The 58,103-nt window shown below is 35.8% G+C and overlaps 2 protein-coding genes across 3 annotated transcripts; one reads left to right on the top strand and one right to left on the bottom strand.

Moving 5' to 3' along the window:
- Window positions 1–630: 630 nt before the first annotated feature.
- LOC129257301 (STE20-related kinase adapter protein alpha-like) lies at window positions 631–15,946 on the bottom strand. Of its 2 annotated transcripts, none has more exons than XM_064096981.1 (10): window positions 15,801–15,946; window positions 11,967–12,040; window positions 11,393–11,511; window positions 10,640–10,748; window positions 9,937–10,060; window positions 6,793–6,967; window positions 6,251–6,355; window positions 5,403–5,623; window positions 4,569–4,702; window positions 631–3,467 (listed from the first exon to the last, which is right to left on the bottom strand). In XM_064096981.1, exons 2-10 carry the CDS (start codon window positions 12,022–12,024, stop codon window positions 3,385–3,387), a joined length of 1,128 nt encoding a protein of 375 aa, XP_063953051.1. In that variant the 5' UTR covers window positions 12,025–12,040; window positions 15,801–15,946; the 3' UTR covers window positions 631–3,384. The 2 variants fall into 2 exon arrangements, with proteins under 2 accessions (XP_063953051.1, XP_063953049.1); XM_064096979.1 differs by having other exon boundaries at window positions 4,557–4,702; window positions 15,801–15,937.
- A 17,834-nt stretch (window positions 15,947–33,780) lies between these two features.
- Window positions 33,781–43,337, top strand: LOC129256334 (uncharacterized). The gene is made up of 9 exons (XM_054894572.2): window positions 33,781–33,964; window positions 34,501–34,619; window positions 35,619–35,677; window positions 36,570–36,736; window positions 37,119–37,284; window positions 38,257–38,318; window positions 39,469–39,583; window positions 40,162–40,514; window positions 40,654–43,337. The coding sequence occupies exons 1-9, from the start codon at window positions 33,781–33,783 to the stop codon at window positions 40,929–40,931; spliced, it is 1,503 nt and encodes a 500-aa protein (XP_054750547.2). The 3' UTR covers window positions 40,932–43,337.
- The last annotated feature ends 14,766 nt before the right edge of the window (window positions 43,338–58,103 follow it).

Raw genomic sequence — 58,103 nt, 5'->3', positions numbered from 1 at the left:
AATACTAATGCCTGTACAAAATGAAATGTACTATTTGTTCATAAAATAATTACAAAGGATCCTTGTTTTTTCAAAACTCCCTCATATCTAACCTGGCCAGGGACCCGTTGCAGAAAGAGTTGTGATAAAACACAATTTAAAAAATCAAATGCAACTTTCACCCAATAATATATGCATATCAGGGGCTTGCGCTTCATTTTTTTTTTTGCATTTAAACGCAACTCTTAATGCAACATGCCCAGAAATAATACTCGCAATTCAAGACATAGCTTTATCACTTCATTGCTGCCGACATTATCATTTAAGGTTCTTACTTGTAAATGGCCCTGTCACTTATTGCTGTCTAATCATACAATCTGAGTACCAGTAAGAAATGGCTACATTTATTTGACTCTTTAACTTCTCTTGCTTGTTTACAGACATATCTATACATCAACGTAACAATGACTTCCTATTTACTATTGATTACATACAAAACTAAATTTGCAGGCATCAAACACCATCTGGTGAAAAAAAAGTTAGACTGAAGCATCATTAGATGGCAGTATGTGACAGGGCCCTTAAGTCAATATAGCAGTTTGATATTAATGTAATAAAAACAAAGACACAATAGACATAAAGGCATTACAGTTTAAGCATAGCAAAGTCTATTTATCAACTCGCCAAATATATCAAACATCTTTTCCTTGCATTGTACACATAGCAAAATCATTTGTACTCACAGGATTTAATATTTACAATACATGTACTCCACAAATGTTTTGAGATAATTGAACACTGTTCTGCCATATGTACCAGCAGTATTTCATTTCTTATTAGTGCTGATGGGTAAGTCAAGCTTTCTCAACGAGGGATTAAATGAGCTGTTCAATATATATCTGTTTGAGGGTAACCTGATTATAATATCAAATAATTTAAGTCAAATTATTCCCCAAAGATTAATGGTAGCATATCATGAAACATGCACACAAGACTAAAAAGCAGGCTAGTTTCATAAAAATGAATTGATCAGGTGGCTGTTGAAAATACTTCAGTAACAGCTCATATGTACGAGCCAAGCAAGTAGACCAAGTCTTGAGATTTTGAAACAATGCACTACATTTCTTAAAGATAGGAAATGGTAGAATTATTCCTTGAAACGCAGTGCGCGTAGCAGCTGCTCTGCCAAAGCCAGGGTAATTCTGCTGCATTACTGCAGAGCGTTTAGAGATCGAGAAAGTAAGCACTATATAAGCAAGAGTTATTATCATTATCAAAGATGATCAATAACTTTGTCAACGACTGATAATCAAAATTGTTCTCACAATCCTTAAGGTCAGACTAAAATGGTTAGAAGTTTATAAGTTAGGTAGTCAGTTATTTATCAAGATATGTATGATTCTATGATAAGGATATCACCATATACCATACAGAATGGTCTACATATATTGCATGCTGCTGCTGTACTGGGTCACCCAACATGGTCTGTCTGCTGGGTGATCTTAGGCAATATTCTTTGCCTTTTAGATAGTCAAATGACTTCCATTTCATCTAAAAAGTAAAAGGCACTTAACTTATGATCATAAACTAGGAAGAGATGCAGTATACCTCTCAATCGTCAGAAGCAATTTTTCCCCGCTACTGTTGACAAAGTTAATTTATGCTTTAAAAGGAACTATATCATATCTCACTATACATGGTATGATGATCCCTCAAAATTACTCCAAGCAATAAAATGTTTTTTCATGTTATAGAATAAAACATCCATTTAACATAATATATCAAATTTTAAATATTCTTGATTATAAAATTGTAATTTAAAAAAAACCTCTTTCTTGGATAACGTATCTAATGAAGGTTAATGATATAAACAGGTTTTCTCCAAGCTATAAATAAATCAATATATCAATATAATACTAACATTTTAGATCTGATACATACTAACTAGCATGCTAGCTCACCCGTCATGTATAAACTTTCAAATTATGTTTATAAAAGTGGTAAAATTTGAAGCACACAAATTTCATCTACAGAGACCTGTCTTAGTGACTCCCCCCCCCCAAAAAAAAATAATAATAATAATTGCGCAGCTTTCCTGGATAAGATTAATGTAAATGGAACATTTGACAAAATAACAAGTTAAATAACTTCTTTTCCATTACTGATATTCATTTTGAAACATGAATGTCCAAAGTCCAAAGTAAACAAAGAATTAACACTTTTCATAAAGGATTGCACACATTTACAAATGTGTAAAACATATAGTTCTTTATTTTGCCAGATAACTATGCCTGCCATTAAAGCTTGACCTACCATAAGATATATATGATAGAAACTGATAATCTTATCACATTCATTGGTCAAACATTAATTTGAGTTATAGTAACAGTAAAAAAAAATGAATTTAAACAAAATGCACAAAACATCACTCAAGTGTTTGTATGCACTATGAATGGATGTACATGAAATATGTCCCAAGTGATTTAGGTAGAATACAGCATTTCCCACCTGTAGATTGGTCTCCAGTGTTCACACACACTAGCCCTTGCAAGGCAAAATACACATTCTTCATATGGGATAAGATTCAAACCAATCGCCTGCCAGAGGACAATCTTTTTCCAAGCAATGATAATGCAGGTACCAACATTTGCCTATCTGTGTTGCTGACTTTCAGTGTACTTAAGTTTCAGCCTAGATTTATCATTTAGAAATGTTTGGTTTTTGTTTTGTCAGGACTTACTAGATCAGGATGTGGTAACAGTTGACACTGATTGACAAAGACTTTCTCTAAAAAAAGATACATGACCCGTCATCAAGTTAAAGTCACAGAGATACATACATGCATGACATATCATCCCATACAATGAATCCATTGTATCACATCATGTACAATTAACTTCATGTTTTTATGGACTGAGTGGATACCGAGTTCGACATAAAACAAATATAACTGAACAATAACAGTTTTCTTTGGTAAAGTGGTCATCTGATATTACCTTTATGGAAAAAAATAGATGATGCACACAGCCAAATGAAGCTTCAAGATTAAATTTTCATGTAGCTACTCTCTTAACTATTGCACTTTTTACTCTTTATATTGTTCTACATGTAAGGCAGCTACACGGCTACCACAAACTCTGACTTACATACATCTGTAAGCGTGCTTTGATGAACAAGCCAACTTTACAGTCCTCACTTTAATGCTATATCAAGAGCTTTAAAAATCCCATGCAATGGCAAAGAAATTTGTATCACATCATGTGCTATCAGTGTTCAGATACATAGTTGTCACTATGTACATGAGTGAGGAACCTCTGTTATGTAAGTAACACCACCTATCTTGGACTGCATAGGTTACTGGGCATTTTCAAACTCTCAGAGATCTTGATGGAACGGTTGAATTCTTCAGTCAAATTCCCAAGGGTCCACCATGTCTAAAGTCTCAAATCTCTGCACAGCTTCTGCAATGTTCCCAACCTCAGAGTTGTCTGTGCAAATATAAAAAAATTAGAATTACATGGTAGTTTAAACACAGGTTACAATAATTCAAGTAATAAATTATTCATAAATAATGATGTATTTTCACTCTATGATCACTGTGACAATAATGATAGATTTATCCATCATCCGCAGCACCATTCATAATCATATCAACATCATATTCACTATTATTATTGTTATTATCATCAATTCAATCATAATCACATTCTTACTTTATGATCTTCTACAAAATGTTAAAATCATCTTCATGATGTCTTCCATAGTTTCAGTCGCCCATTGTTTGATTAATTCATCATCATCTATGTGTTCATGCCCAAAATAAGGAGGCATAACATCGTCTCACAATCAAAACTCACATCTATACATCGTTACTATAACATTACATGTAAATAATTCTAAAGAGATAAATACAGAACATGAAAATGATCACAACAATGCACATCTCTGTCTGAAGTCAATGGAAAACCAACATGATTTATTTGTTACCACCTAGCTCCTAAACTATTACTACATTCTAGAAAAGCATGAACAAGTAGTTTGGGTCTTTGCGAAGCTTGTATGAATTATTTGTTAAATTATTATGTATATAAAATATACTCATATGGATATAAAGAACCATGAATACAAGGATTTCTAATTGAATGAAATTATAATTCCTATAACATCTGTGATTACAAAGTGCCATAATGAAAAATTCTTTGGTACCCTCATATAAAAATGCTACCTATGAGAGGAAAATCATCCTGCAATTCAAGTAACTTGCCAATTTCATAATGAATTTTCAGGGTTCTTTAAATTATGACACAAATTATATTATGAAGTTCAGCCAGCCATACCCTACAAAGTTATCTAATCAATCTAAAATATAAATAGAACAAATAACAGATTCACAGACTGATAAATAAATTCTTCATCATCTTTAAAATGAATACCTTCCATTATCGCAGCATATAGTTAGGTCTGCATTAGTTGATCCTAAACAGGTTAAATAATCGTCAAAAATTTGAGACAAAACTACTTCATCAAAGCAGTTTGTTTCAACATGAGAAATATCCAAGAAAAAGCTTCATGCACACCTATGTACTCACTTTGGTCATCCACTTTGCCCTCTCTTAGCTGAGAGAGGGGATGGACTGCTTGTAGCATTGGTCCCAAGACATCACTAGATGACTTCCTCACTTGCTTGAAGAATGGGTGCTGCAGGAGTTGAGAGGCACTGGGTCTACAGACAGAATGAAAATGATGTTTTCAATTTGAATCTATCCTTGTCCAAGCGGTGTAACATGTGGAGATATGCTTCATATTTACAATTACTTGTAACTCTTTGTCCAATTGCCACAGACTTACATCCACCTTTGTGTTAAAAGGCCCATTAGTGATGATAAAAAATAACCAAAACAGTCTCATATTATCCATATAAAAAATTATCTGATACTTACGATTAACTCCAGGGCCCCATCTTACGAAGAGTTGCGATTGGTCTGATCAACCACAACTATGGACGGCCAGCCACATCAACATCTAAAATGCTGTATGTATGTTTGTTCAAAATATTTTCTAGATATGATGTATGTGCATACATTCATAATTCTCTGGAAAATTCAACGTCATTCTCTTTGTTTAGTAAGGAGATTGTGCAAATATACGGTAGAAAAGTTATGGTCTGGATGGGTTTCCATACAGTTGAGATTGAATTGATCAATCCAAACTCTTTGTAAGACAGGCCTCAGATATTGATAACAGGTATTATGACTTTAGATCTATAGATCAAGGCTTGAGTGATCAACGAAAGATTTAAAAAAAAACACAGATGCATTTGATAGGTAGAAACTAAAGTTTACCATGTGATTGACTTTTCATAACAAGACAACACCATTCTTCATGCATGTATGTGGAATGTAAGGGAGAATAACTTTGCCTACCTATCCACTGGTTCTCTTCGGAGGCATACTTCCATGAAATCATGAAAATGAGTTGAGAATCTCCTGTCATAGGGGTTGGGTACATTAGCTAGTCCAGTGCTTCCACCGATGCCACTATCAACCCTAGAGCCTGGTTCTTGGGGTGGCACACCATCAACATCACACAGCGTAGAACAGTCTAGGAGCTTGGGTGTTGTACCATTGATCTTTTCCAGTAACATCTAGAACAAAAGAAAATCAAATAATTGCATGCGCTTACTTTGAATCAATGTAACCACATATCCTGATACTTTATGAAAACCGCCCCATTATCACACAAATCAACTGTTAATGTGTTATGATCAATTATGAAGCTTTGAATTATAGTACCCCCAAAGTGTCTAACTTCATTCAGAGCTTTGCCCTACAACAGGAAAAGATACAATCAATTTTATATTTGACATCTATTGTAAGTCCACATCAAACCATGTACTAAGAAGAAACATGTATAATCAATTGTAAATGTAATATTGAACATACATCTTTATTTTACATGAATCTTGATATTAGTTTTCAAAAATGTCTCAAATTTCTCATGATCTTACTCATGTCTTGTTGCTACGTTTAATGCAGAATATAAAATGGAAAGTACCAAGCATTATATAATGATGACAACATTCAGTTCTCGTAGCGGATATCACATGCCATTTAATGTCTCTGTGAGCTTATAAAGGGATTAGGATATTTTTTATAACTGGAGGAATTCCTCAATTTTGTTGCTGATGTAGGTTACCAATTACAATAAAAATAAACACTTAAAAATACCTTTCCTTTGTTAGAAATGAGAACCACTGTAAAAGAAAATTTACCTTCATGGGTACCATATCTGAAAAAGGAACACATCCATTTGACAGCTCACATGCAGTGATACCAACACTGTAAATGTCAGACTTGGTATCATATCCAAGAAGATTCTATGATAAAAAGATAACAGCAGATATAATCATTTTTTTTTTGCAATACAATGATAATTAACACCAGAAATCTGAAGGCATAAAACAAAACGTTGGCCCAAAAAAATCCAAAAATCCAAAAAAACTTTGAAAATTACTAAAATTCTTTACTTTGGTCCTCTTCATACATGGCCAGAATTGAGTTGTTGATACTCTCTGCTGAAGCAAATTAAATCTCTCCTGTCATTTGAAAATTAAAAGACATGCTCAGATCATGGTAAAGTAAACTGTCAAATATCATTTGCTGACAATTGTGAAGACATGTAGAATATGCTTGAAGAACAAAATTCATACTTCATATAATATTAATTTATCTATTTTTTTCTGTTATCCTATTCCACACAAACATACAAATTTCACCCTGGATTTAGCACAGTAAAATGCAAATACAAACATACCTGTTCTAGTACCTCAGTTGCTAGCCAGGGCAAGTTCCTTACTGTGGTCAGTGAGGGGAAATCATAAACTGCCTTGAGTCGCTTGCCATCTTCCACCATACTCACTGCTGTTCTCAGTCCAGATAGGTGAACACCACCGGATTGGGTAAGCAGGATGTGACTGGCCTTTACACTCCTGAAATTCAGATTATATGATTATGAACAACAAATTATTAACAGGGATTGCAATTTTTTTTTTCTTTAATGTTATAAGTTTTGTAACATGGAATAGGAATCACCTGTGGAAACTGAAAATGGATTCGGTAAAACTATGGGGTTACCTAACCTGTGCAATGTTACATAATACAATCAATCTTACGATTAAAATCAATCATAAATCTTACGATTAAAATCAATCATAAGTCTTTGCAAAACATGTAAGACTGATTGCATATATTGAGTTATGGATGGGGCACCTGGCCTGCACTATTATGTTACACAAAGGCTACAATTGATCTTACAATTGATATCAAACTCATCAAGTCTTTTGCACACTATGAAGGTTGATCATGTGCAGGCTTTCACAGAATTGAAGATTCACATCATTATATCTTGGTCACTTTTCAGACCAGAGTGTATAACATTTTACATTGGATAAGAATTTAGTCAATGTCCTTTTTGTGAAAGACAACAGCATCTAAGATATTTCTTTATAAGAATGCATTAAAAGGGCAAAAGAACATTCATTTCATAATATCTAATAAACCCTGAAATAGACTGTACTGCAAACCGGATATTATGAACGATACTAGTAACAAGTGGAACGCCTCTGGCAGTCTCGCCTGCATTACGCGATTCAATATTGCAGCAGTGCTGACTTTGAAAACAGCTATAGAATAATTATTCACAAAAGAAAACTCTCATATGATAATTAAATGCTATGTCCATTGACCCAACATGACCTTGACCATGATCATGTGACGGTGACCTAAGACATGTGCAAAACATACTTGATTACCCTTATGTCTATGTTTCATGAACTACATGTGTAGATCCATAAAAGTTATGATGCCAATTCAACAAATACCCCCAACACGGCCAAAGTTCATTGACCTTAAATGACCTTTGACCTTGGTCATGTGACCTGAAACTCAGACGAGATGTTTAGTGATACACTATTACCCTTATGTCTAAGTTTCATGAACTAGGTCTATATACTTTCTAAGTTATGACAACATTTCAAAAACTTAACCCTAATTAGGCCGGGCTTTTTGGCTGTTCTGTGGCCGGGGGGTTGATTCAACCCCCCCTGAGATCTTGGCCGCCGATCGTGCGAGAGCCGCAAAAATTTGCACGCTGGTAGTGTGCGATGTAATCTACAAGGCTGTATGGTAAAATTTTCCAAAATAATGAGATTTTACTTTATATGAATTAATTATGCTAATTTATGCATAAATCATACTTTTTGCTCTAATTCACTAAATAAAGCTCCTAGAATGCTAATTTTTGGTAAAAATATTCTTTGTAGCATTCTTAACAATCGCAATTGAAAAAAACTTCGGTTTGGAAATCAATTTCTTATGTATTTTATTGTGTTATGAATTTTTTATGTATTTCTTTGTTTTTCTTTGTTTTTTTCACCAGATTTATTGCACAACCTTTTTTGAAGCATAATTATGCTAAAATCAATTGATTTCAGCTGTTCAAAGTAAAAATAATCATATCTTTATGAATAAAATGAGAAAAACTCAATTTGCATTGACTTTGTACACAAAGTCACGTTTTGAAACATTTTTTTGTCTGACATGCACTTACGAAATGTCGCGTAATTTCGGAATCGCGTACCCGGGCGTCGTAAATTTGGTCTCAAAAGATGCGCGAGACTTAAGAATATTAAGTCTGTGAGTGGCGCGGTAAAAAAAATTCGCGCGGCGGAATGATCGCAGAAAATGTTGAGGGGGGTTGATTCAACCCCCCCGGCCTGTTTAGGGTTAACCTTGGTTAAGATTTCAATATTGATTCCCCCAACATGGTCAAAGTTCGCTGACGCTAAGTGACCTTTGACCTTGATCATGTGACCTGAAACTCAGGCAGGATGTTCAGTAATACTTGATTAAACTGATGTCCAAGTTTCATGAACTAGGTCCATATACTTCTAAGTTATGATGACAATTCCACAAATACCCCCAAAATGGTCAAAGTTCGTTGACCCTAAGTGACCTTTGACCTTGGTCATGTGCCCTGAAACTCACGCAAGATGTTTAGTGATACACTATTACCCTTATGTTTAAGTTTCATGAACTAGGTCCATACACTTTCTAAGTTATGACAACATTTCAAAAACTTAACCTTGGTTAAGATTTCAATATTGATTCCCCCAACATGGTCAAAGTTCGTTGACCCTAAGTGACCTTTGACCTTGGTCATGTGACCTGAAACTCGTGCAGGATGTTCAGTAATACTTGATTAAACTTATGTCCAGGTTTCATGAACTAGGTCCATATACTTTTTAAGTTCTGATGACATTTCAAAAACTTAACCTTGGTTAAGATTTCAATGTTGACGACGCCGCCGTCGGAAAAGCGGCGCCTATAGTCTCGCTCTGCTATGCAGGCGAGACAAAAATCATAGAGGTATAAAGCAAATAATTAAATGTCCCGTTGGTGAAAGTAAAGGGACAAACAATCATTTCTGAGACAATTTCTTTCTAAATCAAATCAGAGGAAAGATGGTACTGAATCAAAATCAACATGCATAGCACCAAGGAAGTGATAGTTTGTCTCATCCACTGAAACCAATCCAAACAACAGAAATGACTTTTTTTTTAAATAGGAACCAAAATTCTCTTTGCAAAAATAAATCTTATTTGGAATCACATGGCTAAAGCCAGGCAAAGCTAAGAATGTTAATCTCTCCTTGGTATGCACTCCTCTTTGTTTTTTTCTGCGGTCATGTGTCAATAGCGCATGTGAGTAACATTAATGTGTGCCTTTTTTATGGCTTTTTAAATGAATAGCATCACCTGATAATGCTTATCTAAATACTTCACCTAGTACTTGATGTTAAAAATCAACAATTTATCACATTATTCATGTCATCAATCGAACTGTACATTTTTTTAGTATCATGTGGATACATAGTAAAACACTGAATACTACTCCTCACCTATGGATATAGCCCATTCTATGGATGTAGTCTAGAGCCAGAACAACATCTCTCATAATCTGTGCTATCACACTCTCCTTCAATCCATCAGGACAATTCCTATCGAGTAGATCCCTAGCAGAACCTATCAATCAGAAATCAAAGTCAAGAATTAACCTGTTGCCCACTGGAACTGGCAGAATGCTTGTACAAAGCTGTTGGGATTACAGAATTCTGTATTCAGTGGGTTAAGATTTAAGAAATATCATATTACTTCTATCTAATGCAACAATAATTATAATGATGAATGATATTAATTATAAATATACATGCCTTTACATGATATACATGTTATTTTCTATTATGAATGTTTTCACACAAGACAGTTGTGGGTTTTGAATTTGTAGGGGCAAACCTATCAAATCACCAGCTAAATCATTCTATATATAGATGAATGACCAGTCATCTGAATTGAGATTTATGTTAAGTTGGGGCCCATTACTAATAAGAATTTCAACTTCACCCGAAATGTGGTGGTGGGGGGTCCTGGTGTGGGGAATCATTTTTGGTTTTAAGTCATTACATTATTTTTAAAGAAAAATGTTAATTGAAATAGCTGCTTACAAAATCATATCTTGAGCTTTTAATACTCTGAATGAATTCGCAGTACATGTCTGTATGTTAAAGGTGAATGCTTGTAAATACAGTAGTTTGATGTTCTTACCATGTTCCATAAGAGGCATCACAACCCACAATTCATTGCCATTCACAAACGATGTGTAGTGTGGTAGGATTTGTTCATGTTGCATTAGCTTGGAGAAATGGCATTCTTGCTACATGGAATGATATAAAAACAAAATATGTTGTTCCAAAACTTAAACTCTATGCCCACTTTGTTTGACTAGAGTAACATACAATGGACTACCAACTTCAACTGAAGTCACATTTTATTCACAATACACACAGAGTGTATCGAGTCTTTTGTACTTTATACACACACACATAAACAATAGTTAAGTGTGCATTGCACTGTTATATAAAAAGATTTTCTTTACAATTCACCTATCAAAAGCTATTGTGGGTTGAGCTAGCACAGTCTATGCAAAACTCTGTTAAGGTTGCACCCTATAATTACTGTGGCACAAGAGGAATTAAACGATTTTGCCCATAGTGGCAAAGATGTAGGTGTAAACGTATGCAGACAAAATTCTAAATTAATGGTCACCAAGACTGTATTAGGGAGTTTACATAAACATTAAATGGTTTATTGATATTAAATGATAGAAGAGCTCCTAGGCTATATCATCAACCAATGATTTCACCAAGAACTTTCAGTTGACTATATAGACTAAATAGAAATTGGTTTTGATGGTTGGATAATGGGGAGCTGGGGAAACAACATGCCACAAGATGACAAAGTATTTTGCTGCACTATTTAATTTCTTTCCCGTAATTGCAGAGCTCTAATAAAACTTACACGAAGTTCTGCAAAACTGTCTTTGACTTTGTCTAGGTTGACTCTTCTGACCGCTACAAGATTACCAGAAGAACAGTGTCTAGCAATATGGACCACAGCATTACCCTCAAAGTTACGGCCTGCAATTTTAACAAACAAACACTTATTTCAAATAACATACACCATTATTTTAACCAATGTTACATAAATTAGAAAGTCTTGTTCATTTCATATTTTCAGACTGTATATTAAATAGCCAATTAGTCTTAAGAAGGCCCCTCCTTTTTATTATATTTGTTGCCTTTCCTCCATTTTTTTTTTGGGGGGGGTATTTGCTATTTCAGAAGTCCCAGTATTTTAGGTGAATAATCACTATGGCACATTGGAGCCTTATTTTTATTGATGTAGGTGTTTTCAATCTTCAATGTAGTTCTCAATTTACTACATGCGTGTAACTTATCAATTTCTTTAGGGTACAGAAAATGAAATAAGAAATACAAAAACTTCAATTATCGCTCGTATTAATTTTCATGTATAAAGGACACAAGACTACCCTGAGGAAGAAAAAGAAGAAGACATTATATCTACTCCTTACCGATTAAAGTCAAAAGTGTGTAGTGTCTAGCATCCCCTTCATATTCTACATCAGCCATACTGCACTGCCTCTTTCTAAAGAGAGAAAGAAATTAAATAAACAACACGAAAAACAATTCATTTATTTAATCAAAATCATTTCATATAAATAATTCGCTGCCGATTTCAAAACATCGCATGCGGATGCGATATGCGCAAGGTACCGGGTCCGGTCCGAGCTCGGACCCTCGCGCACTGGCATAAAACCGGGGGGAGGGGGGATGGGGGGATACATCCCCCCCCCACTTTTTCGAGGAGGGGGGGATGGCCTGTACAAACATCCCCCCCACCTTTTTTTTAAGAAAGAAATTTTAAAAAAATTCACAAGAGATAATTGTTTTATTGGTGAAAATTCTTCCTAATATACCACTTAACAAATGAAACAATATTATTGAATCATAAAATGCAAATAAAGAGCCAGTTCACCATTTCCAAACGAAATACTTATGTCCTTATTATAACATTAAAGAGAAACCCCCGTTTCTTCTAATGCATCATTGTTGGGCTCTTTGGGAAGGGAATAAGATGGAATGTCAAAAAATTTGAATGTATAATCTCTAATAAAACCATTAAACCATCGTGGGGTAAAAAAGACAATAATATTGGAGGGGTATTTGCCATATGGACATACAGTGGCGTAATTACGGGGGGCATGGGGGGCACATCCCCCCCCCCCCATCGGCTGACCAAAAAAAAGGGGGAAAAGGAGAAAAGAGGGAGAAAGGAAGAGAAACGTAGTGGGAAAGAAGAAAATATTATTCATTATAATGTTATATTATATTATAATTATGTTATGTTACATTACATAAGAAACATTTTTATCATAACTTTATGAAACATAATTTACCCAGGGCCTATGTCTTCATTGTTTCTGGTGCTCGCATTGTCTGCTTAACGAGATATATAATCATGTTGTACTAAAACATCCCGTTTTCAATTCAATATAAACCAAATATATTTTCTAGCACTTGAGTTATCATTGTTTTATGTAGTGACATAGGCTTCTTTTTCATGACTCAAAAAGTGATTGCCCCATGTTAAGGTCTTCGTATATATGAAATATTTCCTGTCCGTGATTACGTTCGCATTAGTGGATAGGTGAGATATCAGATATGTCTGCTCTTCATGAATTCCTAAAATCAGTCCTTAAAATGTCCCTTCTTCTGATCTGAATATCAAAAATTTTCAGCTTGCGCTTCGCGCTCGCATCATTTGGTTAATGAAATACGTATGGTCCTAGTTAATTCCTACAAAGAAACCTTAGAATGCCCCACTTCAGGTCTGAATTATCTAAATTTTCAGCTCGTGCTTCGCGCTCGCATTGTTTAGCGAGACAGGTACCTATCATGATTACACAAATTTGATTATAATGTCCCTTTTGAGGTGTGAATTTTAAAAAAAATTCAGCTCGCGCTTCGCGCTCGCATTATTTGATCAGTGAGATACATATCCGTTTAATGACATTGTCCTTAAAATGTCTCTATTAGGTCAGTATAACTGGCAACTGAGCGCTCTTCGCACGCTCACTAGCGCACTCACTCAGTGATTCAAAAATTTTGCTGGTGCCCCCCCCCAATGCCGTGACCCACGGTACGCCACTGTGGACATCTCAATGACAATTCCTTGCATATCTAAAAACATGATTGCAAAAAAATGCCAAAATATTTCAGTCATCCCCCCCACCCATCAACACGGATTTACGCCAGTGCCCTCGCGCATGGGATGTTTTGAAATCGGCAGCGAGTTATTTATACGTGCCTGAGGAACTTCATGTGGGCTCTAAATCACCAATTTTGAGACTGATAGAAGCATGGAAAAGAAGTGAAACTTTGTGTAAAGTAAGAATATTAGTTTTAATTGTTTTTAAAGATCGTGATGTTGGATGAATTTTATATTTTCCCCCCATAAAATCCCACCTTTGTCACTCGGAATATCAGATTGAGTTCACGGCCTCGAAGTTCGGGTAGGTGGAGCGTAGTAGTGTAGCGGTAGTGAAGTGGAGCCTGCACGAACTTCGCTCTAGCCTAGGACTAGGTAGGGGACTTCAGACTTTAGCTTAGACCAAAAGCTTCGGTCTCTGTTATGTTGGTTGTTCAGCTGAACTCCGTTGGCTCCACTCACCAAATACAGAGACCGAAGTTCTAGCGCGATCTGTACAGGGGACTCAATGGCCATATGTTTATGTGTATTAAGTTCGGATAAAACAGGGCAGTGAAGTTGCGCGACAGCCAAGATAAGTCACTGTTTTTGTTCCTTTTAACTTGATTTTCCCCGTTATTTGGCAATTAATGCCAAGAGGGAATGTTAATTTGCATTTCGGTCGCGTTAATTTTCAAATGTTTGATTCATTAAAGACAAAAATTGAAGAGCCCCGACGGGGGGATTTTGCATTGTAAGTCCCCTAATGGTGGCTGCACGATAGCGAGCCGTCTGGGTATGAGGAAACAAAACAAAAAAATTTAATGTTAAAAAACTCCTCGAAACAGACGGCTGCCAGCTGTCTAACTTTAGCTTAGCTTTGCAATTGCAGCATTGGCTTGCATTATTGCCCAAAAAACGGACCTCCCCCGCCCCCCTCCTTCTTAAACCCAGGCTTTAAGCCCGGCTTTCATTTTTCAAGTCCCCTTCAGTTCCAAGATCTTCTTAGACTTAGTTCGGCTTCGGCGGCGGAGAAGCTCGCGCTATATGGCAGTGTATCCTATTGCCGGACACCTTTATTTCAGTGCTTTAAAAATGACAACTAGAGGAAATACAATCAAGAAAAAATCACACTTGCTATTCCATATATTATGAAAATTATGAATATGATAAAATTATTTTATATTTACCAACCATTTTCTTTGCATCGCAGTTGCCGCATACCCCTCCACGAAAAACAATTATTTTCGTGCGCGACAAATTACATCATGATTCCGGACGCGCGCCGGACGGGTAAAGATATCCTTGATTATAATGATGTAAGAGCAAATTTGTGTGATTTTTTTCTTCTTATATCATATCATGAGTAAATTCCAAGTATTATTTGCTTTTTTATATCTAATCTGAGCAGATGTTGGTAATAAATTCGTGTTTGATAACTTATTTTATTTTGTCTTGTTAGCTGCATGTTCCATGGCACTTTCCAATAATATATGCTCGCGTTCGTATGACGCTCATCAAGTTCTATCGATGCGCTGCCGATTGACGGCTCTACTCACGGTAAACCTCGCGCACGGGTACCACCTTGAGAACTAGCCATCGACGATCACCCACAATACATCACATTACACCACACCTCATCATTCGATCGAAGGAGTGGACGAGATTGAAATTCGGCAAATCAGGCCCATATTTCCGTTAGAAAATACATCAATTGTTAATACAAAACTATGTTATAATTTTTTATATGATATTTTAAGCATTTTCTGTCATTTTTAGAGATAATTAGGTAAACATGGTAAAAGTTGGATTTTTCGCCTTGTTTTTGCAATCTTGTTCTATGTAGGCCTATTGCTCTGTAAAATTGAATTGCGGAAGTCTTACGGTACGAATTTGTTTTAGAACGCAGTAATACGCGCGTCCGGAATCATAATAGTGTCCGGTAATACAATACGTGACTATACTTGATCAGTTGATGGAGCCCCCGAGCCGAATACCCACTCGCTTCTCACGCTTGTCCCGCCTGATCATTTTCGTGTCATGTTTACACTTTCCTTTAATTATATCGACTTAGACAATCAAAGAAAATGTACGGTAATGTTAATAACAATATGGAAATATTTCAACATGATTTCTTAACGAAATGAAAGATACTTACAGATGTAGCGATGAAGTGTATTAACAAAACATGCAATTTACAATGTAGTTTCTAAATGTTTATTGTTGATCTTTTTGCGAGAGCCTCCTCTTAAAGTATTATACTCTGGCGAAAACGTAAACAAATTTTGCGATACCGATATCTATAGATTTGGGACGCGCGAAATTATCGATACTCCTTAGCGACGTTTTTTTTTAATTATCTAATGAAATATATACTGTAAATAGAAACATACATTTTATATCAATTATCGCTTTGAATAATTCATAATTTAGGTTCTTGCTATCATTATCAATATCATTCATATGATATTTATTCAATTAGATTTACTTACTTTTATTCGTTTATTACTACAGTATTTATTATTATCGGGTAAACGGTAGGATTGGGAACCAAGTCCTTAGTCGCTCTTACTTGCTAGAGGGGGGGGGGGGGGTTAAAGTCAATTTGAATACTTACTTTAATTTTACACCCCTCCCCCCAAAAAAGCGTGTATTAATCTCCATATAGGCAGCACCCCCAGGTCGGGGGGGGGGGCAGTCACACCAAATTTCATGAAGGGGGTAGTTTTGAAAGACTGGTCAATGGTCAATTGCAGCTAGGGTCAAACATATTTAGGGTATGTTTTTTTTCCAAAGTTTTTTTAAAACTAGCCAAACGTGTTAAGGGTATGTTTTTTCCCCAAGCTTTTTCCCCGGGGTCATATCTGGCGACAACTTGTTTAGGGGCCAAAATGTTTAAATAAAGCCCACGAAAAACTTGTTTAGGGGGCAGCCGCCTATTTTGCACACAGAGAAAAACTCTTTTAGGGGGTGTTTGGAAATAATTTGGCCACGCGTGCGTACAACAATACATTTGACTGGCCCCCCGGGCCCCAGGTATTTTGAAAGACGGTAAAAATTGACAAATGAAACTAATTTGACCTCCATTTTTTTAGTGAAAACCTTTTTTTAATGGCCATTTCTCGGGACCAATTTTATCTCCAATTTACAATGATAACCTTTTTTTCTTTCTTTCGTTTCTTTCCAAATTTATATCAGCATTAATTTCCATGTAAAAAAAAAAAAAAAACCACCGTCCCCTGGGCCCTGCAACACCCTCTCCCCTCCTGGCCCTGTAGCCCTCTACCACTTACCCTTTTACGTGCTTATACTGTATTATACTCGCTATAGCTCTGGGCGGTGCTACATGGGGAAATGGGCGACTGGGGCTTTGTATTTTCAGTAATGAAACTAAACACTTAACAAGTGGAATGCCTCTGGCCGTCTCACCTGCATCACGCGATTCAATATAGCAGCAGTGCTGATTTTGAAAACTACTATAACTCGCACAAGATGGTCAGTGATACTTGGTTACTCTTATTTCCACGTTTTATGAACTAGACCAATACACTTATAGAGATATGATGGCAATTCAACAAATACCCCCAACGTGGCCAAAGTTCTTTGACCTTACATGACCTTTGACCTTGATCATGTGACCTGAAACTCGCACAGAATGTTCAGTGATACTTGATTACTATTATGTCCAAGTTTTATGAACTAGACCAACACACTTTCAAATTTATGGCTGTAATTCAACAGATACCCCCAATTCGGCCAAAGTTCATTGACCCTAAATGACCTTTGACCTTGGTCATGTGACGTGAAACTCATGCAGGATGTTCAGTGATACTTGATTAACCTTATGTATAAGTTTCATGAACTAGGTCCATATATTTTCTAAGTTATGATGACATTTCAAAAACTTAACCTTAGGTTAAGATTTTGATGTTGATTCCCCCAACATGGTCTAAGTTCATTGACCCTAAATGACCTTTGACCTTGGTCATGTGACATGAAACTCAGACAGGATGTTCAGTAATACTTGATTAACCTTATGGCCAAGTTTCATGAACTAGGTCCATATACTTTCTAAGTTATGCTGTCATTTCAAAAACTTAACCTAAGGTTAAGATTTGGTGTTGACGCCGCCGCCGCCGCCGCCGTCGCCGTCGCCGTCGGAAAAGCGGCGCCTATAGTCTCACTCTGCTATGCAGGTGAGACAAAAACCAGCCCCCCCCCCCGGCCGGCCCCCCCCCAAAAAAAAAAAAGGGAGGAGAAAATAAAAAGGGAGGTGGGTCGACAGGGTCGTGCAGCTGGGTCGTGCAGCTCCATAATACCCTTAAAGGGGAATCCAGCCTTGGCCATAAAATGTTGTGTTGGGAAGGAGAAAAATAAATTAAAAAGAATGGCGAAAGTTTGAAAGAAATCGGACAAGCAATAAGAAAGTTATAGCTGCTTTAAAATTGAGATCACTAATAGTATGTAGATTTCAAATTGGCAACTGGGTAAGTAAATTATGACAAGGGGCAAGGACAACTTTCCCATAGGCCATGTACTTTATTATCAGGGATTTGTGGTTTTCTCCTAAGTGCCCACTCCCCTGGGGCAGTAATCTAAATATAATCCAGGTAGTATATTGTTTTATGTCCTCATAAAAAAAAAAATTTGAAATAAAACTTTTGGGAAAAATGACATTTTAGCCATAATATGTACTGGAGTACATGGAAGAGTAGTCCTTGCCTTACATCACTATGCCATCCCATATGCGGCCAATTTGAAGTCTCCATGGGTATAGTGATTACCAATATTTACAACTTTAAAAAATTATAACTTTATCGTGTTTGTCCAATATTGTTCAAACTTTCACTTATCAACTTGTCTGATTTTTCTTTTTCTTATAAAAACAAGTTTTTATTTGGGTTGAATTCCCCTTTAAGATATTTTCTGAATGAGAGATTCATTCACCCCCAACAAAATGTTAATTTGATTTTACAAATTTCATCAAATTGAATGAAAATGAGTATGTTTTTTTTTCCAAAAATGAAACAGTCACCCGATCATTGAGCAAATGGGGGAACCAAATATATCACCCACTGATACTACTTGTCTTATTCTTCATTTTATTAGTTAAAAATGCAGTCTTGGTCATAAAATGTGGTTTTGCATAGAAAGGAGAAAATAAATAATACAGAATCGTGAAAGTTTGAAATAAATCGGACAAGCAATGAAAAAGTTATGGCTGCATTAAACTTGAGATCCCTAAGATTATGAAGAATTTAAATTGGCAACTGTTAAGTAAATTATGAGTATATGGGCAAGGACAACTTTCCCATAGGCCATGTACTTATCACTTAGTGGTTTTCTCCTAAGTAGTAAGTACCCATTCCCCTGGGGCATTAATCTGAATATAACTTGGGTAGTATATTGTTTTATGTCATCATGAAAGATAATATAATAATTTGAAGTAAAACTTTTGGGGGAAAATGACTAGCCGTTTCATGTATTGGAGTACATGGAAGTTTAGTCTATGCCTTACATCACTATGACATCATATATTCGGCCAATTTGAAGTCTCCATGAGTAGAGATAGATTACCAATAAAAATTTACAGCTTTTAAAAAGTCATGAATTTCTTATTGTTCGTCCGGTATTGTTCAAACTTTCATCTATCAACTTGTCTGATTTTTCTTTTTCCTCTAAAAACAAGTTTTAATTTGGAATGTGTTCCCCTTTAATACCTTATGAACATTGTTGTCACCTACAGCTATCAATACTCTCAAATCTGCCCCAAAGTGAAATATTGAATCATTGAAAGACAACAGAATAACATATCATATAGTGAGCGTATTATCATTATCATCAAGTTTCTCATTTGTATTTGCGTGCGTTTTAATATCTAGCGTTTCAGTGAAAACTATAACCTAAATTTCAAAATGTGACCAGAAATTTCGTTGCCGGTTTCGTTGCCCTCAGGTGTCTGTGGCTTGAGGTGTGAACGAGGACCAATGCAAGTGGTTTCACCCGGGCCACCGAACTTTATTTATGTTGGTTGACCCTTCCGTATGCATGCCATCACACTGTACCTTCAGGGGGTCATTCCCACTGCAAGACGTTGGTTGGCAGCTGTTGAGTTTTGGACTTTATGATTAGACCCTTTATTTGCGACATTGGATTAAAACTGTAATCGTGTTATTTCAAACCTTACGCGTAAGAATCAGTAAAATGAGAATTTCATTTTTATATGAATACTCATCACTATCTGAACCACTGAAGAATGTGTTAACTAATTTCTAAATAAAGTGAAAGTTTATGTCGCGTATAGTCTAGAATGTGAGACTATTCCAGGCAGAGATAAGTTACTATCGTGACGCGGATGCGGAGCGGTAGATCGCAGTGTGATCTGAGGGCAGGTCGGCAGGTCCCGATTTGAGATGAGAGTAAAATCTACATTACTGCTTGTGTTGCTTCTAAGGAGTAATCAGCTCCGAGAAACTATCCTCTCTGGTAAGTGGAGTTCACACTTGTATTTTGAATGATTATATTCAATTAACTACCTTATTTAATGTATTATGGAATGGGAAGTGGGAACAGTATTTTGAAGCTGTGATTGTTGCAGGTTGCAGGGTATGTATGGGTGTGGCAAGCGAAGTTCTTGAAGTTGATTTTTTACGGAGAATGGAGAAGGTAAATATAACATGCACGTTTACACCACGGAGGTAGATGAATGACGGGAACTCTGCTCCGTTGGGTAGTTGGGAATAGGCGGCATGGACCTGCGCCTGCTTTATTTTGGGAGCAGCAATATGCCAATGGATTTCTTGTTTTCCCATCTCCCTGAAATGAGAACGATTCAGCAACTATAGTACGAGGTTATAAAATGCATGCTTATTGAAGTCCAAGTTCTTGATAAGAAATACAACACTGGACCTACACAACAAGGATTACCAACATGACATCACAATTCTCTAAACTTCAACACATTCATAATAACTTTCTGTAATGTTTGCCCGACTTTGTTCAAATTCCATCCATCTGCTCCTCAGTTGTTATTTTTTTAATCAATCTTTCAAAACAACTTTTCATTTGGTTTATAGATTCCCCTGAAAATATATATAATGAAATTTTCACTGATTTGATGGACAAGGATCATCGACACCCATTCAGTGTCTGAGATGAGTCTGGCTTATTGAATGCAGTCTGCAGAGTTAACTTTGAATTATGTTTTCACGAAGAGTTTATGAGTATACTCTTTCAAGGTCGTGCTAGAGGCTAGGTCGCTGGGGAATCGGGGAATTCTTTAACTGCAGTTATGAATTTGGGCACTCCCTTGTGTAGGTATAAAGATCATGGGTTGACCAAGTTATCGTTGTCTCTTGCTCCACCTGGATTAATTGCATTGTTTTTAAGTTGATTTATTCTTCTTCGTGCTCGCTTATCTTATTTCTAAATTGATCTTAGAACTGTCACTATCATGAATTTTAGTTATGTTTTATTAATGATTAACTTAACTCTTTCTATTTTAAAGTTATATGTTTCGAAAGTCATTCAAGTGCAGAATTTTATCTATTTGTTAGGAATCTTTGATCATAGAGTTACTAAACACCACAGATTTTATCATTATTATTATTTTTTGTGTGTGTATAGCGATGGTTGAATCACAATTGCATAGACATAAGTTCGCTATATAGGCTTAAGTGCATGTGAGGATAAACTATTTAGAATTCCACTGTAAAAGATTTCGAACAAGACCGGGGAACAAGAACTGTGACAGAACGTATGAATTGTGGATTATGAATATCATAAATCAGTCTTTGCTTGCAGGTGTTCCTGCCCTGACCGCCGTTGCTGCTGCTGCAGCCCACCTCAAATTAGACCTTGAACGTGTTCATATTTCTTTCTCATTTTTTTGTACATTATAGCATGATTATAGTTAAAGAGAAATCAAATTGGCGGGAATTCAGTCGCCCGGAATACAAGGGACGTGGTATTTCTCCAAACTGCATGTTCTCCATGTCACACCACGTCTTACTCCACATGACTCATTTAAAACATGGAGGTAGCTACCTCCATGTTTAAATCAAACAATGCGTGCCTTCATTGTGTGGGATTTTAGATGTTCCGACTAGAAGGTCGCTAGTGGTGTGCCAGTGGTGTGTATTATCAATGAGAGTAACGCCCTTCTTGCAGGAAGCCAGGATGGTGGAGATATTGACGTACAATCACGCTATTTTGGTATTACTTACATCATTTCCTAGAACAGTAGCATGAGGTTTTTCTTGGGTATCAATCTAAGAAATAAAATGTTGGTGAAAATAATTGGTGATCCTTACCTTTTTTAGTCATGCTAATTCGGCTCGTATATTATAATTTGTACATATCTGGGATAATGACAGAAGGAATAAGAAACGAAAAATAAAATGTACTTTATATGATACAAAAATGAATGGAGCTGCAAAGAAAGCCAATGGTAAGGGTGAACAGAGTGTTAACCTGGTAAGGGTGAACAGAGTGTTAAGATGGTACAATGGTCAGTTACATCAAAACAAGGATGGTATAACACCAAGCTATATAGACCAAGGGCATCGCAACTTTGGAAAAGTATAGGCAGGGGTTGCCAAAGTCGTGGACTATAATTTATAAAATCACGTTGGTCCAGTGTATACTGATTATACTCGACGCTTTGAATATGGTGAGAATGGGGCCATAATTTGAAACTTTAGAATCGTATTTCTTTTTTTTCCAGTAGGTGGTAAAAATGTGCGATGAGAAAGGCGAAAACAATCCAACATGTATCAAAATATTGAACTTGTGCGGAATGCTTGGTCGATGTGATTGTGAAGACAACATAGAAGTAGAACGGAATGTTCATGACCTGGGGTGAATTTGGGATGCGGTATAGGCCTATAAACTGAAAGTTATGGATGTTAAGCAAAATATTTAAAAAATGTATCGAAATGCATCGACAAACGTTCTAAGTACCATCTGTCCATTCAATTTATCTCTCTCTTTAATAACATGAATAATATTCATGGCGCTGTTTACCTTATTTTTGGAATATTGGAACATTCATAGACCACATTCTTGCGTGCATGTTGCTGGTTTTTAATTGTAGGGTGGGACAATAACTGATTATACAATATTAAACTTAATCACCTGCATATATATTTATTTATGTATACATTATCATTTTAAGATTATGTTTTATCATTTCTTGTATAATTGTCAACCATTTTCATCTGTAAATTAAACCCGACTTCAATACGAACATAATGAAGTTGAACAATTATTGACTCTTAAAATACCTCATTTCAACTTCAATCCACTTTCCTTTGTTGATTAGACCCCTCTCATCCTTACCTGGTGGCCACAACATCAAAGTTGGAGAATGATGTCGAACAGGACGATGGCGTCGAGAATGATATATGTCGCTGTTGTATTGGGCACGATGGTCGTCATCACAAGAGGAGGTAAATATTCTGGCATGTACTATAAAGCAGTTCATTAAACTCCTTAACAAGTAATTTTGAATCGTATTGTCAAATTCAAGGAGGTGAAATATTCATTTCATAAGCGAGACCTGTAGGATACAATCCATCCTGTTTTTCTCACTTTTTTCCAAAACGTTGTTGCAGGGAGGTAACTACATCGGTCACACAAACAATGTTGATTTTAAGGTGACATTTATGGTCAATAAATTTCAAAAACAATTTTCCTGGGTTTAAATATTTGACAGTATGAAACTATGAACGTTTTATAACAGTTATAAATAATATTCAGTCTATACCCTCCCATCGCTGGTGTCTCCTCCGGGTGTCTCCTCTCTGTCCCCTAAGGCGATTCCCTTCCAGGCCCTCCAACCGTCGTACCCAGGGACATCTCCAGAATTATAAAAGGGTTTACTTTATTGTCAGGGTAAACGGTAGCAATTTTTAGCTATCTTGTTTAATGTTAATGAAAGATAGACTTCACAATATTTGCCAATTTTGCCAAAGGCGTATTGGCGCAGAATTTCGGATGATTGTTAATAGGTTATAATTATGGTTACGGAGCAATTTCATTTTCATCGCCAGCAAACCTGAAACTCTTGGAAACTTCCTCGTATTTTATATGCTTGATTTGTCAAGAGAGTTATGAATTGGTATATCATAGATATAATATTTACATACTACATGTTGCCCTGCCGTTAAATTTATCTGTAAATCGTCAAATCGTGGAGGACATACATTCTTTCATCAAAATAATATCACAAATTAAAAAAAAAGGAGATTCAAGGGAGGCAGGAACTACAATACTGCGGATTCACCCCGAAATCAGTTTGTCGTGGCATGGACCTATTTGATTGTGGCAACACTCCGTTTCGGGTAAGGTCTGTAAGTCCATGTAAGTAGGTACATGGTATGATACATATTAGGTCAGATCTGACCCCCAGGAACTTAAGAGGGTCAAGTCCAGCCATCACAATCTCATTCCAATACAGATAGAAAATCAACAAGCATAACACTACAAGTTTCATCAAACCGAATGTTATCATGGAGTCCCTGATCTTCAACATTTGAAAATGCAACTTTTTCAAATTTTGTAGTTCTCATGAAGTGGTGAATGTGGCATTTGGAGTGAGGTAAATGTCACATTAAGATACTGAGGGAGAGGGAGAATTATAGTAATATCTGACGTGTAAGAAAAAAAAAATCCTCCGAATCTATACTAAACAAGAAAATTTCTGTAGGTCTATATTTTATATGGTCTATATATGGTATACTATTACACTCTTAAAATGGTTAAAAATTTATCAAATTCTGGGTACTTTGAAACCAATGATGTGTGCTTTGGGTTAAAACTACCTACACAGAATTGGTTAAAAAATACCCAAAGTTTGACCTACACAGAATTGGTTAAAAAATACCCAAAGTTTGATATTTTGTAACCAATTGTTTGTGGGCATTATGTTGCCCAACATCTTAAGAGTGTATATCTGTTGTTGTTAATTAACGAAGGATTGTACGAGCGAGCACAACGGGGTATGTGAAAACGTCTACCCACTATCACATCAATGTAGATAGTCTGTTATCTTGACACGAGATATACTGTGATGACATCATTATCGAAGCTAATTAACGATCATGATCAGCGAAGGCATGTCGAATATGTAGTGTATAGAGCCATGATAAAAGTAAACATATTTAAACACGGAGTTTAATCAGTCTATACCGAATAAACAAATTTCATTTCAAAGGTATATATATTTCCCAATCTGTCTCTGTTCATGTGCTCTATTTGCATTATTTTTCTCCTTTCTCCCTTTATCTATATTTCTAAGCCAATCCTCTTTCTTCTCTCTTTCTATCAAGTGGTGGAATGAGCCAAAAATTTTGATATGGCCTATCAGGTAAAATAAAATAAAAATTATGAAAATTTATAAAAAGTTGCGAGCGAAACGAGCTAGCAAATATTGACAATTTGATTTAAAAATCAAATTCTGTTATAGACTCTGAAAACAGTATCACCCTGAAATCACAATTTCACCCTCCTCTTTTTCTTTTTCTTTTCTTTCACTTTATCTCTCTTTATTTTTTGGTGGTAAATTTATTTGGGGGGAAATGTCCCCAAGCCCCCCCCCCCCCCCCCCAATGTGTTGTTTCCATCTCTAACTCTTCTCAAGGTTTCTCTCTTCTCAAGTATCATGAATGGTGAAAGTGGAGATTGTTGTGTCGGGAGCACCAATTTAACTCATGCATCATCATTCGCAATTAACCCTTCGACCGCCAAATAAAGGGACAATTGTCTCCCAGATCTCAGACGAAATGAAAAGAGGCAATTTAATCTACGATATCTGAAATATATTCATTATGATTGTATTTAAATTTTAAGTTTATACATTCTCAGTATAGCCCATCATGTTCAATTATGTTCAACTCGATGCCTCGTGGAACATGTCATAAAGAAAACTATAGACAAATATTACTAAAAGTGCCATCTTCGGGGACAATGAAATTGGTCTGATGTATTTATGTGCCCTTGAACCAATAATTTCGACAAAACTCTAAATAAGATCTTACATCTGATTGAATCTCCTTTTTAATGTTCCTTTCCAAATCCACATACGGTATACCCACCTGTTTCTAATTCAGCTAACTTGACCTCAAATGACCCGGGGTCAGATGAAATCGACGTGATCTCAGATGTCATTAAATGACGGATGGATCTGTTTGCGATTATTATAATAAGTTTTCTTGTTTATATTGAAATAGAAGACGTGTGTCATGTAGAGAAAAATGAGCACGTCTCGAGTAAGATAGCAAGAGAGGTAACGAGTAAATAAGGCGAATTGTGTCTCGAGAGCTCCACGGTGAAAGATAATGGTGGGAACATATACGAAAGCGTTTTTTTGTGTGTGTGTGTGGGGGGGGGGGGTAGTTCCATGCCATTGCTCACGAATGTAAAAATACAATTAATTTAGTAATATTACGGTTAAGGATAATTATGCAAGAGTTTGACTTCATTAAACATAGAAATGTAGGTTCTACATCACTTCACAAATGAAGATAATCACAGCTTCGTTTGATATATCGAAGAATGGGTGGGGTTAAGCTAAGGTTTTTATTCTACGCCTTTTGAACTTCTTATATGACATAACATTTTGTTTCAACTACAGTGCGTCCCAAAAAAAACTATACACTTTTGAAATGGCTGCCAAATAAAAGATTTAGCACTTTGGGGGAAAAGACTTATAGATATGGAAAGCCAATATAGTCAACTTTCAAATGACACCAAAAAGGTGAAAAACTATTCATGCTTGAGCGAGAACTGCCCACTGAAACAAAGGGTATGAAAATTAGGGTGGGCCGGAATTAGCCTTCCAATTTCTTTCAGGTTTTTTTGTTTGATACTTGCAAAGTTGAAGGTTATTTGGTGAATAAAAGATCAGATGTGATCAGATTGTTGTTTGTGAAAATGTAATGCATTATTAAATTGAAATGTAATGCATGAGTGATCATGAATTGCAATTTTTAGTGCAGCATTTTGTCTTTATCATGTGGATCTCAACAATGTGTTCATGACAGTCAGAAGAGGGGGGGGGGGTAATATGACTTACATGTAGGTAGGTGAAGTACGTTGATGGTATAGAGGTCAACAGAACATTTAGCAATCCCTCCCTCCATCTCTACCCCCTCCCCCACTTCTTGAGAGACTAAGCTTGGGCAGGAATTAGCCTTACAGTTTTTTTGAGAGGTTAGTCCTTTGAAACTTACAAAGCTAAGGGTGTTCTGCTATTTATGAGTGAGATAAGGTTTGGTTTCTTAGGCAAATTTCATGAGTTACTAAATTGAAATGTTATGCATGAGTGAACAGGAATTGTAATTTTAGTGTAGCATATTCATCTTGTGGGCATCAGAAGTGTATTCGTGATAGTCAGATTAATGTGATGGTACATGTTACAAGCAACAGGCCGAGCTATGCTAACTTGCTAAGACTTGGTTAAAAGGGCATTCCTCTTCATTTTGTCCTTTTACAAATTAAAAGTCATATGTACCCTCCCCTCTCCACCTCCATTTCCCAGCCCCCCCCTCTCTCTCTCTTTCTCTGTCTCATTTCCTGGATTGTAGCCTATTCAAAACTTAACTGCCAAGTGACCGGTGGCTGATGGTCAGTTTTTTTTTATTTAATGATTACCAAGAAATTTAATGATTATGGTGATTAATGAAGTAATTTATTGAAAAAAAACGAATGTTTGATTGGTCACATTGCACATTGAATGAGTTGATTTACTGATGAATTGTTGATTAAATGATTGATAGGAAAAAGTTTATGCCCCAATTCAGAATTAATCATTAAATCAACATTCTGCTCTGGACTTCACGTGTACATGACAATAGCCATCAGTCTCTCAACAGGAGGGGAGGGCGGGAAAGAGGGAGGGGGCGGGGGCTGAATGTTCTGTTGACCCTTGTTCCATCAACCTACTTCTCCCACTTAAGTCCTATCTCACCCCCTATTCTTCCGACTCCCATGAACACATTGCTGATATCCACATGATAAAGTTGAAATGCTGCCCCAAAAGAGATCCAAATGATAAAGTTGAAGTGCTGCCCAAAAAGTGTAATTTATGTTCACTCATGCATTAAAGTTCAATTTAATAATTTAAAAAAATTGCTTAAGCAACCAAAACTGGTCACGGTTGATCATTAATTTATCACAACGCCCTTAACTTTGCAAGTTCGAAAGGATTTGCCTCTCAAAAACTGACATAAGTTGGAAGGCTAATTCCAGCCCACCCTAATTTTCATACCCTTTGTTTCAGTGGGCAGTGCTCGCTCAAGCATGAATAGTTTTCCAACTTTTTGGTGTTATTTCAAAGTTGACTTTATTGGCTTTCCATATATGTAAGTCTTTTCCCCCAAAGTGCTACATTTTTTTATTTGGCAGCCATTTCAAAAGTGTATAGTTTTTTTGGGACGCACTGTATACAGATTGGTAGAATATCATTCAATACACTGATAGTAGGCCTTTACACATAATTACCAGTAAGGGACTAACATTTTTGAGCAGGTGCATCAAACGGAAGAGATCGATGTTTTATTCCTTTCTAATGGCGATAGTTGTCAATTTAGATACGGCTTGAAGACGTGCTGCTAATATATTTTAGTATTTTCAAATAAAATTATATACACGGATATTGTGAACTACTTAACTTTCGTATTTTCTGTACTGTGCGTTATAACAAATCGCCTAAAAACTAGAACAGCGTTGATTGAGAAGAGATGATTTGGTCGTGTGCATAATACCACTTATTCGAATTGTAATGTAAACGTTAAAGACGTCATTCTGAAAAAGGCTCTCGATCTTGCATGTGAAAATGAAAACAAAGAAACGATCCTGTTATTGATGCTGGTTCAGTTTCCATTACCAGCACTAATTATAATGCTCACTGACAAATAATGATTGATAAATTATTTTAAGAAAATAGAAATGCTGTCATATATTGATGTTATCATATTTCAATTTTCAGTCTATGTTGAAGCCAAAGCGGAATTGTTTTATGAGTTATCGTAATTCTATGAACAACTGGCATGTCTTTGCTGTTTGCAAGGATTTTCTTTGGCAGTGCCCCTGCGGTCATTATAATGATTGCAACTAATACCAAAGCGAGTACACCAATTAATTCGAGACAGATTTGTGTCCAGTTGGTTATAACGAGAACTGGAGACTCAGGAATGGTTTTAATTATCGCAAATGGTGTCTCCTCCTAGAATGCAAACTACCTTTCTCCTCCTTCATGCCATCATCTTCTTCCTTCATAGTATGATCTGTTTTTATTCTTATGTTTACGCACTTTTTCTTTCTTTCGTCCACTGGCAAAGCTTTTCTTTTTTTCTCCCTCTCTCTTTTTTTTCTTTCTTTCCGTCAAAGCAAGAAAAATGACGGAAAGAAAGGGAGAGGGAAAGAAAAGAAAAGCTTTGTCAGTTCTCCTTCCGTTTATCCTCCCCTCTCTATCACCTGTGAGAAGAATTTTCCCGTTCACTTCTACTTCTACCTCTTTTGCTCAAGTTATCCTTTCCTTGTTTCTACCCATCACTTCTGCTCCCTACCACTGGGTGAGCTGGCTCCTCTTCTTGTGTTTCTTCTCTTCACTCTCTTTCTTCTCATCTATTCTCCCCCCTAATCATTAATCCCCCATTAAGGTCCCCCTTCCCTCTTTTACCCCTTTGATCTTTCTCCTCGCTCCCTTTCGTCTTCCTCATCCTTATCAATTTTGTATTCTTCCCATCACTCCTTTCATTTCTACTCCATTGTCATCTTCTATAATAATCTTCTTCAGTGGAAGAGAATTCACTTGATATTGCCTCGTAACCTCCTCCATTCTTATTTTGATGTTTTTTTTAATCCAAATTCCCCCTCCTCACCTTTCATACCTCGTTTTCTCATTACAAGTGATATCAAGAGTATGGCTAAGTTTCCCGCTCCTTTCTACTTAGAAAAAAAAACTTTAGGCCCAATATTAATGTAATTATGAATAATCCAGCTCAACCCGCGTCTCTACATTAAAAAAAAGGTTTACCCAATATTGGGTAAAATGGGAACATGCATGTTGGCTGTGTAAAAAGAAAGCCCAATATGGCGTTAAAAGATACCCAGTAAACATGCATGTTCCCTTTCTACCCAATATTGGGTAACATTTTACTCAGTGTTTTTAGAGTGTACCCTATCAGGATAGAAGGATACAAGACTTCGAGATGCATTCTTGTTTTCCTCTTTCCCTCCAATCTTCAACATCCTAACTTACTCATATCCTAAAATAGCTGGTTATTATCTATATGCTTTACATAACACCATGGTGACGATATCCTTGTCGGATCATTTTCCATCTCCATTCGTTGACTCCGTACCTTTCATAATTTGCATAGTAAATTGAAACCTGTGAGACCGACTATGATTATAATTATTGATTATTACTATCTTGAGCAATTTCTCAATTCCCTCGGGGAGGAATAGAAAGGCCTTTTAATCACACATGACTCTTGCCTATTTTAGCACGATATCGAGAAGAAACCACCTTCGCTGTTTTGCAACATAATTTTTACACTCGAAGTGTCGACTATAGGATGATCATAAAAAATACCCCCAAAAAAAGAAAACGATATAAACACTGGGGTGGTGTCATGGTAGTTTGATATGGGGCAAGATCACATGAAAGTGACTGATAATAAATCCAAGCATTTTATCCACGACCACCATTTTTGCATCTTGAAAGTTATAAAAAACTTGTGAAAAAAGTTACCATTTTATTCTATTTCATTGCACCCGTTTTGGGGATTATATTTTTTGCGTTCGAAGGGAGCCAATTTATATTTTTCCTGCATTTACCTGCGCTCTAAAGGGTGCGAAATGTAGGCTACAGCTATCTGCGGTGCACATTGGCGCCCGCCCCCCCCCCCCAAAAAAAAAAAGAAGCTCCCTATATGTTGCATCTGTGAGGTGCAACATTGCAATCGAGTTGCCGTTGAGTTGCCACCAGTTATGACATCACTAAATCAGTCACACAAACACCTAATTCTGTTCATGGAGATGTATCTCCATGGTCAGAAATAATGCGTTATTTTTTATTGGTGCGGGATCGAATGGTATGAATTTGTTTGGAATAATATAGTGTGACCAGGGAACAGTTACTTTTCCTTGGTGTGATCAGGGCTTTGGTATACCTGTACCATTGATAATGTAGTAGTAATATTTCATCTCCATTACTAGCTCGTCGCTAGGTCCATGACATAAGGCATTTAAAAAAATAATCGAGATTGCAGGTGCATTATTTCTTTTTGTCCGGGTTTCGACAGCTTCTTCAAATTTCTTGATAGTATAAAACAGTACAATTTATATAAATCAGCGTTATTACCAGTTTCCCCTATAATGATTACTTTATTCATGACATTCGACGGAATCTGTTACACCCAAGCGCGACTTCCTTTACGAAACACAATTTCGTTTAGCCGTCTTTTGGGTGAATTTCGTACTCTTCTCGGATTTTTTCGACACCTTTCTCATCGACGAATTTCCTGCCGCTTCGTGTAAATTTGCGTGGTAACCGAACACGACTTGGGGTCTTACATTACGCAGTTTAGCATGTCCTAATATGATTGCCAGTAAGGTGTTGACGCAGTGAAGGGGAGGTTTCCAATCAATTTTGAGGAAGAATATCCAGATATTTGCATTTAATTCAACAAGGATGTTTAAAATTGAGATATCAGGCGTCAAACATAATTAAAGGAGGTGCAGAGTATGCGGGTTTTTACCTCTTATCTCATATAACATGTTTCTATCCTTCCCCACCAGTCCTCTTCCACTTTTTGCCCCCCCCCCCCATTCTGTCTCTTTTTCTTTTTTCTTTCATTCCTTCTCTCTCTCCCTCTCTTTTTTTCTCTCTCCCTCTCTTTCTTTCTCTCACAGTTATGTACATTGGTAGATGGAGCTATATTCATCAGCTTTGGATGCACAAGGCACCGTCACCATATTTATTATAGAATGACGAGAGTTATATAATTACATGTATTTAAAAGAATATATATTTCCGTCATTTAGACCTACCATGCCTACTGTCGAAAATACTTCGTTCGTATAACTTGGAGATTGTATGTTGTCAATTTGATATGATAAATCCTTGGTGTGCTGTGTGAGCAATGGGCCCATGGCGTACCAACTATACCAAATTAGTAATGCTGATCATGTGATGAGAGTGCTGATGTTTGATCTTTTTCCGCAGAAATGAAACATTGTTATTCTTTGTAAAAGGATTTTAATAATTTTTGCTATAGACCTATAGATAATTTGATAATTTCTTCTTTCAAGAAAACCAACTTGACGAGTAATTTACGTCCGCTTTTGAGTGAGGGCGCCTAATTGGTTTGTTCGGATTCGTAGTTGCTTTGATGCTGTGTTTATACCAAGCCCGGGGCATGGGAGCGGTGTTTTGACCTTTGACTTCAAGATAGATGACCTTTCTTGACCTCCTTCCTATAACAAGCCGGTCTCGATCTTGACAATCTTTAGGATTATTGGCTAGTGTATGGCGTTACACCACCACAGTACGGTCACACTGTATAGAATACAAACCGTCTCCTGCATGGTACGATACATGTGGAGAGGGATATGTTCACATGATCAGTCAAAACTGAAAAAAATTATGCCTAATTTTGTTTTTAAAATAGAGCAGTTTGAAATAAAGGTAGTTAGAGAGGGGAAACAGAAGCCGATAGTGGTGCTGCAAAATATCACGTTTATCTAAGAAGTAGAAGTAGTAGTAGTTCAAATAAACTTTCTGTAGGTGCGTTTGTCCTTTGAGGATAATATATTATGAGGAAGATCGGTGTAAAATAATATATCAACCATGAGAAATGGGTCTGAGTTTATAAGAATAGACGTATTGTACATGATCCATCAAACCCAAAGCAGGTCGCGACTTTTACTCAGACAAACCTTGAAATACTTGAAAGCTTTTAGATTTGTTTGGATTTGGTGTAAACAATGACATTGATTTGTAGGTACGGCTACGTAAGAATTCAACTAATCCAGAGTTTTCTTCTTTTTTGTGCCCCTGGCTAAGGAAATGTAGGGAGCCCTCAAAATGTGAAGACATTGAAAAATAAAATAAGAGACAGGTCTACACGTATGAGCTAAAATTTTCTCTTTTTTTGTTATTAAAGTATTTTTTTTGTAAGAACAATGGAAAGTTGAAAGACCGGCGTCAGAAAAAGTGCATCTTTTAATATGTATGATAGCATAATAAACTTATCTCAAATGGGTTCAAGCCTGTCAAATCTTTTGGTATAAAATCAATTATGAATCAGGTCGGACTATCATCTCGGTATATTTTCAATGTTATCCGAATTATATTGACCGGTACATCACTTTTCAACCATTGAATCTGTGTGAAAATTTGATTCGAATTTTATATAGATGAGAATATTTTGCTACTTATTTGCTATTTATTGTATTGCTTGGATAGCAGGAGAGAGTATAGGGCCAGGCCTACACGCGCCGCTTTTCCGACGGTGGCGCCGTCAGCATCAAATCTCAGCCACGGTTAAGTTTTTGGAATGACGTCATATTATTTTGAAAGTCTTTATCATGAAACTGAGATAGAATGGTAATCAAGTACATTTGACATGATTTCCAGATCATTTGGGGTCAATGAACCTTGCCTTTGTTGTATGATTCTCGTCAAAAAATTAACAAAATTTGAGAATTTTATTTTCAAGATACTAATTTTGAAATTGTAAGTCACTATTTTGTGAAACTTGGATCAGCCTATTAGTTATTAGCCAGTGGATGAGAGTATTTCGGGTAAACTGTATCAAAGTCAAATGCTATTTCACGCCAATGAACTTTCATCAAAATATATATTATGTTCATTATTTTAAAAGTGTTTAATAAGAATTGATAAAAATTGTGTGCTGCGAGTAGTGGATATCCACAAGATGGGAGGATTTTTTTAATTGAAATCTACTATTTAAACTTATCAGACCTTGAAATTATTACTCAGTCTATATGAGATTTTCGATCACATCTTTCCTACATGTCTTTCATTATATATATATATTTCACTTTACCTGATACGAATCCATAATCTGAACAATAATCAATAATTTTGCAACCAAACTTTCTTTATGCTCTATAACCCCACTCCCCTCGCACTAGTACCTACTACTCAGGATCCTCCCACCGAGTTTACAACAGACATCAGTGAGGTGACGTACTTAGGAGCAGAGGAGAGGTTTACGGAGGAAGTCACCACATCACCCAACGATGATGAGACGGTTACTATGACAACAGAAAATACTTTCTCACCAGGTTTGTTGATATGATTGTACTCAAAAGAGCGGGAAATATTTTTTTTAATTAAAGAAGGGAAAATCCATCTGAAGAATTTATTTATATCTATTTAATCATGATTTTTATCTTTTTATGTGATATTTAAACGTCTTTTATTTACCATCAGCTGACATTGTATGCCTTTTGATTATCCTCGTCGATCTAAGCCCACTCTAATTTAAATTCTCATTGTTATCTTTTTACGTTTTTTCCTTTTCTTTCTGAAAAGTTCCCATGTTTTCATTTTTTAGCAAGGGCGCCGCCAGTGGTTTTTGAGTGGCATTACAAAGTTACTCTTTTTTTAAAATATTTCTTTCTCCCTTATCCTCTTTTTCTTTCTCTGGCCTTTTCACCATTACTTCATAGTAGTTCACAGGGGTCAAATGCGCTCCGTGCCCATCCTCTGGCACATCCCTTGCCTTTTCATGATGTCATATTGTTATATCGAACCTTAACTTTTTATCATTCTTAATAATACTTATTATTGTCAACATGATGTTTTATTCAATCTTTAGATAAAGAAGGAGACGAGGAGAGACAAGGTGTTTATAATTTCATCAAAGTCAAATTTACATTGCCAGGAAAGTCGAACGGTGATATTGACGGGACGTTGAGAACAGATATAAAGAATGCTGTAAGTGATCCTAAATCTTCCTTTTATTATTATTGATATGATAATATTATACTAATAATTATTTATTATTATTATAGCAGGCATAATAAACAATAATAACACTAATAATAATTTTATAATGTCATTATACAAAAATTATATGAAAATAATTTGATTAAATAGTAAAAGATATTCTGGGACACTTCTTAATGATGTCGGGGATTAAAGAAGGCAGGGAGTTATGGGTGCTGCAATTGGCTAAATTTTTAAGCGATTAAGCGAATAGTGAGTATTTACAGTGGCCCTTTATAATTTAGGTTTACAGTGAATGAGCTTGGTTGTTTATTTTGGAGAAGTAGATCGAACAATAACTTGAATCTGTTTCTTTAAAGGTCAAGTCCACCTCAGAAAAATGTTGATTTGAATCAATAGAGAAAAATCAGACAAGCACAATGCTAAAAATTTCATCAAAATCGGATGTAAAATAAGAAAGTTATGACATTTCAAAGTTTCGCTTATTTTTAACAAAATAGTAATATGAACGAGCCAGTTACATCCAAATTAGAGAGTCGATGATGTCACTCACTCACTATTCCTTTTGTTTTTTATTGTTTGAATTATACAATATTTCAATTTTTACAAATTTGACGATTAGGACCTCATTGCCTGAACCACAAAATGTTAAAATAATGGAATTCTAGGTGTTCAGGGAGGAATGAAACTTCATTTCATATGACAATGACGAGAAAATCAAAATATTTCATATTTCATATAATAAAATACAAAAGAAATAGTGAGTGAGTGATGTCATCGGTTCCCTCATTTGCATACCGACAGGGATGCGCATATAACTGTTTTGTGAAATGAAGCGAAACTTTAAAATGTCATAACTTTCTTATTTTACATCCGATTTTGATGAAATTTTCAGTGTTGTGCTCGTTGAATTTTTCTCTTTTTATTCAAATCAAGTTTTTGTTGGGGTGGACTTGTCCTTTAACCATGAAATACCCTTTCTTACAGATAAATCCAATTCTGAGTGAGAAAGTCGAAGAATACAATACATCATCCGTTGCATTTAGGTAAGCTCCCAAAGCAGTACTGATGGAAATATGCATTAAATATTCTATTTCTTGCATGTTTATTGAATTGCAATTGATGTAAATAAACATTAGTTACAAAACAAACAGAGAACGAATCAGAAGAAAATTCATAAGTTTCGCTCATTTTACCAAACAGCTTTATGTGCACAAAGGTCCATCTGTAGATAGGACAGCCAATGATGTCACACATTCTAAATTAGTTATATATTTTAGATATATTATTTTTTACAGATGTAATGATAAATCTTCAAGGAGGCATAACTAATTATGAGAGCAACATGTAACTCGATCCTATTTTATGTTTAAAATGCGTTCTACCACACCAAGAGGACGTTTTTGCTCGGCGACGTGCGGAAGAATTAAGAACGGAGTAACTTTGCCCGGCAAATGACAAAGAAAAACTCGGAGGTCTTTGTCGACAATGGGTGAAATGGAACAGCAGTTTCGTCCTAAGTTTCAGAGCTAACGAAAAATTGCAAATATGTCGTTAGTCCAGAAACAGGGACTTAACCGCCGTTTTGATTCACCAATTTTCGAGAAAGATTTCGTGGGCATTTGGCAATACATTTTCTATTCTCGAATCCTCTGTATGTTGCTAATCGAAAACTCCGTAATGTCAAAATTTTGCGTACACCCGACGGTTACGGTTGGACTAATGCAGCTTACTGTATCATGTTTCAAGAATGCACGAAATGCATTTATAGGACAAAATTATAGAACTTTTTTAATCTCATTAAAATGATTCAAACGTAGCTTTTCACTGGGTATTTAATCAATATTTTAATATTTTAGTCTTTGAGTGTTCGGTAGGCCTATCGTAAAAAGTGTCTAATATTACAAAAGTACATGAATTTCTCCGTTCTCTTCATAGCGAATGTGAAGGTGACTGTTTGGCAGCAACTGTGAAACTGGATTTTATGTTGCGGATTACTCTGGAAGAAAGACGAGGGGTAATCAAAGTGCTTTACGAGATAGTTGAACGGAACCAAACACTTGGAAGCCTTCGTGTTGAAATGCTTTATGTATTGAATGTAAAAGGTATGATCCTCTATTTAATCTATCAAAGAACATTTAGCGAACATTATGTTCTAATCATTTTTGTCATTGTTCTATGAGGGATTCTATATTCAATAGTATCACAGTAAAGGAGGGTGCGGGTGGATTTGATAGATAATGGCCATAATTATGAAGGAGAAGAGGTATATGGATAGATATACTTATAAATTTACATTTTGATAGATAGACATATAGAAAGATTAATTGGTGGGTAGATACATGTACATCGATTGATTGATTGATTAATTAATTGATTCATTCATTCATTGACACATTAATACATCTGTAATAAATGTAAATTAACATTATAAATTTGCACATAAATGTATATTCTTTCAACTGAATATGTTTTATCTTTTTCAAGGATCTTATGAAAGGATACATACTGCATGTGACATCACACATTGCAAACCCGATATGAAATGCTTCACTGAAGGGAATGATTGCTCATCTGTTTGTGCTGACAATACTGAATATTGTCTTCATGGAAGATGTGAAAAATTTGCTCAACAGTCTTTCATCACTTGCCAGTAAGAGATGAATATTGTATATATCATACATGTAATGAACCCGTGTTTATAAATTTAGTCATGTAATTATAGATTCACCACTATCATATTCATTTATTTGATGATGATGATGATGATGGTGATGATTATGATTATTATAATGATGATGGTGGTGATGATGATGATGATCACTGGCGAATCCAGGGGGGGGCAAAGCCGGGCCGTGCCCCCCTCCCTTTTACAGGTACAATTAAAATGTGTAATGTAAAATGCCTTTAAAACAGAAGTGTGTCCCCCCCCCCTCATTGAAAGTAAAAACTTTTTTTTTGCTTGTCAAACTTTATCGTGTACAAAATGTCCTTAATTTTGGGTTAAAACCCTTTTTTTTTTTGCTGTCACATTTTCCCCTTGAAAATGTGCCCCCCCCCCTTGGAAAATCCTGGTGATGGTGATGACGATAATGATAATGACAATAACAATTTGATGCTGAATCGCTGATGTTGTTGAGGATTGTGATTTTAGTGATGGTGATGGTGAAGATGATGATGATAATGCTGCTGCTCCTGATGATGACGGTGATGATGATTAATGGTTCTTAGCATTGTGTATAACAGTCACAGATCATTCATTCATTCAATAGACATATATCGCAGTAAAAAACTGAATTACACATGCTTTACGGGTTATTGATTGCAACATATGTGGTAAAAAATACAGACAATTAAAATTGTTCACATACATGTAGAATTTGCAAAGTAAATTATTCCTTTACAATTTGCACAGTAAATTATTCCTTTACAAACTGCTAGTATTCGACTTTCTTACACAAATTGTGAGTCTTAGATGAAACTTTCGTTACATAGGAATGACAAAGTATATCACACCCGTTCAATTGTTGTCATCTCATTAACATGTCATATAAATATCACAGAATATTGTACAAATGTTTAATGGCAGAACAATAATGGTGCCTTTCTTTTTTTATTTCCGCAGTTGCGAAGAAGGTTTCACTGGTCCGCGATGTACCCACGAGATAGGGAAAGACGAGAGCGATGGTAAACGTATGAATGCACTTTCATTGTTCTTTAGTTCACCTCATAGATTCATTATGTTTTTACCTGTTAATTTTTTTTTCGGTTATCCGTTTCACTTTTAATTAGAAATCCATGCAATTATTGTAAAATATATAATTAGAATCATCTCTATTTTCACGTGTTCTGTTTTGAACTGAACTGTTTGTGTTGTGTTGATATTGTGATGACGTCCTTGGCTTCAACCAGCCGAGGGTGTCATTCTTGCCCAGAAATTCTCAAAACCCCATTAACAAAAGTCCACTTGATCTTTTGATTTCATTTGAAATATTGAGATAACTACCTCATGGTCATCTGGGGGGATTAAATCATTTGTCTATAAAATTGCCTTGAACATTTTACACATGTTGTCTGAACCCCCACATTAGACCATGATTTTGTCTGTAGTATCTATGTCGCACTTGAATTTTGTAAATGAAATTAGTTTGGTATGTATACGCTGTAATCTATATGTGCAAATTGTAAAAAGTATTGTGTGTGCCTGTATCACTTTGACTTATATTTGTTTTAAGTTAAATATACAACTAAATAAAAAACCTTGGTGATCCATATGTAAAAGAGGAATTCCACCCACAATCAAGTTGATTTCAATAAGTACAAAAGTATATTAAAGTATATTAAACGAAGGTTTAAAGAAATCCATTATAGCTCACGAATTCTTAGTTTTTATATTTGAAGTCACACGCAGCACAGCCATATTGTAATGTAATATAAGTTCCATATAATTTTTTTTTTATCTGCATAATTATAACCGAAAAGGTATATGATATATACATTATCTGATATTGTTCAGGTACAAAGTCATTCGCACTTTTATGTAAAAGTTGCATTTTATGGAATTCATAATTGCTGTAACTACTCTCATGTGTCGTCGCAAAATTAAAACATGAAAACAATAGCTACTCGGTTGTTTGGTGATGGATTTCCTGGGGGGGGGGGTTCAAACAAACTTGGAATCAATAATTCTTAAAGATTTTATTTTTATTTAATTTCATGTTCTAATTCGCAAATACTTTATTTTTCATGATATAATTAATAAGACTGAAGAGTCTGCATTCTTCATGCGCTGAATCAAATACTAATGAATCATTACTTTCCCTTCATTTCCCTTCAGCTGATCTTTATGTTGGGATCATCGCAGCTAGCGTTATAGCTTGCATCATCGTTCTAGCAATCATCCTGGCAACTTGCATCAACATCTTCAATAAGAAACGCATCCGAACTGGAAGGTACGGTACCAGTCTTTAAAAAAGTCTTACTTCTGGCAAGAATATTTGTAAATTTTAAATTTTTGTCATTTCTTTTAAGACGGATAATGGGGGGAACCCTTGCTATATTAGTGTTTTTTAACAGAAAATATGGAAAGAAAACTTTATTTTGCTGTACCTGACTGCTCACAGTCCACAAAAGAATGGCCATTGGAAGCTAGCAAAGGATCAAAAGCAATCTGCGTAGAGAACCTGCAGTGGCTATGTCTTCCCAAATGGCATTTTAAGGCCACTTCACCTGGTGATAAGGCAACAAAAAAATCGGCCACAATGTCTCCCCATGAATAAAATACAAGTTAGATCTATGTTGGTTGAAAATTCGTTATTTTTTCAGGAAGAACTTTTTTAATCATGCAAAGCACTCTCAATTTCTTGGTTTAACCCTTAAATCTTGTGAAATATTATTGATTTTTCGCAATAGTACGTATCAACCTCGAAGAGATAATCTTTATAACTTGCAAATGTTCTTGTTTCGAAAGTTTATTGCATTTGGTTGCCAGAATATCGAATCACTTCTTGATGCTATCTATTTTGTCTAGATCCGAAGAGCTGTTTGGCATCGAGAACGTTGTAGCTTTAGAGTTAATGGATGAGAAATCTCAATTGGATGGTATGGCGACCCAGACAGACGAAAGTTTCCTACTCGCTCGATCGCACAAGGATGGTGTTGCCCCTAAAGCAGGCCATGCCCACAAGATCATGCAGACCAATGACTCTTTTCTACTGGCCAAGGCACAGCTACTAAGGGCACATGGTTCGGCAACGCGCTACAGAGGGGCGGGGTCTCCTGTGGGTGTGGTCAGTGGGAATACGCGTCGCCTGAGTGATCGACCATCAGAGAGCAAGATACCCGAAGTCGATCATGCCGAACCCAGTACAAGCACTGCCGGAGGTAAGTTGATTTTTAATCAAGCTCTATCTATTAGTTTACTCTTTACCCTAAGTATTCTTTACTTTCACTAATTTCACATTTCATAAAAGAATAATACCATATAGTTAAAGTGTTTCACTCTTTTGTGATTACTTTTCAGTTAACGGAGTAGCGAGGAATCCCTCAACAAAGAAGGATCGAGCACCAGCCCCACCTCAGCAAAGTCCTGCACCCCCCTCTCAAAATGACAAAGCCACACCTTCCACCAGTAAAGGCGAGCAGTCCCCTATTCCTTCCACAGAAAGCGCTCCAAAGCCAGCAGTCGAAAATGAGGAGGGAAATATAGAGGTACCTCCCCCAGAGAAGCCGATAAAGTTGGTAGAGGGTAATGACGTGATTTCAGATGCTTACCCTGGAAGAAAAATACTAAAAGTTTAGCCCCTAATCAGTCTTCTGTTTGGGATGATCCGAGAATAAACTTCATCTGTTGAAAGAGACAATATTGTATTTTTATGAATGTATACTCCGCTTGTACTATGTTTGCCTTCATCTTGTCCCTGTAAGTTACATGTATGCCGAAGTCCGTCCGAAGATAACCCGAATTGTGTCTGACCTCTCCAAACGAAGAAATAATACAATGAACAGTACTTGTTCCCGAAATCCAGTACAGATGATTGTTTCTGTCTTATTGCTGTATGTCACTGTCATTATTAATGGTATGATTACAGCACTGACAGATTAGTGTAACCTGACCTAAACACTTTTTTATTGTTGTAAACGCACATGTTAAATCAGTATGACCATTTTTGTCTCGCCTGAACGAAGTTCGGCAGAGACCTAGTTATCTCGCCTGAACGGAGTTCAGCACAGGCCTAGTAAACACTATTCCTGTTGGTCTGTTAGTCCGTTAGTGTGTTGGTCTGTTCGAAAAAGTTTTTGTTCAACTTGCTCTCATTTATTATTTCTACATCATTTATGTTCACACTTGGTAAACATGACTTGGAAAATACCACATCTGTGTCCATGATCAAGTATCCCAGGATAATGGGGACAAAGTTCATCTAGGGAGGCAAAATGTCACATGATTATGAGGTCATGTTCATCTCCTTTTTAAAGTTTTTTGTGCAACTTGTTCTCATTTCTTTATTTCTGCATCAGTTATGTTCACACTTGGTACAAATGATCCTCGGGTAATATTTATGTGCGTTGTTGAGGATGATAGGGTCAGAAGGTCAAGCTTTTGTTAAAATTGCACTTATTTTTTAATTTCAGCATCAACTGTGTTTGCACTTGGTACACAAATGATTCTTGGGTAATACCACATGTGTGCTCATGAGGATGATGGGGTCAAAGGTCATCTAGGGGTCAAAAGGTCAAATGATATGAGGTCATGTCCATGTTTTTCAAGTTTTTGTTCAACTTGCTCTCATTTATTTTAATATATCTTCATCAGTTGTGTTCATACTCGGTTCAAATGATCTTTGGGTATTACCACACGTGTGTTCTTGAGGATGATTAGGTAAAATGACATCAAAGGGTCAAAAAATCATATTGCATATTTTATTGATCGCGAAATCAGGCGAGACTCCTGTTTCGTGAACCGCCTTGTTCCAATAATAACGGCATATCATTGAAATAAATTGCGTTGACGTCTTGTGGAAAGGCATATTTTGTAAGTATGAAAAAGGAAATTTTAAATGAATATCATCTTCGCATGATAATATTAATGATGAAGAAGAAGAATAGTTTGAAACACTCGACATCACGAATTGATGAATGCAAGTGGATTTTTCAAAGTCTTCCGCATGATACCTTCGAATTTAGCCACTATAAAGTAGTATCACAATCAACCAATATCATATGTTTGAAACCATTATTTAGTATTATTTTAATCGTGTAGCCAAAGACTTGATAATTATGTTTTGTTGTATGTCATTGTGTGTGTGATAGTTTGCCGAGCTGTTAATAGGCCTGCTAGTTTATGCTCACTTGTTGTATAATCAGTACCATCACTCATGTGTATTGTATTATACCCTATGTGTTTTTAAAGTTTATATGTATATATTCTACATTTTCGTAGATACATGCACTATATGCAAAAACGCATATATGTTCATGTGCTCCTTTTCTTTCCATACTAACCATGTTAGCGTGTAATCTTGTTTCCATTTGTCATAATAATGTTTGATCGTTAGCATTGTTATTGTAAAGTGTATCTGTTGTTAAAGGGCGTGTGTTTGTTGGGGTGGACTTGACCTTTAATACATTTTGTCAATAATTGATATGAATTGGCAATTTGGATAGGCAAGTTGCTTTCTTCAGTTCTTAAACGGAAGAAAATTTTGATCCATTGTAAGAATAAATTGCGAAATAAAGGAGAAAACAGAATTTCATCTTATATAATGTTGCAGAAACATGCCTTTGCATATTTTTGGTATAACTGTATCCCCCTAAAAATATGAGAAAAATTAGAAAGAGAGCTGAAAATATTTCTTGATGGCTATTCTGTTCATTTTTTTAACAAAATATTAGTGTAGAAAGTGATTGCTTGATGGACTTAGATCACAAGAACATTTGGATTTAGAGAGTGTTCCATCACGTCAATTCTACTAAGTGTCAAGTCTGTGTTTTTTAATCGTAGATGTTATGAACATTTTTTAAGAATTCAGTGCAAATTCATTTCTGCCCAAATTAAGAGATTTTCATTTTTGAAATTTTGAGTAAAATGTACTGTAGTTATGATATTGCTGCTTGATTTTCAAATTTCAATCTGATGTTGGAATGAAGATTTTAGAGGGCATAACGGAAATAAAGAGATTGATGGAAGCCATTTATACCAAGTCATACCTTGCAAGATAAATCATGTTATGGTGTTATTATTTTCCAAATTACCGGTAAAACAGAATTGATGCCAATTTACGTAATAATGATGGTGATGATGTTGACGATGAAGATGGTGATGATGATGATGATGGTGGTGGTGGTGGTGGTAATGATTAAATATAATGATGAAATATGATTAAGATGATGATGAAGAAAAATACGAAGAAGATGATGGTGATGATGATGATGATGATGATGATGATGATGATGAATTGATGATGATGATGATGGCGGTGGCAATGATGATGACGATGATGGTGGTGGCAATGATGATGATGGTGGTGGCAGTGATAATGATGGAGATGATGGTGGTGGCAATGATGATGATGATGATAATGGTGGTGGCAATGATGATGATGGTGGTGGCAGTGATAATGGTGGTGGTAATGATTAAATATGATTAAGATGATGATGAAGAAAAATACGAAGAAGATGATGGTGATGATGATGATGATGATGATGAATTGATGATGATGATGATGGCGGTGGCAATGATGATGACGATGATGGTGGTGGCAATGATGATGATGGTGGTGGCAGCGATAATGATGGAGATGATGGTGGTGGCAATGATGATGATGATGATAATGGTGGTGGCAATGATGATGGTGGTGGCAATGATGATGATGATGGTGGTGGCAATGATAATGATGAAGATGATGGTGGTGGCAATGATAATGTTGAAGATGATGATGGTGGCAATGATGATGATGATGCTGGTGATGAGGATTGTAATGTTGCTGCTATACTGGTGATGATGATGCCGATGAGGATGATGATGATGACGATGATGATGATGAAGGTGATGATGATAATGATGATGATGATGGTGATGATAATGACAATGATTGTGGTGACAATGATGATGATGATATTGATGATTATGAGGGGGAGAAGGAGGAGGTTGCACACTATATTATACATGCATTTTCGATCATTTAAACTTACGTATTTTGTTTCATAAAATCATTTAGTTCAATAAAGATGGACATGCGCGATGTAAAAAAAAATTATAATTTTTTTTTTTTTAATGCTGGTGATAGTTGATCATGAAGATGTTATTTAGGGTGTTTTCCCCATAATGATAATGATGATGATGATGATGATAATAATAATAATAATAATGATAATAAAAATAATGTTAAGATAATGATAATAATATTGTGTTAATAAAATAAACCGAAAAATAACGAAATAGAACAATAAAAATAAACAAGTAAAAAATAATGAAATAAAAATTACCAACTCCTACTAAATTGGTCACCGTGCCTCTCAAAGCAAATTCTATCCCGATCAGTATTAAACGTTGACATGTCCAGTGACACTCTTCATTCAACAAAGGACAATGACAATTGACAGTGACATCAATAGTTCCTTTCTTGGTTCTTTTAAAAATTATGTTGAAGAGAGTGTTGATAGGTGAGATCGTGTTATTTATCATGACTAACACACTCGTCACACGTATAATAAGTGGGGGTGGTCTTGTAACGATTACAATGCATGATTCTATCGATGAAAAGTGTTTCTTAAAAAATCAAGATATATTTGGGGGATATATATATACTTTTTTTTACAATCATCTATGAATAGAATGGGTTAGATGATTGACATGAGTGTGGTCTGGTTCGTATAAGGTAATGAGTTTAGTTTAGCATTGTTCTTTGTGTTGGCTTCATTGGATTCCATCCCATTATAGGAAACGGTATAATCTATATAAAACTAACTTGTATCCACTGCGAGCTACAATAATGGGGGGGGGGTAAGATAAGGCAACGATATCAGATATTGAAACACGGAACTGATTCGTCCGACAATTTTTAAATACTTTTGCAAATAAAAGTACAATTTGCCTCCGATTTCACTCCATAAAACTCCACTTCACATAATCAGCTCATTAAAAGAAGCTGAAACATTAACATAAACGATTTGATAAAAAAATTGCAAAGCATTTCCGTACACATTAGAATTCGGGAGGGAAATTACCCCCATTCCTTTATAGAATTTAAAAACCCTACTCAGGGCCATAAAGAATAGACGTTCGCCCGTGCGACACCCCCTCCCAGGAAAAGTATACATACCCCAAAAATTAATGTCGACAGTTTTGGGAGCAAGAAAAGTTCTTTAATTTTTCAAATTATCCAGAAGGCAAATATTCTACCTCCATGGTCAGTCGATCGTTTATGTCAACAACAACAACAAAAAACATTTTTTTAACACAAATTGACCCCCCTTAAAACAATGAAACAATACTCACTGATCAACCAAATCGACTCCGCTTCAAACATATAGCAGAGATAACTTTTCTCCATAATCTTCTGTATTTTAATTTCGTGATGAAAACAAAATAGGGTAGACGACGAAGCATTTTGGGTAAGGTAAAATTTGCATTTTATACATTATGCTCGACCGAAATTTATCGTAGTATTTAGCGGCTCATAAATTTTCCCGCAAGTCCATCTTGAGAAATATTGGCAACTGAGATAAAAATCGATTCTGTTCCCTTCCAATTTGGATGGAATTATGTAAATAACAATAATGAAAAATAATAGAAAATGAAAAATTAAGTGATTTGTTATGAATGACATATCACCCCAAAAAAAGAAACCTCTGAAGAAATTATTAGGTCACTTTAGGTGATTTGTCGTAAAAATGACAGATCACTTAATAAACAATATTTAATACCCCGATAGAATTCCTTGACGCTATAAAATTTTCTTCAAAATCGTGTTAGGCTGTGGTTCCGTCTGTTTGGAAACTTATAAAGTTGATGCTGCAATGGAGCCGTCAAGAAAGTACGTTTTATACCATGGTAGGTCCATGGTTTTACTTAGCCGAAGCACAGATGTATTCCCATTTTAATCCGTTTATGCAGCACGCCACCTATAGTTTAAAATAGTAAAACATAATGACCTAAAGAAAATACAAGTCATGTATTATAGATGCACGCGAACAAGGGAATGTCATTAATATGTTTAACAATATCCTCGTTCAGATGTGGGTTGTATATAGATGGAGTAAAATTATAATGTGCATGGATCAAACAAGTTTTGGTTGAGGTAGAGTCGGACAAAGCCCAGTCGGAGTAGTGTCCGTCTTCCAGCGTCCTTGCCTCTTACTCTACTCCTTCATTTGCCTCTGTCCTCTTTGGCCGTCCCGTCTTCCTAGAACCATCCATCTCATAAAAGCTTTTCTTATGACATGCGATTAAATTCAAACCACGTATTGCTTTCACCATTGCTCTACCTGTCCTCAAATCCCCGGCCATCTCACCTTCACTCAAACACCAAGACAAATATACATAGGCGTAACGATCGAACAGTTTTTTTTTTTGCCATTTATTAATGGCATTTTAAATTTGTAACAAATACGTAGTGTGTCATAGATCAGAAGATGGATACTAATAGCATCCTACATACACCACAATTCGCAGGATTCAAATCCCCATGTCATGTATTAATTACAATTTTAAAAGATTCATAATGTTAATATCGTTTGTCAAATTTAAATAAACTTACACCTAACTATTTTTCTGAATTCGTTATCTTAAATCTTTATAACATTTTCCTATGTGGGGTTGATTTCCCTTTAAGTCAGGGTAAGCTTTACAACCTGAAAAAATCGTTTTCAAGTTTAGGTAATTTGACGAGTTATTCGACTTTTACTCAAAACCATCCCCCTCAATCAGTTTGAAGATCGATGACGTTTAATACCGATAATTGCAATTGATATTAATTGTACAGCTTTACATTTAAATCTGAAACAAAAACAAATTTCTTTATCACTAAACATGGGTGGGTTATTTTGGGGAGGAGGGGGTCAGACTGGAGCCTTCAAAAACTTTTTTAGGGGGTGTAGATCAATTTGCTGCATTTTTAAACATCATAATGTTCATCAAATTTCGTTTAGTAATTTGGACGATATATTCCATCATCTGGCCATTCAAAATCGTCCACCTAGAGGCTCGCTCGCTCGAATGACAAAATATTGCAGTGCCTCCCAACTGCATGCAATAAGACAAGAACCCTGAATAAAAACTACGTATACCGTTAATCCTTGTTAACAATTCATACTTTCTCTTTCCGGTTGTCTCATCCATGTTTAAACCAAGTATATATAATTTTCAAGCCATGGAAATAGTTATGAATGATTTGACGTTTAACTGCCACTCAACGTATCAAGCATTAGACCAAAACTTAGAGAGCTATTGATGATTGTGCCAGATCACAAGGAGAGGCCCCTCAAGCACCCATTATGGAATCGATTTTTACACCCCTGGTATAAAGCCCTAATTAATTGATTGCCTTTATTCGCCATCAAGTTGAGCCCACCTCCCTTACACCTGACGAAATCGTAACCGATTGTTAAAAGATTTTTGTAGTTTGCTTCCTCCAACTTTAACCAATTATGGTCATGGGGAAATGATTTATAGCGATTAAGTACTCGCCCAAAAAGTAGCAAAATACCATATAATAGTGAGAAAATAATAACAAAACAGTGATTAAATTCAGAAAAGAGCAGTTTAACGAAAACACATTGATACGTCATCTAAAGACTTGCGTTAAAATTTGTCCAAAAATAGAATGCATACCCGAATACTTAGTTTTATTACGGGCTTTTGAAGGGGAAGCCATAAAAAATATCACAGACACTAAAGGAAAGATAGCAAAATTACCTCCTAAAATCCAGGATTTTTATGTGGAGATTTGTTAACTCTCCATAATTTTAATTATGTTTGGGGGAAACATGTACAAATCCTCCATATTTCTGAAGATTATGGGACCCCCCTATTTTCTAAAATACAGCACTTTCCTCGAAAATGGGGTACGCTCATACGGTACAGGCGACATCTTTGCAGGATAGATATTGATAGTTGATAGGATATTGATAGTTTAAATATTGATAGTTCTCACACTTACGAGCAACTGCATCGGAAACCATAGTGTTTCTCATGTTGAGAGATGCAGGTAATTATTAACCTTTACTGCCAAAACATAGTATATCATATTAACTTGTTTGAAATACAGATAATTTATAGTTTGTTAACAGTTTGTTTAGATTGTGATGTGTCTGGGTCATTCATATCCCGGTCAGTTGTAAAGTTGTTGCGTAATATCATACCTCGATAGCTATATTACCGCCCCCATATATCTTAGGGGTGGTCTCGGAGGGGGGGGGGGGTAATTAGAATGATTACATTTATGCTCATCCAGGAAACAAAATCAACGGGAAAGTTGAAGATGTGGTGACGTTTTACCTCTTACTTGCTTTGCTTGCACTTTGAATTAAAAGTACGTGGGTCCCATTTGCGCCCCCCCCCCCCCGTTGGTCAATTCTAGATCCGCCGCTGCATAAGTATCAAAAGAAAAAAACCCCGATAATTCTATACGAGGTTTTATTTCATATAATTACGATTATTCTTTCATCTATTTTAAATTTGAAACAAAATTAGTTGGCGGGAACAGGTAGCCTAAGCTGTGCATGCACGTTACCGTTCGCACCACACACCTGTCCGTCGCTAGACACACGGGCGCCATAACAAAACTAAATACATGTGAGTGGGAACCATAGGTGGGAACAGTCATGAATTTAATGCTCGTGGTCGACCGTGTACATTGTCTGTATACCATCCCTACTATTCGGGTCTCTCCTTTTTGTCAATGAAATCGATATAATTTTGTCAACAGCAGTTTAAAAAATACTTTGACAGGCTCTGATCCTTTTTAAGAGTGATTAGCACTAATTATGTAGGATTTCTGGAAAGCTTTTTTAGGTCATCGACGGTTTATACCATGCCACATATTTTGTTTGAACATTCGGATATTGCATCTTAAAGTTCATTTCGTTTATATTGATATTTCAACTTGTATTCAACATAATCATGATAATCTAGTTGTTTTGACCACAATCATTTTAAATACGGTGGGAAGCCTACTGATAAATCATTAAAAAAATCACCATGGCATAATACAAGTAATGTGTATAAGGTTTGTACGAGTTTATTTAGTATTCTTCTTCATGTATATATATATATATATATATATATATATATATATATATATATATATATGTATATATATATATATATATATATATACACTGTATATATAGTCATATCGTCCTGTCATGATTATTCTCAGATTAATCGTAGGATGTAAATAGGCTTAGGCTGGCTATCTATCTATCCATCCATCCATCCATTAATTTCTTAATGTATTTTCAATGCATCCATCCAATCTATAATCTTTCAAATTTGTACTTTCAGTACAGTCTTTCTTAAAACATACATGTAGATCTACAACAATTATTTTAATTTTCAATCTATTAGCCATCTTGGGATTGTTTTGTTCAATCATACGCGGGTGCATCCCATAATAATCTTAAACACCCTTTTTTTTACCCAGAATCAAATCGAATGGAATATAATTTTACCACAATGCATGTTTGAAGCTTCCATAGAGAATGCTTGAAATGTTATAATATCAAAATATTCTGATTTGAAGAAAGTAATGACAACTTCACACTGATTCGACTCGTTTTTTTTTCTTTCTTTGGAAGTATGCCGATTAGAAGCCAACCTAATATTGTTTTTTGCTGCAGCAAATCGAATATATTTTTGTAAAGATAAGACTACATGTAGGCCCACAAGCCTACAAATCCGCTGAAAAGTCTTGGATGAATATAAAACAGTTACAAGTAATTTATTTAAAAGGGAAATACCATTAGATATAACGGGATTTAGACAGTAAAAACATGTGCAAATAGACGGAGGAAACGAAGGTCTTTAGAAATGTTCTTCATTGCCTATAACATTGTGCTATCCTTAACAACGCTTCATCAAAAGACGAAGCGATAGACGTCATACCCAACACTATCACAATGAAAGAGTAAAAAAACCGCCAAAACCTTTCTGTATGACATGACATGTATGAGTAGGGGAGGGTTCCATCGAATAGACCAAACCATTGCTGACCAATACTGAGCAAACATTGGCTGGAGGGAAGAACTGGTCACTGGTCGGACATCGGTAGCCACTCTAACAGGACAATGCATTTGGTGTGGAGCCAGATAGATCGAAGCTGGAGGTGAGAAGCTGAAGTGGATCTCTTCTGTCCTCTCGTAGATCCAGCGAACAATAGATACCGATGAAGATGCTACCGTACCAAGAGTATTCTATTATCAATTATTGTTTGCTTGGGTTTGAGGTGCAAATGGATGGGACTTTAGGTTTTAGAGGGCACACATAAAAGAGCGCCAGAGTGAGACACAGGTAACACTTTCCTCTTCTCAATTCTGCATGGAGGGACACGCGGAATGCAGGAATGTAAGATAGTCGGGTATAGAATTCAGTGATTATGTTCATCAAAGTATGAAATACTTCATTTTGATAGATACCGAATATACGAGCCAAATTGTGAAGAAAAAAAAAGTTTTTAATAAGGTAATATTCACATCTTTTAGGAGGAAACACTATCATGACTGTGTTCATCGTTTGACAGGTAAGACTCTTTCCAGATCATACTTTATTGTTTCAATGTAACTATGTGGGGTGGATGATAGCTTTGTTTTAATATTCTAGCTCTCATTATCTATTTACGTTGTATGGTACTGCATAATTCACAAATAGAAACATTTACGGATGGAATATTTATTTCATATTACTAAACTTACATTTTATCTCCTAGACAACAAGTTAGAGGCATGGGTTTATTTCGTACGTTGTGTTGTTTTTATGTTCATTTTGTAAATTACATTCTTTAATGATATCATCTGAGTTATCGTTTGATTTATTACAAACGAGAGATAAAGATGAATGTCGCCAAAGTAATAATACGAAGTATTATACACGGCGTGAACGATACACCAGCCAATTCTTGGCGAATGTGTCACCTCGTATTAAGGTTAGTTAGTACCAAGAACATACCATTGTATCTTATTATTAGGATAACCACGTTTTCAAACTTGCATAAAAGAAGTAATTACCGGGCATGAACGTCCCAGTTCTTCCACTGCGGAAGCTGCTTAAATATTCTGAAAGAACCATTGTCCTGATTGGTTATCAACGGGATCGTTTAGCTGCCGTTATTGAACAAACCCGATTGGTGAATGAGGGCACCGCAATCAATAATTTGTCAGGGAACGTCACCTCTTGGCACAAGGTGTGAAATAGTTCCGTTTGGAACCGAACGTTTTGCTTCGAAACAAAAACTGATTATTAAAAAGGATATTCCCAAAGAAAATATTTCAGACTTGACTGCACCTGTAAACGACACATGCAATGTGACAATGGGTAATGATGCAAAGTTGAATATCATTGGGCGGAATGGGCGCAGGCTTTGAGCGCACGTCATGCTAGCCTTTATCAGCAGTAACGCGTATGTCCGTTAACTCGTCGACACCATGAACACAATCTTTAGACATGTTCGAATATAATTCTTAAAAAATATTCATATTACAGAAGGATATCATAAGGTATATAAAGTGGGCTCAAATCCACTGAGAGGCAATGAAAGGTGGGGTCCACTCATCATGGTCCCATCCAGAAATCCCACCTCATCCTTCGGGCAGGATTGAAGGGGGAGGGGGGGGGGGGTTGATGCAATATATTAAAAACATTTCCATCATGAAAGTATTAGTAATCATGGTAATGTTAAAGCAAATTTGTTTTGCAATGGATGTGGTTAATGAATAAAGTTCTCTTAAACGAATACTCTGTTGTCAGCCAGATTATCAGAAAACGATTCATCCTTTATCACAAAGCTTTCATCAAACATTTGTCATTTCTGCTAGTCCATCACTACAGTGGAAATTTTACGTTGTATTGTGCTTTTCTAGGATTATTTTAATTCATCGACGGCTCTTCATAATACACCATTCCATATTGTGTATTTCTTTCTCTTCAAATGTGCATCATGCGATGTCTTTCGCTGACGAAGGATACAATCGATGTTCGGCAACACAACAAAAAGATTCAATGAAGATTATGATTATCTTTCATCTAAGGCGCCGTCGTTTCAAGTTGTTGTTGCTTATTTAATGTGATGAGGAAGTTTATAAATCGACATTTCTCCACCCATCTAACATGTCTAAGAAACACTTGGACACCTGTAGCATGTGTTTGGATAGTGACTGTAATGCTTCCGACTGAGGTCGGAGACGAGCTTTGAACGATGAGATTACAAATGCACTTCAACAAATGTTATAGAACATGTAGAAAGCCTTCGTCATCCATTTTACTTTTTATTCTGAAAATAATCAAAATATTGAAGACATAACAATTTTCGAAATATTGCTCAAGATTATATCGCTTAATGTACTATGTACACATACTCTCTCTCTCTCTCTCTAACCACCCGCATACACACTATAGAAACAGTTTTCCTACTCGACAATCCATGTTCAATATTCGTTGAAGACATCCATTAATGAACAAAACTTGCTTGTGTGACAAAAGCATGATAAATTTCAATTAAAACTGGATTTAGTACTCCATGAACTTAAAAGATTCGTTTGTCATTTTCCAGCAGATGACGCACGCAGCTTTCCTAACCACAACCCTATCTAATTAATTTGCCTGTACATAATTGCATCATAAAAAATGATCAGTTTTTAATTAAAGCCATGAACCCCTTGTCGGACATGAAATAGGGAACTCAGTGGAGTGTGGACTTTGCAAGAAAGCAATGGCGGGTTTACACTATTTATTCAATTACGCAATCGCGTTCCGGCTGCATAATGCATCCCGATAGAAGAAAATTATAAAGGGGCATGTTATCTTCCACCTTTAAGCTTTGGCAGACGTCTTTTCTTAATGGGTCTTCTTTAAGTGGTGTAGGATATTAGAAAGGGCACACAGAGGTTACAAATTGATTCACACATTATATATTCTTTTGTGCTGGCCCAGCGGAGACCAACAATGGAAAAGAACTTGTAGTTATACTGGACTAAGCCTGAAAATGGTAGTAAAAATAAACCACTTTATTTATATTTCCATTAATTTACTAATAATTTACTTGTTTTTATATTCATTTATTGATTCATAATTTTATTTATCTATTTATCTGTTTTCTTTTAGACTGCATGACATTCATTTTGTAAAACTGCTCTCCCAATGCTGCATATTTTTCATGCTTTTTTTGTCTCGATGAAGATAAAAGTTATCTATTCATTTATTAATTCGTGTATTCATGTGTTTATCTATTCTCGGTTTTTTTATTTTATTTTTTATTTTTTACTAATATCCATTTTGTTTATTTGACAATTACACCGCATGCTTAAAGCCGGTTGATTTGTGCAAAAATGATTCTAAAATGGAGATTTTGTTTGTCTCCAATGTTTTTTTTTTTAGGAGGGTAGGGGGCAGAGCACCAAAGGCAATCGACCCAAAAATATTATGAAACGTTGTAGGAGTATGTTCAATAGTGTGTGAGTGAGCGAAGTTGAAAGTATTTTATTGGTATATTATGGAAATGATTCGTCTAAATTTGTCCTTTCGACTTAAAGCAAAACAAAAATATACATGTATATCAAGCATCAAAATTGGCGGGGGGTCCCACAAGATCGCTGCATAATTATGTTTGACTTGGTAAAGCACTAAGCTCATTTATGAAATAGGTGTTATGCGACTATTGCTTTATTGTTTTGAAATCATGATTGATAGTTCCTATGCACTCGAAGTTCAATTCTTAAAAGAGTGAATATAAAGAATATAAAAATGGGAAAGCCACAAATGCCGCCGAGCTTTCACTTCTGATTTAAAAACATCACATTAGTGAAGTTCTTATTTTTTCCCTTTCTACTTTAAAACTGTCAACTAATTCATAGGCATTCCATATTAGTAATATAAAATAGGCAAAAAGAAGCTGCTGAAAACTGCTTATCTAATAAAAGAGAGCCAATGGAGTAAATTAGAAAGTAAAAAAGGGGCCTAAGCTTTCGATCCTAGCAGAATCTTCGTCGGAGGCAAAATGACAAACATATTAAGTGGTTGTTCCACTTTATATGTTTGTCATTTTGCCTCCGACGAAGATTCTGCTAGGATCGAAAGCTTAGGCCCCTTTTTGACTTTCTAATATAAAATAGATAACAAAGTAGCTATTCATCAAAATGAAAGTATGTAGGAACCGTTGAGTGAGATGTTGTGGTGGTATACACTTCTGTCAAAATGGAGGTACAGGTAGTAAGATTCATAGAACGAATGTTAGACCTCTAATGATTAAATGTCCCTTTCTGAGGCAATATCGGTTTTCCCCGCCAAAACTATAATGTATCTGGAAACTTGTGTTGCACAGGGTAATAAACATGAGCAAGTCAAACAAATTACTCAACAAACTATCGATCATAGTCATGGAGGAAGATAAAAAGCAAGACTCTGAAATTCCTTTCCCTTTTCGAAAACTGCTCTTCAAATTGTTGAGAATGAGGATGAGACTCGGAGAACAAACAATTCTATAGTTAAGTGATTATCTTAAGCATGTATGAGGGGCATGAAGAGGCTTGGGTTGTAGGGGAGGGGGTATTGGGGGATGGGCGGTGGAGTACAATACCGGTATAGATCGAAGTGAACAGATATCACTTCACTTGAAGAAGGGGGGGGGGACGGGAGGGTGGTATAGTATGAAAGGACGCGTTTCCTTCTTTGTTAATGCCTTTTTTAAAATGCGTGGAGGCAAAACACCTAGTGACAATAAGATAAGCTGATGGATTCTCATTATGGAACACTGTTGAAATCGACCAGTCGTTTAACTGAAGCTAACATGATCTATTTAAAGATAACATACAATCATCTGGACATTTATAGATACCCGCGATTCAATTTTACAAGGTCATTTTACGAAAAGAGCAATTATGGCGCGACTTTATACTTCACTTTTAAAATCAATTGACCAAATCTTCAAGATGAATCCATCATTAACGAATGTGCAAGCTGCCTAGTAGTTGGAAGGGGGGGGGGGTGCATTCATACTAAACTAGTATTATTCTGTATTTTGTTTTTATTAGACTGTCATGTCTATTTTCTATTTTCACCATTTCCAATTTATCTCACTTGATTGGCTTATCAAGAATAACACCTATATTTTAATTCATTACAGTTTTATATCTTGCACAGTATTACTTTTAAATGTCCCCAAATATTCTTAAACCTCCATGATCTCATATTCATAACACCATCGCCTCTTTCTTTTATGGCCACATGTGGTCAATTGTAATTATAGCTGCATTAGCTCATACTGAAGGAACACGTATAAGTGTCATTATGGTCGACCATGTTATAATCCCATTTCTTTTCAATTTGTAAAGTGATCAGAAAATGAGCATCCCATTTCTTTTGATCATCTTGCTCTTATATGACGTCACAAGAGAAGAGTTTCAGGCTTTCAAACCTTCATTAAATAAGATCAATCTGTCAAAATGGGAAAGTTTGAAAATTTGTATTATCATGACATTACAGAGTCGACCAATATGCAAAGAAATTCAAATGGATTTGTTATTAATGTTGTTATGGTTGTTGCATGTTCATTTTTTTTCACATGGGACTTTGACCCCTTTCAGACGAACACAATTCTCATACTTCGTATGTTTATATGATGTGTGACTATACAATTATGACCAATCAAGGCAACGGCTCCTTATGCAATAATCAAATAGGAGCATTCAGATACTAAAGCCAGTCAGTATGTCCCACATTAGAGAGTTTGCTCAGCAACGTATGGAAGATTCAAGAAAAGAGAAAATGTATTGTCAACTGCCCGTCATGACAAAGAACAACTAAGAAGTCTTTGTCGAAAATTTGTGAATCAAAACAGCAGTTTAGTCCTTGATTCTGGACAAACGACATGTTTTGTCAGCTCTGAAACTTAGGACAAAACTGCCATTCCAGTTCAACAAATTCAAAACAGACCTCCCAGCTGCTCTGTCATTTGACAGGCATTTTCAATGCATTTACTCTGTTCTTGAATTTTCTCTACGTTGCTGAGCAGAAATTCCCTACTGAAACGATGTAGACCCAGACAAGAATATAAATCATATTTGTAATTTGTATATTTGTCAATGTGTTGGACTAGTAAGAGAGTTAAGACATGATTGACTAAAATTAAATGTAAATTGTATCTAGACTTTTCCTGCAACATCTCAGCAATCTTGACGTTTCAAAGAAAATATGCTTCATCATTTCTTTTTATCCTTTACTGTATGTATCCTATTTTATGAAACATTTTGGTCAAATTCTGCAGATTTTTCATGTACTGTAAGCTGATTTTTCAAACTGCATACTTTTCAGTGGGTAAAAGCAGGGTTCATCATCTAAATTTTATGGTATGATCAAATTTGTTCATTTAATTCAACAATGTTTTGACAAAAAAACTAGAATACTGTCTAGTTTGAGATGATAAGTCTGAAAATTTTTGTTTGAAATGTGATCAGAAGCACTAAACATATCTCTATTGGAATAAATCAAACTTGCTGACAAAATATCAAACCATCAAATGAAAGGTAAATTCTCTACAGTTCACAAACCAGCTCTCTTTTTTCTGACTTCTGCTGGATCATATCACATTAATGCAACAGGGATGATGTTAAAAGACAAATTACTTATATCCAAGGTTGCCTTATTGATCCAATGCTCACAAATAGAACATAAAAAAGCAAGATGATCTAATAACACAATAACCCTCATTTAGGGGGCGGTATCAATGAAGTGGCCAGATTCACACGTGTCATAAAAGACCCTCATTTAATACTATAAAGACTCTAAATAAGTGATATTCATGTATGTGAGGAATGGGGATGGGAGGCTTGCAGTAGATGTTTGAGTTATATATTAGTCTACATAAATGTACAACAGTGAATGTTGTTCAGAGAATGACACTAGTTATTTTATTATAAAAAAAATGTTTTTGTTTTATTCAGAAGGTATAAAGGCTTAAAGCATCATAAGAGGTCTGGCAACACCAGATGATGGACTCCTCTTGAAACGCGTCATAAAACCATGTCGGGGGTTGCGTAGGCGTTGTGCACAGTGTTCCTTCATCTTACAATTGTGCATCTCATCCACGCAAATCACGGCACTGGTCACAAAACATCGCTGGATATGGTCATCATCATCAACATCATTCTCCAACCAAACAAAAACTTGTCACTCATCATTGCTGATGGTCCATGGCCATCATGGACTTCATCATCGACGTTGTTCGATTGCCATGCGGATCATCATGAATGTTGTCAACAGCATGGTTCCACTGCTATTCAAAAGGTCAGTACTGGTCACTAAACATCGATTGACTGTGGTCATCATGTACATCATCATCAACATTGCCCTACTGACTGTACAGTACATGGAGTGGGAACTTGACCAGAAATTACTCATTGAGAAACATGAAATGCTTTTTAGCCAAAAATTTAATAGCTGTTTTCTTCTTGAGACATAAAGGCAATAAATATAACAGCAATGATGATAAAATTCACAACCAGCTTTAGAGTAACATGCTTTTTATACTCACAGACCAAAGCATGTCACAATATATGTTAAAATGCTCATATGCATTTCGTACACTGTCTAAATGGTGTACAGAAATATTCAATTTTCATAAACAGCATACAATCGTTCCATTGATGATTCAAATGCCAACACACTGGCCTTCTTTTAACAATTGGTTGACCTAGTAATCAAATAACAAAAATATTTGTGAAAACATCACATTTGCAAAAATTTTGGTCTATCATGTGGGAGGA

Source organism: Lytechinus pictus, chromosome 3 (assembly GCF_037042905.1).
Source record: "Lytechinus pictus isolate F3 Inbred chromosome 3, Lp3.0, whole genome shotgun sequence".
In the NCBI taxonomy this organism is placed as follows: domain Eukaryota; kingdom Metazoa; phylum Echinodermata; class Echinoidea; order Temnopleuroida; family Toxopneustidae; genus Lytechinus; species Lytechinus pictus.
This window is presented reverse-complemented; position numbering and strand designations above follow the sequence as displayed.

Coding starts and splice junctions, on each gene's coding strand:
- LOC129256334 (XM_054894572.2), top strand. CDS start 33,781: ATGCTCTATAACCCCACTCCCCTCGCACTAGTACCTACTACTCAGGAT. Junction 33,965..34,500: donor AGAAAATACTTTCTCACCAG/GTTTGTTGATAT, acceptor TTCAATCTTTAG/ATAAAGAAGGAGACGAGGAG. Junction 39,584..40,161: donor AAACGCATCCGAACTGGAAG/GTACGGTACCAG, acceptor TATTTTGTCTAG/ATCCGAAGAGCTGTTTGGCA.
- LOC129257301 (XM_064096979.1), bottom strand. CDS start 12,024: ATGGCTGATGTAGAATATGAAGGGGATGCTAGACACTACACACTTTTG. Junction 4,703..5,402: donor CGAAGAGAACCAGTGGATAG/GTAGGCAAAGTT, acceptor TTCTGTCTGTAG/ACCCAGTGCCTCTCAACTCC. Junction 3,468..4,556: donor TGACCAAAGTGAGTACATAG/GTGTGCATGAAG, acceptor ATATTTGCACAG/ACAACTCTGAGGTTGGGAAC.